Genomic DNA, 61,935 nt, shown 5'->3' on the forward strand with positions numbered 1-61,935 from the left:
CCTTGCCCCTTCATCTGGAAGAGCCGGGAACATTAAAACATCAAATGTTAACTTGGATAATAAATTATTCATTTCTTGTATTCATATACACGATGTATATTGTATTTTTTTGCATAGTTATACACATAAATACACTATGTATATTATACTGCAATATTTACAGGCAGCAGTGATCAGAGCCATCATTGCAAAAAGAAGTGCAGACACAGTCAGCAGCTTCATGGTAATGGTTACTATCTGTGAAAAACAGAAGACCCAAAGCGAATGGCAGTTCATTGAAGAAAGGACAGAAGTGTCACGACTAGACGGTCCTCACCGGTCGCCTTGCCAATTTTTGTTGTGTTTGTGTGTACTTTGTGGTGTTCTCCTCTCCATCCTGTGCATGTGTGTTTGTATGCTGGAACATGTGGCACGGAACTGCAGCTGACCCGGGGGGAGTATCCTGAGCTGGAATCGTCACACCTGTGCTTAATCACTTCGCCGGCTACTACTAATCCGAAGCAGACCTATTTAACGGTGTGGTCAAGTCACAACCAACGCTGGAACGTTGAGCTAAACCGGGTAGCGTAGTCGCGATTAGCATACCTAGTTTGTGAAGGAGAGAGAACACTTTCGTTACCGTGCGTGTGTTTTTCTCATCTGCCTCCAGGATCCAGGGATCGGAGGAGGAGCGGGCACAAGAAGGAGTTGTTTTGGATTGTTACTGCACTGTCACCACGGGGAGAAGCCACCGTATCACTGCACTGCCCTTTCTGGATTACAGACTCGAACTGTTGCCTTTTTTTCCCACTGTGAATAAATTCACTGTCACTCTGCAAGGAGTCTCGCACCTGAGTCCTTTAACCCAATTCTCCATGACAAGAAGAATCTGAGTTTGCAGTAAATTGTAGAATTGTAGAATATTTTGTCTTTTTTCTTCTCAACACCAGGGAGTACTTTCAGCCTTTGAGTGAGAAGGTGCTGAACAGCTCCACGTTCTGTATATAGTGTTTCTTTGTAGTCGCAAAACCAGGAACTGATAAAGAAAATAAAACATGGCAGCCAGGCTTTCCCTGTACTTCTTCTTAGATTGAGTACTCCAGAAAGAGGCTCCACAGAATGTAACCACAGGATGTTTAATATGTTTAATTAAGATTTATTGTGTGTTTTTCGAAAAAGCATCATTAAATCTTGCAAAGTCTTAATTTCACAATAGAACACAGAATTAATAACAAATTAACTACTTTTTAAAGTGAAGAATTTTACTATTACTAAATAATCTTAATTTTGAATCAGATACCAGCATCACATTTGAAAAAGTTGTGGGCATGTGACAACAAAGGTGTTATAAAGTAAGTGGTACTATTTATCATTATTGCAGAGTAATTTCAGAATTTGTTCCTTAATGTAAAATTATGACGACTTAATTTTACTTATCATCAGCACCTGACCTGTTAATCATCCAGCCATAAAAAAGCACCTAACTCGAGGGATGGGTTGTCTGACCCCTCAGTTGATCCATCTGCAGTTCACTGAGGCTGCAGCAGAAATGGTGTCAGTGGAAGGGTGACCATTACGAGGCCATTCTCTACTAATGGAGCCAGGGAGTATGCCAAATTACACATGAACTGGACGGAAATCAGGTGTGAAGGAGTAATTAATCAAAATTTGAGATGTTTGCCAGAAGAAAAAAGTCGACAGGGAGGCACAGTGAGTGTCTACAGTCATATGTAAAACATGGTGTAGCCTCTGTCGTAGTTAGAGGCTGCATTTCAACCAAAGATGTTGAGGATCTTGTCAAAATGAATGGAATTCTAATATTATAAGCACCATCAGATTTTGATCCACCATGCAATACCATCTGGAAGTCACTGCAAATATTTCTAATTTTCTAATTTTTCCCAGCAAAATCTAACATACTAAATGTATCTTTCTTGTAGAGCAGGAATTCTGCTATTGGAAGTTTCTTGGCATGGATGAGGCACAAAACAAAGTCACAGCTCACAAACATTTGTATCGATACAGTTTACATTTAAAAATATTTTGGTAGCTATGAATCCATCTCTTGTGACACAACTTCAGAGTTAAAGGATGTTTTGAAAGCGGCTACTTCTTCAGAATGTTATCAAGAGGGTTGGCTAACCGATCATGCCACAATTATGGTCGGTTCACTTTAACGATCATATTAAAGCACAACAATATCATCAAATTTCAACCTAATTCAGGTGTCAGGTTGGCTTGTGCTTGGCTGGTTTATAGGGCTCATAAAGCAGGCTGTGACTCAGTGAGGCCATGGAAAAAGACAGAAAAGTTAGAAGCTTTTTTTTTAATACTTCCTCTATGAGAATGACTTTCTAGTTCTGACATGCACACTTTATCATCCGTTTCACCACTGCGACTAGTTTTAGGACTCCTATGTCTTTATGTTGAAATAAAAACTATACAATCACAAATCAATTTGGCTTTATATGGCATGAAGCACCCAGTGATCCAGAAGTCCAAATGCCTTCATGGATGAATGTATTATTCAGCAGAGATAACAAATGAAGTATTTTGTCCACATGGTGGAAACAGCACAACATACTGAGTTAAGCATGAAATATAATTGTGTTACTCAGGCTGTTGGCTAATTGATGATTCCATGATAATGAGTTTAGCTGCCACGAAGATATGCTCTACTTTTACCAGGGTATATCCTTCCAAGTGTTATTACAGAAAACTATCAGTACCTACTGTATATACATTACATTTCATACATACACAGTACATGCATTAGCCGCACCTGACTAAAAGCCGCAGGTGTTTCAATGTTGACTCATCATATGTAAGAGAATATGCACAAAGGGAATTGTCAGGAAAGAGATGGCTGTTTGGAGACACACCCCTTTTATTAATATTTTGAAAAACAAGTTACGGGTACATATTTGCATAACTTTTTAGGTATATGTACAAGTACCGGTAAATACAAGTACGAAACATGTACTGTGCTTCATAAATGAGTAACAAATGTAGTACATAACAATAACCTACAGCACACCAGAAAAATAGATTCGGACTACCTTTTAGGCTCAGGTGCAGTGACACGGCTTTAACAAGAAGAAAAGTCAGTCATTCACCACCATCTTTCTCTTCTTCCTGCGCACTAAAACCACCAAAGTCCTCTTCTCCAGTGTCGGATACGAACAGGCTCAGGATGGCTTTGTCATCCACTCTCAGCTTCTCTCCTTCGTTGTCACTTTCAAAACCAAAGAAATCCTCGTTGTCAGTGTCAGAGTCGAACACCCTCTGAAGGGCCATGGCGGTGTCCTCCTCTCCATCATGCAGCAGTCCAGCCCTTCGAAATCCGTTGGTGATCATGGATGTTTTCACACTTTTCCACGCTGTCAGAATCCACCGGTGGAGTTGGGCATAACTTGTTTTTCGCAAGTTTATTGCCGCTCATCATCCACGCCTCCCGCTGAACGCGTAGCGCTACTTTGAAGTTTGTTTTTCGCGCTACTTCATACGGCACTACGTTGCCTGGCGGACGGACATGTGACCAACATACCACTCTTGAACCCCGATCCTTCCGCCAGGCAACGTAGTGCCGTACAACAGCGGAACAAACAAAACAAATCATCTACGATATGACAAAAATCATGGACAATCCTTAGAAAAGCCGCACCTGACTAAAAGCCGCAGGGTTCAAAGCTTGTCCAAAAAGTAGCGGCTTATAGCCCGACAATTACGGTAATACCCTCTACTCTTAGGAAAATTATGGTTCTTAAATGATTCTTCAGATGTCTTCATGGTTCTTTAAAGAACCATCATACGTCAAAGAACCTTTTTATTGATGGTTCTTCAGCTATTACAAATGGTTCTTTAAAAAAAAGGTTCTTCATCCTTAGCTATCTAAGTTTGATGGTGTAAAATGGCATAAATATTTATTCATTATAATGAGGGTGTAAATTATACTGTGTTTTGTTTGTGTGCATGTGTGTACAAAGGGGGAGGGCGGGTTACCTGGCAATTACCCTTTAAGAGCAGATGGTAGGAAACTGAATATTCAAATAAAAGTTAGAAATACTTGCTTAAAAATATACTGGTGGCAGGGGTGGGGGCCAAAGCCTAAAGATCCTAACCCCCCCCCCCCCCCCCCACCCCTAATCCTGCAAACCCATTGATCACAAATAGTGTGATATTAGAATATGGCATTTATTATTAAGACATTGGTAATATGGTAAGTTAACAAAAGGTAGACACAATACACACATTTAAATACTGTACTTTAGTTTTAAGTTTTAATAAATTATTACTATTTTCTGCTTCAAGGCATTACTTTTGAGATTATTATATATATTAGAAAATATAGCATAATGATAATACTAGTTATTGTAAACTTTACAAACCACCCAGCAGTATGTAAAGTCAAATTATAAAATACAAGTAAATAACAATTGCACAACAGAATGTACACTGCTTAGGTAAATGATCTCAGTACTTGTTCATCACTGAGCAATTTGTTAATATGTGTTTTGAGCCAAATGACAGAGAGAGAGTGACGTTAGAACACGTCGTACTATGGCAACCTCCCGGAGCGGACAGAGGGAGTCAATCGTTGGGCATGCACAGACAGATTGCGCGAGCGGCGGGCCTTGAACTTTCTAAGGGAAAAAACACTTTCTCACGGACGGTGACAGCGAAATGGATAACAGTCTTGAGTACCTGCTGATCTTTCAAGCTCTGGATTCTGGGACTGTTGTATAACATTTTCATTAAAAACCTTTTTACTGTTTTGTTTTTGTTACTCATCATTGTAGCTTGCTGTTAATGCTGTGCTAACAGTAGCGATTAGCTGTGTTAGATACGTTAGCCGTTGACGTTAATGCAATTTAGTATCGGTATACAGAACTGTTCTCTTAAAAAAAAACACTGTTATAATTAAGTGAAGATGCTCCCAACTAATTTGAACCTTTGGCTTCTAAAATATGTGGTTCTATTGCGTACATAACGTAATGTCAGCTAGACCAATATTAAAATTTATAATATTGTTAAAGTCACTAAAATGGCGCCTGAAGCCTGTTTGACGTGAGCTGTGTGTCTGCTCTAGAAACTCAGAAATTCAGTAGAGCTGAGCCGTACATTAATACTCACATGAACCTGTACTTTGAATTCTGTAAGAGCTGTATAAAATACAGCTATGCACAAGTGTTTTGAATGAATAGAAATGTGACTTGAGAAGGTGTGTCTTTGACTGTTCCTGTATAACTTATTTTCGGACTAGTTGACAAGTTATGCTCCAGTCATTTGATGTTTCCAAGATAGATGTTCTTTTGTAATATAGTTAAATTTTCTTTGTACATTTCATTTATCAACCATCATACATTAAGCCAAGAAGATGCTGTTAGATTTGTATTGTTGATTGTCATTTATGCTTAGAGATATTTAACCATGAATGAACTGAGCTAGCTAGCTGGCTGGTAGTTTTGGCTAACTACCCATTGGTAGTGAACTGATAATACTGCCTTGGTAAAACTTAATATTTGACCACGACTGATGTTACTACAGTAAGTCAAAGCTAAAAGAACCTTAAATGTTTGCAAGCAAAAGTTAATTACCTTAACAGAATCCAGTCCGAACCTGCTCCCTCATGTCCTTTGATTCAAACAGTGAGATAATGGACAGAGCCACTTGAGGGCAGCCAGGGGGGAGGTAGTGTTACACATTTTCGTCTGTGTAAAGCTTGTAAAACATGAACATAACATGCATAATGAACCGGCATTCGAAAAAATAATTTTAACAAATAACCCATCAATTACTATGACTATTGTAGTCGTCTTTACAATTACATTACTACACAAGTTAAATGCAGACTTGGTATAAACCACCCCTTCAAACTTGGTATTGACCTCTACTACTCTGCCCGCAAAGAACTTCTTTCAGGTCTTTTCCCCAAACAAGATGGCGTGTTGGAGGTGTTGGATTTTGTTTTTGTTGCCTTAACATTAAAGTCTCTTTTGAGCCATATTAATACAATTCATAGCCGTAGTCCAGACTTTCGTGTGATATGTGGGAGTGATGGTTGTACCGAGGAATACAGGAACCTAATCTAGTGCTAATCAGTGTTGGTCAAGTTACTTGAAAAAAGTAATCAGTAACTAATTACCGATTACTTCCCCAAAGAAGTAATCCCGTTACTTTACTGATTATTTATTTTCAAAAGTAATTAGTTACTTAGTTACTTAGTTACTTTTTAAAAACACAATTTACAACCTGAATAGGTGATAAAACGATAGATCTTTCAGCCCAATTCTACTTTTTCTACATAATCCATCATACAAAATGTAATCAAATGGAAAAGTCTCTTTTTTTTAACTTGTTTTATTAGTTTTAATCTTTTAACTTTATGCATAAAGCAAAAATTTAATTATATGCAACATTCTCTGACTGGAAGAAATTTGTTTAACATTTAAACTTATTTTCTGCACATTTCAGCACATAAAATATATTTTTTGTGTGTTTACACTCAGTCTTTCAAATAGATGCAAGTAAAACACAGCAGAAAATAAATAAAATCAAAGACTCAGCGGTCCTGTTGCTCTATTTTCACCTGTAAAGCAGGAGTAGGATAGGTGGAGGTTTACCCTGGTGCAGGTGTGCTGCAGCGGTCAGTTGAAGAATCCGCGAGTTTCTCTGTGAATTTCTCATTACGTCGTTGCACACTCGGTGCTTGTTTAGGGGTTTTTTCGCTGTAAAAAGAAGTTTTCTTCCCACGCAGCGAACAGCGGACGCTAATGTTTTTGTCACTTTTTATGGAATCAAACTCAAAGTAAGGTCAGTACTTCCACGCTTTAAATGCTGCACGCTCATACTCTCTCCGCACTCGATTTATTATCCATTGTTGATCTGCACACAGCTGTTGTCATGAACGTCGCACTCGCTTACGTCACTGTCATGAGACATTCTCGCAAAAAAATTACGGTAACGCAGTAACGCAGCGTTCCTACAGGAAATTAACGGTAATCTAATTACCGTTTTTGCAATAGTAATCCCTTATTTTACTCGTTACCTGAAAAAAGCAATCAGATTACAGTACCGCGTTACTGCCCATCTCTGGTGCTAATACATTATTTAACTTTTTAATATAAACTAGACTATGGAACACCAAAGTGTTAAAATGTGTCATTTAATTTTTATTTTACATTGTGTATTTTTATAATATTTAATTAAATATTTATTTCACTATGATTCTTTTTTGTAATAATAGAAACATTTTGAGACACTTTAATTTTAAGCACCTGTTTAAGCAGCAGCCAATGAGCGTTCAGGTCCCACCCACTGACCCTGATTGCCGGAATAAGAAATTCAGTTGTTAAATGACCTTCTGAAATAAACACACCATTACGAAAAACCCCATTATGAAACAAAAACAGACTTTGGGAAAAAGAGATTTTGGAATATTAACTCATTGAATTTAATAAAATGTCTCAAAAAATGTTCTATAATTCATTAAAAAAAAATAAATGCTACTTTAGCTTCAAGTGACAACAGATTAAAACAATCCTCTGGACAAATGCTTATATTGATCAAGATTTTGCCATTCTTATTGGACAGTGTTGTAGAGAAAAATCCCTTTATCCAGTTTATTTTGGATTTAATTGAAATTGTTAAAATACTTCTTGCCCCAGTTGTGTCTTTACAAACTGTGTCCAAACTAAAAAAAAATGATAGAAGATTACATGCTGCATCTTCCCTCTCAGATTATTGCCGTGGGACCTGTAATTTGTCATACGTGTATGAAATCCGAGTCTAAACACAGTTTTTTTTAAACAATGGTCAGCCAAATTAAACTTTAAGAATGTGTGCAAGTCTCTTGTAAAGCACAATCAGCTGCTGGAGTGTTGTCAAAGTGAAGCAGGAACTGAGCATCCGATATTTGTAAATGAGAAAGGACTAGGTCCTGTATCAGAGGTTGCTAATATGAAGTTTTTGGTGATTGAAGATGCTATACATCATGCCGTTAGAGTAAAGTGGCTTATTTTACATGGTAACAAATACATCTGTGACAGGTCTCAGGTATAAATATACCTTCCAATGATTGACTTTCTTATTTCAAGGAAAAAGGTGAATGTTTCTTATTTTAAGATAATTTTTTGTTTTACACTCTATCTAAAAGCTATTTTTGCTTGAAATAAATGTGAAATGGTTCATTTTTAGATTTACAGACTAAATAAGAAAAAAAAAGTAATATATACTTGAAACAAGTCTAATCATCTAACACATGAGACTGGAAACTAGCTTGTAATGTTCAAAACAAGATGGACAAGATAATCTGGCTAAATTTAAGACAATAAATCTTGTTAAGCTACAAGAAATTTGCAGTGTGGCACCAAAAAAGGTTCTTCTACGGCATCAGTCTAAAGAACCACTTTTGGTTCCAGTTGGCACCTTTATTTTTCTGAGTGTATATGAAGCTAAAATTTCACAGCAATCATTATGCATGTTCACATTTTCTACCATAAAGCTTTCATGCACATAAGACACAGATGAGCAGAGCAGAAGACGTGATTGCTCTTAAATGTAATGATGCAGGTGGATGTCTTAGACTTTAGTTATTAGACCCCAAAATATGTGAGATGTGGAACAGACACACAGACCAGTTGGATTCAATGCTTGAGATTTTAATCATGAAGATGAAAAAAGTTCATTCTGGAAAATAAAGATTTACTAAAAGCATTCTTTCCATTGCACATTCAGTTTGCTCCTATTGAAAGAGAAAACCAAACTCCACTTTATGTCACTTGTCGTGTCGTTCCTTATATAGCGTTACAGCAAAGAAAAAGAAGTAAAGATGTAAAATGGGATTTTTCAAGGGGGATATATGAGATCATTTGCTTCTTTGTCCAGTCAACCATGCCATCATGCCAGGAATTATCTTCTTTTCCAGACGCAGACATATGGGTATCGGTATTGACAGTAGATATCGTTCATGCAGTTGTATCCTTTAAGCACCAAAAACCAACATTAAGTGAAATCATGATAACATGAACACATACTTATTTGTACTGAGGATAAGATTTCGTTTTTTATGACAGCAAACCACCTTTTGACTATAGTTTCACAACATATATAAATACATAAATATATAGATATCATTTGATATATACATATATATTCATATTTAATGAAATACCACAATGATTTGTTATGTAATATTAACTGAAAGATACTGTTATTTTGAACTGAAACAACCAGTGTAAGTATTTGACACACCAAACAAGTCTGGATACCCAGAACATCAGCATTACACTTTATTCATATACTTACTTGAAAAGTTCATGTGCAGGCAGTGCTCTCTGCGGCGAACATTGTTAGGCTCTCCACGACACCAGTACGTAAAACTGAAAGGAGTTCCATCGGCCCAAAACCAATAACGCTCCTATAAAACAAAACAAAATGGACAATAATGCATTTAAAACTATGTACATAAATAGAATATTATCAAAGTAAAATGCTTGATATGCAAGCCTTTGTTTCATGATCAGTAATATACCCTCTGAGCGTCAGAGCCTCCAATCCATGTAGTTGGGTAACCGTGAGTGGCACGATATATGACTCTTTGAATCACCCGGTACTCTCTGAGGTTGCGTACAGATGCCAGGTTTGCACGCATAGACTGACAGTATCTCTGTAGTGCAGATCAACAGACACCAGAAATTTCAAAGAAAATAAAAAGCGATTTAACCAAGCTGGACTTTATAAAATATTAAAGGGAATTAACGGAGATGGGACAAATGAAAAAATCCAAATCACTGTTTCTACCTGAGCATGAGCCCAATCCAAACGATAGGGAAAATAGCGGTAGTATCTCTTGCCATACTTATACCAACCGTGATGGCTGTACCACAGCCACCCTCTCTTCTCAACAAGATGTTCTTCTGATGACAAGGAAATAATACTTGAGTAAAAGTAATTAAGGATTTTTAAAGTGTACATATTTGTTGGTGTATTTTAACATATTGGTTATATGTAACATTTCTGGAAATATTTTCTCTCCAGGGCCTCAAAACAACTTTGTGCTGAAGATTTAACTGCACATAAGCAGGATATTGATGTGATGCTCTTCTGTTCAGCGTCACAGAAATGTGATTAATTTCAGTGAAAATCCTGAAAATGTTGACCAACCTGATGACCTTTCCTCTTTCGCACCTTCTTCTGGAAGAGCAGGACAAAGTAAAACATTTAACCGTCAAAGTTGACAATTATATTCATACTGTTATTTGTATGATTAGTTCACACATATGCACATTATGTACGTTAGACTGCAACACTCACCAGCAGCAACGATCAGAGTGATCATTGCACAAAGAAGTGCAGACACAGTCACCAGCTTCATTGCAATGTAAAGTATGTCTGTGAAAAACAGAAGACATCAAGACATCATTCAATTAAAAAAAAAAGACAGAATAGATTTTGTAGCAGACCTTTTGGAGTATACGTTGAATATTTGTAAAACAGATTTCTTCTCAGCACCGACTCGTAGCTCCAGCCTTCCAATGAGAAGGTGCTGAACAGCTCTAAGATCAGTGCTTATGTACTGCTTCTTTGGTGCTTCAAAACTAGGAACTAACTTTGAAAAACCGACACGTGTCATGTGATTCATGCTGGTCAGACTTTCACAGCATCTCTTTCTTTCTTCACCAAAATAATTGCCTCATACTGACCTCTTCTCCTTTCGGCTGACCACTTAATTTTACTTATTGACTCGTTCATAAAGCGGTTCCCTAGAGTACAACGAAACATTTGATGTATTTAATTAGGATTGAATATGTCTCTTAAGAAACAAAAAATAGCAACCATGTTAAAGTCATGATGCTTTGGTCTTCCCTTGGAAAATCTAGATGAGGCAGCTAGTGAGGGGGAGGTAGGGGCTTCTCTGCTCATGCTTCCACAAACAGACTCCGAATGTTTAGGTTTTGTTCCTCGTCTCTTTGGTGCGTGGGGTTGTCAGCTTCTTTCTTATTTATTATTATCTTTCCTGTGGCCTGTTTGTATTTTTTTTTTCATTATGTTGTGTTCCTGCAGGTTATGCATTACTTGGTTAGCCAATATTTAAATATTTAGAATTGCTTCTGTTCTTGTTCGATTTAATTACTTTCATCACTGCTTCACCCCTGGAATCATCTATGTTGCAGTCTGCTTGCTCATCGCTGCCATCACTTCCAGCTTCCCAAATGAGGAAGTGTTAAACCTGATAGCAAAACAGGCAGCCCCATACGTCCTACACTGTATGTCCTACACAGCTCCAGGATTCTGATGCTGTGCACCTTGCTCCCTTTTTCGAGATTCAAAGACTATATTTTCTTTTACTAAGCTCACCTCCCTAGAGACTGAGCACCCTTCACTTCTCCCTGCTCCAAGGGTGAGGAGTGTTTTTGGGCCATTCCTTTAACCTCAGCCTTCAGAGTCATTTGTATGTCCCTATGTCCTGCCCAGGGCATCAGAAGAAACTGTGTGTCCTACTAAGAAGCCCGAATCCTAAATGTTGAGTTTCCTGACACTCAGTGTTGGGAAGGTTACTTTTAAAATGTATTCCATTACAGAATACAGAATACATGCCCCAAAATGTATTCTGTAACGTATTCTGTTACGTTACTCAATGAGAGTAATGTATTCTGAATACTTTGGATTACTTAATATATTATCATGCTGTTTACAACTACGTAAATGTACTATTGCTGTGATTTATTACTGTTACTGAAGGTTCGCGGCTCCGAACCGTAGTAAAGGGACCTCTGGCTAATAGGTCGAGTTCTGTGTCAGGCTCGCAGTGGTTATTATTATATTTACATGCTTCCAGCTCCCGTTTTTGCTCGATGACAGCTCGTACTTTTCCTTTTTCTCCCTCCCTCGCTCACAGACACATAACGTGTATGGCAGTCCATTCTCCCTGCAGCACGGACTACACTGCCCATGATGCTACGTTCTTTAGAGCTATACCTGTAGCATTCTGCCTATTAGCTTAGCACAACAACAATAAAAAGGCCTCTCTCACCCAGGAAACACGCAGAGAGAGAGCGTCACCCTGTAACCATGGCAACCATAACGCTGCCGCCTGGAACAACAGAACGTAGCTGTCAAACAAAACCCAAACAGGCCTGATTGGTGACAATATGAAACAGGGAAGTACCGCCGTGTAATCCATTTATTTCAACAAAGTAACTGTATTCTAAATACCACCTTTTTAAACGGTAACTGTAACGGAATACAGTTACTCATATTTTGTATTTTAAATACGTAATGGCGGTACATGTATTCTGTTATTCCCCAACACTGCTGACACTTATCCCAGACCTGCAGAGAACAAACCGGAGAATCTACAGAGCTTCCAGATGAGCAGAGTCTGTGAGTTCTGTCTGTTCTTAAAGGATGTTTTGAAAGCTGCTACTTCTTCAGAATGTTATCAAGTTGGTTGGCTAACCGATCATGCCACATATTTCTTGGCTCTTGACGGAGGCGGTCACATTTTCTCCTTCTCCCTCTCCCTCCCTTATCTTTCCTGCTTGGCTTCTCATGTCTTCCATTTAACATGGCTGTTTGGGTGGGAGGTGAGCACAGAGGGATGTGCACGAAGAGAAAAGAACAAAAGACAAACTGAGGACAGAGAGGACAAAAGTTAAGGATATGCATATAAAAGCATCAGGAGTGAAAACAGAAGAAATGCTCAGAGTATCATAGCAAATCTATGAATAGCCCAAGCCTATAAGGAGAATAATGGATGCACTATCTGCTTCTCATAAATATAAAATATAAATGAATCAGTCTTTAATTTCTGAGATCTGTTTGACTTCAGCACTCAACATCCCACCATAACCCATGGAGAAAATTAGGCTCCTGAACATGAAGCGGATGAAGGTGTAATATTGTGAGGGTTGATAAAGATGATGATGAAGATGTGAATCCAGGAGGAGTGGGTGGATGATACCATCACAGATCAGTGTGAGAATATATCATCATCCACAAAGCAGTACCCTCCATGGAGAAGGAGACTGGAGACTAAGCTCAAGGTGGCATGGAGGGAGGTTAGCCAGCTATCAAAGCTGCAGAAAGGTGCACCAAAGAACGTGCCTAAGAAGTACAGCAAGCTGTCCATACCTGAGGCTTTGGAAACTCTAACCCTCAGAGAGACTCCCAGACGTGTTCTCTATAAACCTAAAGAAGAATTATTGATTTGATTAATTGGTCGCTTAACGAATTGAAAACCTCTTCTCGATGAGAAGCCGGGACTTGGGAGAGCCCGATTGTCCTTTGGAGACGTTTGCTGCCGGATACTCGATGGTCGATTGCGTCATGTGTCTGGCAACACTCTCGATGGAGGACATTGAACAACATCTACCAATTCGGAACCACGATAACAGAGTTTTGGCTGATGGGAGCTGGCTCGGACCTGGCTCATCAAAGAACAAGAAGTGGCTACAGCTGTTCAAAATCCCATAAGGCTGGCCGACATGATAGACGATGGGCAGGGCTGTGAGCACTCAGACTGTGTTTATTGAAAGCAATATGGATAAGATCTTGAAGAAGCTCATGGCTTTGCAACGGGGATTGAGAGACCTGGTGACCAGTGACGGACATTAGACCAACTGTAAAATTGGATGCAGTTTGTTCGCACTAACCAATACAACTACAATCTTCATCTCATGCGGCCCCCCTGGCGCCAGCTGGATGCTCAAGGCAAAAGCTGATGGGAATAACAAAATTCTCCCTTAGATAACAGGACTTGTTGTTGCTCTCCCCCCTCATCCAAGGCCACCCGCGTTGACCGAAGATTGTTGACTTTTGCCTACACTCACTGTCAGGTGAGTGTGTTTTTAAAGTCCTGCTGGTGGAGGACTTTAAAAACTCTGTTCCTGAGTCTATTGCTTGTTATGTAAGTGAACAGAGGGCTTCAACTTTACAGCAAGCTACCACCCTGGCAGATGAGTTTAAGCTGACTCATAAAGCAAGTGCTGTAGGACATGATATCCATCTGCACCATAGCGCATCCTGGACAGGCAAGAGTGGGCCAGCTAACAAGGCAAATGCAGTTATGGTTTTAAGATCTAGGCCCAAACTGTGTTTCTTCTGTCACAAGCCTGGCCATGTGGTTGCCAATTGTGTCAAACTGGCACTCAAACAGAAAGCCCACTCAACGCAAAAAGGGCCTGCTTTGAGAAAAGTCAGTCGTGGTTCTCAAACTGACAAGGTTGCCAGGCCTAGTAAAAGGCTAAACTAATCCCGGACGAGCCCCCACGTTCCCCTGAGGGGTCTAGGCGGTGAGGGGGAGGTAACAAAAAGTGTCCGGGTCAGAAAAAGGAGACAAAAAGGCATGAGGGTAAATTAAAGAGTTTTATTAAAGTAGCTCAACTAAAAGAGACGGACAAGCCGCTATCACCATTTAGGGAGTTCTTTTTTTCTCCTCGTCTTTCCTCATGTTGTGCATCTTCCATTGTTATACCTCTCTGACCTGTCTTCCCCATGTGATGTTTGTGTAATGTCTGTATGGTCACAAGGGGAAGATGGCGCTGACAAGGCCGGCAGCCTTAACCCAATTTCCTTCGGGGCCAACCTTCGGGATCAATAAAGTTTTTATTGAATTGAATTTACAATTATGGTCAGTTCACTTTCACCATGATATCAAAGCACAACACCATCATCAAATTTCAACCTTATTCAGGTGTCAGGTTGGAGTATAGGACTCATAAAGCAGCTGACAGGTACCTAAGAGCCAAGCAGGCTGTGACTCAGCAAGGCCATTTTAACACTTCCTCTATGAGAATGACTTTCTAGGTCTGATATGCACACTTTATCATTTATTTCACCACTGCAACTCCTTTTAGGACCCCTTTGTCTTTATGTTGACATAAAAAGCATACAACTACAAATCAATTTGTCTGTCTTTATATGGCATGATCCCAACATAGGCATTGATCCAGAAGTCCAAATGAATTCACGGATGAATGTATTATTCAGCCAGATAACAAATTAAATATTTTATTCAAATGTGGTTATAAAAGTAGTTTCTCTAAGATTAAAACAGAAAAGTTTTATTTTAGCAGCTTTTCCATTTCACTCTTTTAAGGATCAAAGATGAAGTAATTTTAACAGTGATCAGGCATTCACAAACATTTGTTTACATGGCATGAAATATAATTCTTGTGAAATAATTTCTTAACTTCAGTTTTGAAAGCTCTTCCTTCTTCAGAGTGTTACTCAGGCTGTTGGCTAATTGATGATTCCTTGATAATGAGTTTAGCTGCCACGAAGATATGCTCTACTTTTATGCTTTGCATGGTAATACTCACGTACTGTAAAAGTGGTTTATATTTGAACCATTATGACATTTAAAAGCAGTAAAATGCACCTTAAGTCTATATATAATTTATACTGCCGTAATCATGCATATGCTTTGATTTCATTTTAACATGTCTACAAATACAAGTACAACTAAGTGCTTGTATAATTTGTGAAAAAGGCATCTCTGACTCTTGGTTCCCAGATACTTTTATTTGACTGTCTTTCTGGATTTACCTCCTGGATAAAATGTGGATCTACTAGCACACCCTCTCCTAAGTATACTCTGATCTCTGGACCAACTGTGCTCCACACATTGCATAACTTTTATAATAAACAGTTCAAATTTTGTACAGTTACTGCATTAGAGCCATTTTTTTCTGTAAACCTTAACAGTACCTATTAAATATATTCGTACTGAGATGTAATGCTTGCCTAAACTGTGAGATAGGCAGAGACCACTTTGCTGTATTAAAAGCATAACTTTTACCGAGCTTGTTCCTCCTTTGTTGTCTACGGACTGAAAACCTCCAAGGTGAAATTATGATTCTGATAGATTTTAACAACTAATTTTGTGCATTCTGGTGAATTTTTATGCTTCACTTTGCATTCTTCCTTAATCCATTTAGGGGAAAATGCCTCTACTAAAGTGGAGCAAAACAAGGCATCAAGTAGAATTTCAGTTATACTGGAAATAACTTCACTAAGGCTCTCAGGCATTTTGTACTGCTTTTAAATAATCATTAGCATTTTTTGTCATTTCATCCCTGTACTGAAATAATTTTTATTCTTTTATTTTTCCCTTTTCCTGTTTTCAGATGTGAAAGTTACCATGTAACTCGTCGACATTTCTACAAAGTCTATACATGATTAAGACAGCTTGGCTTAACTAATAATCATTATAGGGCTTCCACTACCAATTATTTTTGCAATTGAGTATTCTATTGATTATTCCACTGAATAATTGAGTACTCAGACAAAAAAATAAATACTTCAATACTTAAAATTTTATTTAAAAAATCTAATCTAAACTAAGACATACAATAAAATTGCCTGTACTCTCTTTTCCTGGAAGGCTTTCTGATATTAATAGGAGGCAAAAAAGGAGTTCTGACAGGTAGAAATGATTTGTGATAGTGTGTTTTTTTGCATGTGTGTGTTTAAGTGTGGTAATGAGTTACCGAGTTTGTCTAGTTAGAGCTCCAACTGTTTGTTTGATTTCTGTTTGATTTCTGCGTGAAATCGCAGTGTTAGTGTAGCTCCATGCTGAAGTATGACAACCATAAATCATCATCTGCTGTTAACAGCACTATGTTTATTTAAAAACTGGAGGCTCTGTTGTATTAATGTTGTCACACATTTTATTCACACACACGCACCTAAATGAATCATGTAATTTAAGGGGTAGTTTAATTGGTTCAGGTAGTTCAAAATTTTGTCAGTAATCACATTTTTCCTGGTTGAGAGCATAGACAGAGTGTGATTAAAAATCACTCAATGACGATGAGATCAAAGTCAGAGCAGACTGTTTTGATTGAGGTTTTTGTTTGATTGAGGTGAAGAAAGCTTAAAAAAGTCCGATCAGACTTGGTTTGCTTGTAGGACTCATGAAGAAGCTGACATCTACTTACAGGCCAAGGCTGTAGTTCACTGAGGCAATGAAACAAGACATAGAAAGGCAGCGAACCATTATTTCCACTTCCTCTATGACAATGACTTGATGAGGTCTGACATGTGGTTTTAGCCTCAGTTCTTTTGCACTTTATCATCCATATCATCCATTCTCACGTATTGCTCTCAAATGTCAAAAAGGGTAAAATTTGACATTTGAAAACAGGAAGAAAAAAAACTTGGGGGATTTTGATCTTATGGTCAAATGGAAGAAGAGCTCTCTGCTCTAGAAAATTCTGGTTCTGACATTAAATCGATAGAATAATTGGTGTATTTATTGATCAAGAAAATAATTGTACCCTCACTTTTCAAACTTGACAGTAATGATGTTGACAGGCCTAAACAGGTCTTTGAATGTTCAAATTTAGCAGTGTTACCAGGGTAACAGCTAATCATGTTTAATGTAACATACAAAACACCGTTTTTTTTTTTCCTAACAGATATTTTTATTGAATTGAAGCAATAAAGAAAAACAGATACATGCTGAATTATTAAACAACAAACACGTAATTTTCACAGTGATTGTTTAAACTGAAATACTAGAATACATATTAATGACACACTCACATATCTTATAATTGCTTTGATCAGTTTACCCCCTAGCCATACCACTTATTACCCCTATCCATCAGGCCAAGTAGGAAAAAACAAACCAACAAACAAAGTTTGGCCAAGTAGGAACAAACAAAGCAAGAAAAAAAAAGAAACAAAACAGAAACAAAACACAGACACAAAACATTGCAGATTCAACAGGACAAAGCAGAACGCTGTGACGAGGTCAACCATGCATCAGCCTCCCCAGTGGTGCCAAAAAGCGCAACTAATGGATTAGGATCCGAGAATTAGGGACAAGGTTTGAAATATATCTCTCCAGAATCCTTCAAGGCTAGGGCATACCCAGAACATATGGATAAGGGATGCCTCTGCACTCCCACACTTATCACAAGTAGGGTCAACATTCGGATACATACGAGATAGTTTAACTTTGGAGAGATGGAACCTATGCACAACCTTAAATTGTAAAAGACAGTGGTGGGCACATAGGGATGTGGAGTTAACTAACTTGAGTATTAAGTCCAATGTATCCATAGACAATGACCGATTTAAATCTTGTTCCCAGGCCGTTTTAATCCGATCTATCGAAGAACCGTTCATGCTCACCAGCCTGTCATAGATAAGAGAGATAAACCCTTTATGTGTTGGAACTAGAGTAAGGAGCATATCCCCTGGGCTTGCAGCTGGTGCTACTGGGAAGTTTGGAATCTGAGATTGGAGGAATTGTCTGATCTGCAGATATCTGAAAAGATGTGTATGTGGGAGATTAAACTTTTCAGAAAGCTGTCAAAAAACAGATCACTGAAACACAGTAATGCCCCTGTCATGACAATCTCGAAATGTAGGATCAGATAATGATGGCTGAAAAAAGGGTTGGAGAAAATTGGACTCCGAAGGGAGAAGCCTGTTAATCCAAAATGCCTCCTCATCTGAGCCCACTCTCTCACCGTGTGCCAGACAACTGGATTATCGATTGTCTTGTTCGGGGGAAGGGGGAGTGAAGATCCAATCAGGGCCAGGACAGAAGAGCCTGTGGTTGAGTTCAGCTCCATGAGCACCCAGGACGGGCAATTACCTTTGATTTGGAAGTAAAACCAAGATATAATGTAGCGCACTTTTGCTGCCCAATAGTAATATCGAAAGTTAGGCAGTGCCAGGCCTCCATGACTCTTGGGTTTTTGCAGTTGAGCCTTGTTCAATCGAGGGTGTTTACCTCTCCATATATAAGATCAGATAATTGAGTCCAAGGAATCAAAGAAGGATTTGGAGATAAATATTGGTAACAATTGGAAGAGATACAAAAATTTAAGAAGTATATTCATTTTGACTGAGTTGATTCATCCCACCAAAGAGGTGAATAGAGAGGCGACCACTGTGCTAGATGTTTTTTGTATTATTTAAAAGAGGAAGGAGGTTCGCATTGAAGAGACAATTATGCTTCCTTGTAATTGTTACACCTAGATATGGAAATTGATTTCCTGCTATTTTAAAGGGGAGGGTAGTATAGTCATACACTGGTGTCCCTCCATCCACAGGAAATAATTCACTTTTATATAGGTTGAGCTTGTATCCTGAAAACTGGCCAAATTGGCGAAGTATGGATAGCATTGCAGGTATAGATATTTTGGGGTTTCTAATTTTCTGCTTCTAAATTCAGATAAAACTGAGGTTATTGTACTCGGCCCTGAAAATCTTAAAAATATGGTATCTAACCAGATTTTTTTTCTAGATGGCATTACCTTGGCCTCCAGTAACACTGACCTTGGATTCATTTTTGACCAGGATATGTCCTTCAATGCACATATTAAACAAATATATAAGACTGTGTTCTTCCATTTGCACAACATCTCTAAAGTTAGAAATATTCTGTATCATGTACTTCTAAGCTTGACTACTGTAATTCATTATTATCAGGATGTCCTAAAACCTCCCTGAAAGCCTTCAGCTAATCCAACACTGATGTCTTTTGGTGGCCCAAATCAGGTTTGCCAGAGGTAATCCACACATGGGCCAGCACAGTACCACCAGTGTCTCTGTAACTGGCCTTGCGCTGGCCCATGTGTGCGCTACCTCTGGCAAACCTGATCTGGGCCACCAAAGGGACGTCATTCTTTGCGCTATGTGGGCCATGTATAAGCACGTTGTGTGGGCCAGATCTAAGCCATACCAGTTTTGCTATGTGGGTATGCAACAAATCATCAGTATGTTACACGTTCTGAGGCATGAGAGCGGGTTGGAATGAAGCTATAAATGTGTTTTCCATGTGACATGAAAATCAACCTAACAAGGTTAAAGTTAGGGTTATGGTTAAGGTTATGGTTAGGGCTGCAATAGAAAGCAGCAAAGATAATAGAAAGTGAAACGCATAGAAAGCCATCTATTCAATTCAATCAAGAATCCTTGCGTCTCATAAAGATAGGCCATGAGAAATCGTATGTATGTTACATGTTGGGAATGGGAATGCTCCGGTCTTTCAGATTTAGGTCCACAATAATCAGCTCCCACAGCAACACTTGACAGATACTTGTTCATCAGTGTTATTTTCTTTATTTAAGTTTTACTTTTATTTAAAAATAAACTCCATCAATACTTTGTACCTCAAGTTCTTATGAGAGAAATGTCATTAAATGTATTGCAGTATGAGACAGTTTTCTGACTAATGTAATTAAATTTAATTGGTTGTTTGTTTGTTTTTTAAAGCTGTACAATTATTTTTTTCATTTTTGCAGAGTTTTAAAGATGAAGGAGAAATTAAAGTTACATACCGATCAGAATTCAAAAATATTGCACATGGTAGACACAATTGGGCATACTGGGTTAGGCAGTAAACCATGCATCTTGTGAAATAATGTTTGAACTTCAGTTTTGAAAGACTTTCCTTCTTCAGAATATGAGTAAGGCTGTTGGCTAATTGATGATACGATGATAATGTCTTTATCTGCCAGTCACAGGCTTAGATGTGCACTTCTTTTTTTTTAACCTAGTTTGACTTTTGAGAACAGTAAATACTTTAAATATAACCTGTTTACACAAAAGTTGATTACATATCCTTACGTGACCAAAGTGTACACAAAACAACATGTTCTAAAAGAAAAAAAGACCTTTAAATATTTTTAAATTTGATGCTTTCATAAATGTGTATGTATGTGTTTCATTTTATTTTTCTTTATTTATTTTCCCTTAGATCTGGAAATGTAAGTATAGTTTGGTGCTTGTGTTTTCCTACATGAAGTAGTTTGGGGATTTTGACCTAAAGGTCAAATGGAAGAAGAGCTGTAGAACGGTTTGAACAGAACCAGGAAATATTTATGTTTTAGCAAGGTTGGTGAGGTTTTAACAAACACTGATGTGTTTTGAAATCCACAAGGCTTGTGAAATAATGCATGAACTTCAGTTTTGAACAATGTTTGAAAAGTTGTTGCTTCTCCAAAATGCCGATGCTAACCATGAAAATGAGTTTGGCCATTCTTTACTTGGTTATCTGCATGTGTCTGTATGTGTTGTATGGTCAAGAAAACATAAAATAAAGAAAGATCCACCAAGCATCAGGTCTACATGACAATTGTTTTCAATTTTTTTTTTAAATATACCAAATAAAACACTCAGGGTTCATAAGAAATCCAAATACCTTCATAAATAAATGTGTTATTCAGCAGAGATAACAAATCAAGCATTTTTCAAATGTGGTTATAAAATGTAGTTTACATACATGGATTAAAATGGACTTATATCCTCTAAGTTCAGTATGTTGCCCATGCTCAACATTAATTGTGTTAAACAATTATTTTTATATGAAATTAAAAAAGACATTTTTAGCAGCACTATGAAAAACATCTGAACTTTTGGTGTTGACTGTCATGTCTATTTTATTTATATTCTATGGAACATTTAAACAACAGAAGTTGGCCTAAAGTGCTTAATAAACAGGCACATTAACATTCCAGGTCCCAAAGAACCCTATATTTAAAATATATGAAATGCCAAAAGTATGGCGTGCATTTAAGGACATCCTAAGGTCTCAGAAAAACATCGTCAAACATCAGATTAAACAACCTCAGACTCCAGACCATAGACAAAATTGCATCATGTTTATCTGAAAACAAAAAAAACCCATCAGACCTCAGAATAAAGGGATTTGACTAAAAAGTCTCAGGAAAAACACCATTAGACTAAAAGGTATCAGGTCTCAGGACAAAAGCCATCAGATAGAAAGAAGCTTCCTGCAGGTGGCACTGTTGTCAGGCCACCAGATTTCCAAAACAGTTTGGAAGGTGAGTTAACTCAAAATGAGTTTGATACCAATGTAAAATGCAAAGTTTAAAATATTTTCCTGTATTTAAAATGACATGGTTAGCACGTTAAGTCAGACTAGCCAAATTAATTTATACATGCAATATATTTTGAAATCTAGTTGTAAACTGTAGTAAAATTCTATAAATGCTACGTTTAACATTATAGCCCTATTTATATTGCAGATGAGACTACCTCAAGATGTGCCAATGAAGTAAAGAAACCAAAATTATTTTGCTTCAAGACCAATTGTAATGTAGAAATCGCTGTGGATCACTTTGCATAACTTGCTATATGCAGAGGTCTTTGGTAAAGCCAAAAAGACTGGCTCCCATGACTTGGAAGCCAAGAACTCTTAAAAAGTGCTCGTGTAAACAACAGCATGTCTCTTACCCCCAGTACTGGGGGCAATGGGGCTCAAGCGTTATGTAATGTTATGAAACCCTCCATGGAGTCAAGCCTTTTATGCAAACATCAGCATGTGTAGTATGTACAGAAACCTTAGAATCTCCACTAAATGCTCATATAAACCTTTTCTACAACCACCAAACACTGCGAAAACATGCAATGATTAACAGAGCACTTACATAAATGCACAAAAGTCCACTAAACAAACAAAACCGAACCAGAAATTCTCCAGACTTCATATAACCAGCTAAACAAAGGCTAGTTAGCTTCCTATCACCAAAATTCACTGAACCAACTGCAAAAGAAGACCACAAAAACTCATAGCGGTGCAAATACACTAAGACAGAAATGGGCTTTCCTCCTGTTTCTTCTATTATTTTTACTGGTAGCTGATAGCGCTGTGATTATCAGCAGCTACTGCAGCTAACTAGCTGCATCAGAGCCACTTCCATCACCAACCACCGATTTAGAGCCAGCTACAGATATATACGGAAGCCCATTTCCGCCACAAAAAAAAAAATCCATAAATCAAAATTTCTAGTTATTTTCTCAAAATTTCGACTCATTAACTCAAAATTTTGACAAGGATAACTTGAAATTTTGACTTATTAATTCAAAATTTTGAGAAAAGTAACTCAAAATTTCGAGTTAGGATTCTACCCAGCAACTGCCCTCAGTAAATTGTACGACCACAATAAACTGTGGTAAGAGTAAAATGTCTGGTCCTTGAGAGTCTATGCGAACGTTACACTGGTGTCAGATTTAATGCATGTCCATTTGTGTGTCAAACACTGTCAGCTTTTAGATGGTATTTAATGCTTTAGTGTCACAATAAGTATTATTACATGTCCTTTCCTATATCAATTAAATTCAAACCAATTTAATTCAATTCAGCTGTACGTAACACAAATGACTGTACCAGTCACCCTAAGATGATTCAAAACAGCTGTGAACTGCTGAACTTCCATAACTTGTTTTAATTTCCTATTCAGAAACTATCTCAGGATCTACTAACAACGTCTTTGAAAATTTCTAAATTGTTTCTGCTTAAAAAAAGGAACTTAATGACATCATGTGGCTTAATGTGGCTTCTGTACATTGTTACCTGTATATACTTGTATATATGAACTTTGGTTGCTTATGTTTATAGGACCACCTTGTGTCTTCCTCTTATATATTATATTTTCCCTTGCTGTAAGAGCTCTGTAACACCGAAATTTCTCATCCATGGGATAATAAAGGATTATTCTATTCTATTCTAATGATAAAAACTCTTATGATGATTTGGGGAAAAAAACTGATATTGGCCTAAATTAATCTTAAACTGCTAAAACCCAAAGGTATCTTTTGGTGATCAGTCCTTCAGCAATCCAAAGGAAACATCCACTGACAAATGTGAACGGTTTAACTATTTCTTGAAAGTGGAAAAATGGAAGAAATACAAAAAAGAACGACAAATTCCTTCACCTGTACTGAACCCTGAGCTGTCTATGTTTTTTTTTTATTTCACAATTAAAGAATTACATAAGATAACATACCACCTGAATTCCTCCACCTGTCAAATCAACACCACTTCCACTAATTTGTGAAAGATGTACCTCTGATTGTTGGTCTGCAGTTCCCCTATACTGTAAAATTTTCATTGCCTACTGCCTCTGTCTCAGTGTTTTAAAAATGCAATACTTAAACCTTTTCTAAAGAAAACTGCACTGGTGTCAGATTTTATGATTGATATATTATTAACGACCCTAAAGTTCCCCTAAAATAGGGTGAAATATATTTTTCCCCCAAAATTAAAAAGTCATGCAACATCAACGGCCCCATCATGTGCCCAAATACTGATACTGCAAGTTATCATGCAGGTAAAGTAACAAACTATATATCTTCTACTTAATGGAACAGAAATCTAAGTGAAAATAATGTAGTAGAAATAGTGTTGCCAATGAGCCAATCAAACAGCCAGGTTCAAGACAGTATGAACTATGTAGTTGCAGACATGTCTATTCATTGTGATAGGTAAATATGCAGTTAAGCATTAAGCCAAAGACTACTGTTCTTGACTAATTTAATTCATAATTTGAATTAACACTAATTGGCCTTACTTCAGTCCTCTTTTGGGAGGACCCAGAAATAGTGATTATGTTGCCAGTCTAGATAGGAGCCAGGAACTGGAGCCATGATATTACATGTGCCTGGATAGTTAAAATATATATTTTAGAAACAGGAGCTCACAAGGAGCTGTATTGCAGTATACTGGTATTTGGGAGGAAAAAATGCCCCTGCAACATTTCCGGGGTTAATGACCACTGTCCTTGGTAATGTCCCAAACAGTAACACCAAACTGTACCTTAGGAAAGAGTCTTGTCGTGGCCAGGTTCGTCCAATTGATGCTAAGGTCTTTGAAAACATTGAGAACAGAAAGGTGCGTGTGGAAAACCTAAGAGAAAATTAAAGAAATGAAAGTTCATTATAGTTACATAAATTCCAAATTTATCTAAATGTGTTCAAATCTGAGGTTGAACTGTTTTATCGCTGTGGTGTATAAAAACCAACTGTTTATCTTAAACAAAGTTACTGTGACTCTCTGTATGGCCTGTAGGTAAACTTTAAATAAAAAACTAAATATCTAGTCAGGAGCCTTTTTGTCGGTTCCTGCTGCCAACATTTTGGCACTCAGCACCCTCCATACTCTGACTCCAACATGATTTCTTTTTAACTCTGTTACATAGCAGTACTTTTTTCCTGTGTTTGCAAAATATATTCAATTTTTTTTCTCAATTTCCCCTCACCCACAGTTATTTTTAGCACAAACAGACAACTACTTTCGTATTCATCATATCGGTTAGACTGATATACTAATTAAAGTATTGAGTGTGATTAGTATTATTATTACACATCATATTTAATTATACTTTTGATTAAAATCAGAGATAATTTAATTATGAGCAAAAACACATGTAGATAAACTCTCTTTTAACACTCAGCATCACTTTACCCATAAAAAGTATGGATGGCATACTTTAATTTCATTTTTAGATAAAGATGAGTTAGGGCATTGGTTCCCAAACTTTTTTTGCTAGGCCCCCCTTTGCTTTACAAAGAAAAATGTCCCCCCCCCTTCCCCCTTTTTTTTTTTACCCTTTTTATACCGCGCCCCCCCTGCAATAGCTCTGCTTCTCTAATTTAAAGTAAAGTAATTCAAAATAATACCACAGTTGTGGTACTAGGAGGATGAGGGGTAGCAGTATTTTTATTGACTAGGGAGTTTACAGAAATGGGGATTTTATATTGATTGTTCTCTGTGTGCAGAGTAATTACTCAATATCATCCCCCATGCTAACACTAACCTCAAAACTGTGGGATGATTCTTTATGTCCTCATAGGTAAAACCTTAGAATTGAAATAAGGAGTACATTCTGTTTCACATGATCGTATGGAAGGAATAGAGTCACCTTAGACAGGCTACAACAAGCTATTTTATGCGCAGAATTAGAGTAAAATCCTTTATTTCCTCGACTATTGTTTCTTAATCTGTGCTTTGACAGGCAGCAGTGTTTTTGATTGGTGTTTACAAATTGCAGGTTGTATGAGTTACCCCCTCTAACTGCATGTTTGTGAACTTTGGGAGGAAGCTGGAGTACCCAGACAGAACATGCAAACACCACACACGTTATCTGTGCCAGGTGGTGGATTTGAAAGTGGTGAGGCAACAGTGCTAAGCACTGCACCACCATAGTTAGTGAGATCAGGTTGATTGGTTAGTATCACATTTAATTCAAAATCCTGCTGCTCACCTTCCGAATTATTAACAATACATCTCCAAGCTACCTCATTGAGCTACTTAGATTATACACCCCTACTAGAGCACTAAGATCATCTTCCCAGTCACTTTTGTTCTGTGTTTGCACAGAACAAAAGTGTTCTGTGCAAACTATCGTGGACTAAACCAATCAGAGATAGTCAGGGGCGGGACCTCTCTGATTGGCCGTTGTCAATTTGAAATGCAGGTGTATAGAGAGAGGTGAGTAGCTTGAATAAAGCCATATCGATTCATTAAATCCTGAATTGACTTTTAAATATAACTGTGTTTTGCCAGAAACGCCAGATTCTCAGATTAAAGCTCACAAAACTATTTCAACAACCACCAAACAGCAAATGAGAGCAGGTACACGGACGCCACACAAAGACGTAAAGACAGAGTGGACCCGACACATCAGAATCAGCTTTGTCTTTCTCGGCTCTCTCACCCGATGGCAAATAGACGGACACGCTGTCGGAGCTCACCGATTCTGATGCGTCGGGTCCGCTCTGTGTTTACGTCGTTTTTGCGCTGATTCTGAGCTGCAGATTTTGTCTCTATCCAACCAAAATTTACCGAGCCAGCAGCAAAAGAAGCAGCAAACTACGCTTCACATTTGATAAATGTCGTCATGAATTCCCTTTTGCTGTTTTGCTTCCACCACGATAAAATCACACTTCATGCACATCTCTCTCTCTCTCTCTGTACTTCAAGAACAGTTTCCCGTCTCAAATCTGTTTCTTATTACCCACCAGTCTACCATTGTTTACAGCGCTGTCGGCCGCTGTCTTTTTCTTTTCTTTTCTTTTTTTTTTTCACTTAAATGACCTCGGACAACAGAGCCTAATTTCTGCTGTTCAATACTGAAGAAATTTAAACTTTTTAAAATTATGCAAAATTACAGAATATTGCAGAATATTTTTAAGGTTATCTGCTATAAAAAGCCAGGCCAAACAGGTTATCAGAGGAGGCCAAGATGATGATTAAGTTTAACATTTTCTACAATATTGCCAAAGATTGCCAAAGCACTTTAAGCACAAGATTGTTAGTTAATGATTTAGAAATAAATATTATTTGTATGGACTGCAATTTCCCACCTAAAAATGTCCACATGTAAAATTGTGGTGTTAAGCGATGCGGTTGAAATATTTGAGTGCGCCTAACTTTTGTGCCAGTGCAACCGTGGCAAAAAGTTAGTCTAGAGCCCTGATGATACATTTAGGATTCTTTTTTTTTTCACTCTTCCTCCTGGGTGTCCAACAACACAGGCTGCACCATCTGAAGGTACAGGTCCAAATCTCTTGAGGAGCCCTGGTGGAACCTGGCTCTCTGTTTCTAGCTCAAGTATGGCATAATCTAACTTACTGTTGCCAAAAAAACACCTTGGCATTAATCTTGTTCTTCTCGTCTTGTTTTTCAAAGTTAAAGACAGCAGTAACGTTTACGGGTTCATGATAATTAGGTAATTTTGATTTAATCTAGTATTTGAATAAGTGGGCATTCGTCAAGACATAGTTGTCAAAAAGGACAAAGCCTGTGCCCTGCTTTATAGAGGAACCAGTTATGAGACTGTTACGAAATAAATATATATTGTTAGTGCTTATTTTCTGTTTCTGTTGATTTATAGAGGCCAGTATAGGAGAACGCCATTGTCAGTGCCAAAAGTACTGACAGGAAACTGTATGCTTTTGCAGAGAAGAGGTGCAGACAGAAAGTGAAACTAGGCAGGGTGCACTGCAGAGTTGTTTTGATCAAAACTGTGTGTGACGTATAAGAGAACTATATATACAAATTTAGCTTCTAATGCTTTTAGACCTGTTGATGCTTGCTAGCGTCTGCAGCTCTCTGTTTCCGGAAATGTAGAATAAAGATTATTTTTTGAGCTTTGACCACACTGATTCGGGTTTTCTCTGTTCAGTACTGGGGATAAAAGAATCGGGTTTAATAAGACAAACTGACTTGATCAACTCTAGCAGCTTACTGACTTTGTGAATTTCACTAAAAGACTCCTGGATCTTTCCAAAGTTCTCCTTCCTCAGGTTAAATGCTTTCTGTGAAGAATTCCCAAGGAATCTACTTTCCATGTGTTGTTTCAGAGGTGGACACTGGGCACGCAGTAGTTCATAAAGGTTCTCAATGCTGCTGCTGCTTTTTTTGGTTGCTCTTTTAGACTGATTCCTGTCCACTGTGCTACATTTAAGATTAATCATATTTCTGTCTTTCCTTGTGCATTATTTGATGCTTGTTTTGGTTTTTGCTGTTTGAGTTGGACATGGTCAGCCTGTTGATTTAAATCTTTTGCTTCAGTATTTGCTCCTCGTGGAAGACATGTCTGGAATTTCTTATTTTCCAGATTATTAATTTTGTGTGTGTATGTGTGTACACTCAGTCTTACATTTGTCATTGATGTTGACCAGCTCAAAGTAGCCCAGGTCATCAGTGAAGCGGCCATCTCTCTTTAGAGCCTCCACCACAGTTATCCCCTTCTCTCCGTAAACACAGAGATACCTGAACCTGATACCTTTTAAAAAGCTTATTTTTTTGGCATTTAGTCCTTCCTTTGTATCAATGTAAAAGACAGAATAGGCATCTCTTGGATGTACTATTTTGGAATCTTGGACCTAGCCAATTTTACCTTTTCTGTTTTACATGAAATGGTCAGAACCTCATGATCCCCAACACAAGAAAACAGAAAATGTGTTGGAATAATTGATTCGTCATCTCCTGTACCCATCTGAATGCTAACGTTTACATCTGCACGCTTAACCATCTTCTGTGCAGGTTTGAACACAGTCAATGGTGTATATCTCATCAGAACTAAACTTCACTCTGAACCAATGTTCCCTCTAAGCTGTGCACGTGCGCACTGCTGGCACGGTCTCTGCGTTGTAAAAAATCTAACCTGATCTGAAATTGAAATTAAAACTTCAACAATTCTGTTTCGCAGTGTTAGTCAGTGAGTGACTGGCTGCTCCTGTATGGGATTAGAACGATGCCACCTTATCCCATAGTCCAGCCGATAATGCGATTCACATTCATATATACGCAGCTAATCAACGTTGTTGACAGGCTATGACAGCGTCCTAATGTGCCGACACCGGTGTTTTAGCTAGCAAAGCGGCGTGGCTGATGTGGAGTGAAGCCACGTTAATGACAACGTGTACAACCATTGGAGATGTGAGCAGGACAGACACATTAAAAATTAAAGAGAACATTGCTCTGAACTGATGTTCATGTGGGTCCTGCAGGAAATCAGTGGGGAAATGGAAGTTACATCCCCCTGCAGCCTCTAATCTGCTCAGTGTGTTCAGCTGGTGCTAATTGGCCACACCTTGTCAGGTGTTGATAAAAGCATACCTGAAGCAGGCTTTCAGAAGCCTCACTAGCCGTGCCTTGGTGGTACCAGCCATGTTAGCCCTGCAGCATTTTGAGGTGTATACTGGATCCAGCTCTATACCTGTTCTCTGATTGGTGCGTGGATATACTGCCCCGACGTGACTTGTTCCAGCTGAAGGACCCGCCAGATTCTGGCAAAACACATTTGGAAGCTCCGCACAGCTATGGATTCCAGCTGCGCTCGTAGTTCTAAAAAGACTTTGACCCCCACAGAGTCGAGCTTTTCAGTTCAATCAGCTGCATTCCGATGTCCTCTGTGTCTAGCCAGTTAATGCGAGACAAATCCAGCTGCTCATTAAACCTTTCGGGTTTGATTAGAAAAGAAAACATTGGTCCATACACCTGAAAGTCCAGAAAACGCATTGTGAATTCTGTCTCGAGTCTACGGATGTATCCGTGTATTTCCGTGGTGCTGATGCTGTGCTGAGCGGACAGCAACTGAAGCATTTGAAGTGTCTGAATGTGGAAATTTCAACATCGCTTTAAAAAACTGCCAGCTAGCAACGTCATTCTCACCGGTACTCTCAGAAAAATTATGGTTCTTAAATGGTTCTTCAGATGTCTTCATGGTTCTTTAAAGAACCATCATACGTCAAATAACCTTTTTATTCAACACGTTCTCACTCCCAACTCGTCAAATGTGTGACGCATGGTCAGGCTCCCTCTGCTTCACTTATCGACGCGCAGGGTCCTCTCATTGAATACTATAGAGCTCCCTATACGTTGCTTATTGACGACAAGAGATTGCCGCGGAAGAGCCTGTTGTCCGTATATTTATATATTTTCGAAATCACATTGTAGTGACGTATACAGAACACAATACATTATATAATGTCAACAACTACCTGAGAAACAGCAGATAAATTAATTATAGGCTATTACTTTTTTATCATTTATTGCATTGATGGAAGGAGTGGTGTATGCTGGGTAATGGCACAGCTAGCGACTGGGTGACTTTATTCGCCAGTCCATACAATGGGCGTTATTAGCACAAATCAGTCCCATAGATATGGGCCATCTCCTGCTAGAAGATTGTTATCATCCATCCAGATGGAGGATCACTAACCGGACCGTGGAATACTCCAGAATCCACTCTGGCTGGAATCCGGTGGATACAGCAGTGTTTACAGGTAAGACCGTTTAAACGGACAGCATTTATAGAATGACTATTAAAAGTCAGCGAGTGTCAATAATGTTAATGTGGTTATGTTAGTAATACACCGAGTGCTAATATAACAGCTTTAAGATGCATTTGTAGATATTATTACGTGTTTTACCGTCTTTATGGTGCTAGCTTAAAGTTACGATGTAAACGTTAGCATATATTGTAGTAAAGCTGTTACTGTTTAAACGATGTTAGCACAGAAATATTAGCTTCTGTCATGACTGATGAAGTTACTAGTTAATAAAGTTTCCAGTAAAGTGTTTAATCGCAGCCACAGATTGACAGCAAATATCTCGATTAGCTTCAGTGCATCTATAATAAATATGTGCAAGTTTCAGTGCTTCGTTTAAACTGTATGATACTTATACTGACCCAGGGTCAGTGTAAAATACAATCCTAGCTGTGTGAACAAAGCCTGGCTCCTTTAATCCTGCATGACAAACCTCAGGATGCAGGTTATTATTACTCTTTCCTGCTGGCACACCTGTCACACCTGAGAGTCAGCTAGAAACTTACAGTGACGTGGACATCATGCAAAGACTGCCAGACTCTGTAATACTGTAAATGATCAGTGACTCAGGTTAACACTAAACTTTAAACGGTACCTCTGTGTCTCTGTGTGTGTGCTGAACATTTAGGATTGAGTCAGGCTGCATCAGCTGAAGCTGTTATTTGTATATATCAGTATTTTTTAATTCAGGTGTGGGGAAAATACGTAAGACTGCAGTGAAGCGATGCACCAGATTAATCCCTGGCCAAAGGTATCGTACATAAATCAGACTACTGATCCAGCCACATCAGCCTTTTGTGAGGTCTGTTTAAAGTAGACTTAAAATGAACTGCAGGTTCCTGAGAGGTGGACTGTGAGCACAGAAACACATGTTCATACATACAGCTGCAGCAAACTTACATTAATTTTAAATAGATTTGTTACTCTGATGTGTGTCTCTGTGTTAGTCCTCTGAGAGACTGGTGACCTGTCCAGGTGTGCTCTACCTATGACTACTGGGACAGGCTCTAGCCTCTGGAATAGAAATTTTCTGTTATTCTCATTTAAAGTATTTAAGTACTTATGCATATGCTTAGTTGTGACACTGTTACTGTTCAGTGAAAGTTTCTAAAACTAGATGAACTTACTTCAGCAGTTTGAGAAAACAAATCCCTTTACAGGTGCTGATAAGGCCAAGGGCACAAAACAGCATAACCATTGATCCGTTTCATAGCGAGACACGTGAAGGGTGGTAGGATCAGTTTGTAACTTCCTCCTTCTTCCTTGGAATGCATAAAGGAGGAGGAGCACGACTTCTGTGGCAGAGCTGGCAAGACTGTGAACTGTGATGTTTGATGTGTGTTGGCTCTCCTGCACGCTCATTCATACCACCCCTAAATCCTGTGTTGGGTCTGTGCTTCCACAAGCCCCGCTGGTTTAGAGACTTATTCATCATGAAGAAAACAAGACAGTCAGCGATCGATCGATTTACTTGCAAGGGAGGCCTCGTTGGTATCTACCACAAAATGACCCCAATGACGGCCTCCTCTCACTTATTGGGAAAACAGTTCACACAATACACATCACAGCAAGGCAACGCCCACATGGTTCTAAGACAAGGCATTGTATGTATATGTGTGAACATCTGTATGCATGTGTGTGTGTGTGTGTGCGTGTGTGTGTGACCTCCTGCTGACCAAAAAGAGTCTGTAACAGCAGGAAGCAACATCACAAGAAACAGATCTTCACAAGGATATGTTGATATGTTGATATGATGTCTGTGATAAAAACACTACCGCCCCCCACCCAGAACCTCGAGAATCTGGAGAGGGGGACAAAAGGAAATTCCTTTCATCACAGAGTTAAAACAATGTAGAGATGATAAGCATAAAAATGACAACATTTAACAATTAACATCCTGACTCAGAAGTTACTAGCACAGTCTGCTCAACAAGAAGCAACTTAGGAGCCACTCATTTTGACTCCATGGTGTCAAAGGACAGTTTTTTGGCCACCCATTCTAAGCAGGGAGAAACACCAATTAAGACTGTGTTGGTTGCTCAAAAGCTGATCCATTCAGAGACAGTTACTCTTCCCAGGGTCTCCCCAGAGGCTGAGTTTCAGTTCTCTGCTGATTCTGGACCCTTGGAGGCTATCTCCGCTGGAGGGTCCATGACCTACTATATGTGCCCACTTGGGATTGCCCATCTGGGTTTAATGTGAAAAACCCAAGTGGGCACCACACAAAAAGCCTAGTTTGAGCCCATGCCCACATGGTACCCATCCAGCCTGAGAAAAAACCTGGTGGGGCCCATATATACATGTTGGCCAGGTAGGCTTTTATTTTCAGCAAACATTTTATTATCTCCTCACTATGGAGCAGGATCATGTTGTGAAAGTACAAGTAGATTGATAAATTAGTAGGATTGACAATTGGTAGGAAACAATTTAAGATTTAAAGTCTCACAAACACATTAAAGTCTTTAAATTAATGTAGACAAAAATACAGATTTTAACCATGTAAAGAACCGTTTTAATATAATGTAAGTTCCTCATTAAGGGTAGTAGTTTGTTATCAACTTCTTCTCAACCTTTTACCACACAGACTAGAAACTGCTTTGTACACTGTGTTGCTTCACTCATTTGTTATCAGCCAAATATTGTTCAGTGGTGACTTTACACAATAAACACAAATGAAATACAAAGATAAAACAACAACAACAACCATTAGTATTTTCCTACATCAAAATAAGAAAAAATAGTATGTGTCCAAATGTAGTAGCAAAAAGAGTAATAAAATAAATGAAACTCAAACTATAAATTAAAAAAAAAAAAAAAAAAACGAAAAAAAAAAAACCTGTTAAATTGACAACCACTGAGCACATCACTGCCATGTTAATTTCAGTTTAAGAAGCACAAACATTTTCTGTCATTTCTAACAACTGAAGTCCTGATTAAAGTATAACAATTTTATTACCTGGAAATTAAGAGCAAACAAAATATTTTTCCCTTATGCTGGAGGATTTTCTAATCTGAAGGACTGACCTCCGTTTGCTCCTCAGGAGCCTCCTGCTTTGTGTTGAGCACCTTTGTCAGTAACTCGTTTCTCTCTGCTTCCTTCTCAACTTTTTTCAAAAGCTCCTTATTTCCACTGTTGTTCAGATTACTCACAAAGTTTTTAAATATCATATCCAGAGGACGGGCATACTTAATTACACTCTCATCTTCTTCAGAATCATAAGTAAATTCTGCAATGTGCAAACCAAAAACTCTGCCAGAACCATCAAACACTGGAGAGCCAGAGGCACCGTGATACATGTCAGTTCTACTTGCCATTTCTGGTGTATTTGCATCATACAATATGTTTTCAATGTCTTTTTTTCTGTCATAATCACTGATCAGTTGGATGATGAACAAGTCTCTTAATTTTTTATGAGCAGCCTGCTCTGTGTTATGTGCCGTTGGCTTAATGATACCTGTAAGATTCATTTGTTTCACTCGCCCTGCTGGGTGTCCAATGACGCAGGCTTCACCATTGTCAGGCAGTGAACCGAACTTGCTGATCAGCCCTGGTGGTACCTTTATGTTCTGTGCTCTTTTTTGCAGGGTTGGATTTGAGCCTTCAGGGTTGAGCTCCAGAACTGCATAATCTAGATCAGCATCAAAGTCAATGAATGTATCCTTTGCTCTAAAGTAGTAGAAATTTGTTTCTGTTTCAGGATCTTCATAGTCAAAAATAGCAAATACGTCTACATTCTCCTTCAGCTTGTTTTCATGAACAGAACCTTTAAAGTAATGTGCGCTAGTCAGGATGAAAGTGTCAAACAGCACAAAGCCTGTTCCAACAGAAACATCCTTAACAGCGACTTTACAAACTGACTTTCCCAGTTCTAGCAGCTTGTGGACTCTGTGAACTTCACTGAAGGACTGCTGGAAGTTTTCCTTCCTCAGATTCAGTGCTTGCTTATACAAATCACCATCACTCTCCATCCATCGTTTCAGATCTGGAAATTGCTCACGCAGTAGTTCATCAATCTCGTTTGTATCAGCATCACCATTGGTTTCTTTCTTCTTTACATGTTTTCCCCTCTGCTGTGCTACTTTTATGATTGATGAATATGCATTTTTGTTTTTTTGCCTTTGAAGACATATCTTGAATTTTTTATTATCCATTTTGTTAACCTTTTGTGTGCACTCAGTTATGGTGTTTTCATTCTCAGACAGCTTAAAGTAACCAAGGTCATCAATGAAGCGACCGTCTCTATTTAGAGCGTCCTCCACAGTTATCCCCTTCTCTCCATAAACACAGAGATACTTGAACTGTTTTACAGCGTTGTTTCTAAAAAGATCCTTACTTTTGGTGTCTTTTCCTCCAACTTTATCAATGTAGAAGATAGAATATCTATCCTTTGTGCAGATATTTTCAGATCTTTTAAAATCAGGTTGAACTTCTTCAACTATTTCTGATGTACATGATATTGTCAGAACCTCATTATCCTCAATACAAGAACAAGGAAAGTGTGTTGCAATACTACATTCATTATCTCCCTTTCCCATCTGAATGATAATTTTCTCATCAGCACAGTTAATCTTTTCCTCATATATATCTAATGTTTTTATTGCTTCCAGCACTCTGCAAGGTTGATCACAGTAAATGGTGTATTCTTCAGCATGATGTTGACTGAACTTGACTTTAAATTGATGTTCATGTGGTTCCTGCAGAAAATTAGAGTGGTAAAATAGAAGTTAGATGGTTTTGTCATATTAAAAATGTTTTTAGTATATGAAGGAACACAAACTTTAGAGTTCTCATCATACTTCAGCATCACTCTCACTTCTTGAGGTGTGGCAGTATGTAAAGTGAGAATAATATTTACATTTACTGTTTAAAGTTGTGACAAGCAGGAACACTGAATGATGATGATTCTGATTCAAACTGATTTGAATGGGGGTCATATGACTCCAACAGTCATATGACCCCCAGTGGCCCTTTTGTGGCAATGGGAAGGAAAAACAGGGATGTCTATTAACACATGGTGAGTGAGAAAGGTGACTGAAGAAGAACCATTCTCTGCATCATGGGAATCAGAAGGCTCTGCGTCCCATTCTCCTTTTAAATACTCTTGGAACAACAAGTAAGCCTGCAGTGTGAGAGAGAAGATGTCACGGTTCTGGGTCAGTTTCGACCCAGTGTTTTGAGTTTTGGATTGTTAGTTTATTTTTGGATAATTGTCATGGTTTTGGGCACTATGAGGTTTATTATTATTATTATTAGAATTCTGTTTCTGTTTATTCATGTTAAGGATTTGTTCTCGGTTGTATCTCACGTTTAGTTTAGTTCAGGTTCCATGTGTCATTCTCCGTCTGTCTCTCAGTGTCAGGTCTGCGTCTTCCTGTAGTGTTCTCATTTCCTGTTTTATTGTGAAGGTTTGAGTCTCATGTGAGTGTGTTCAGTTTTCCCTCTGTCTCGTCTTGTTGATTATTCCCAGCTGTGTCCACCACCTGTGTGTAAGTCCCGTGTTTCTCTGTGTGTATTTAAGTTGTGTCCTCTGTCATTGTAGTTGCTGGTCCGTCTGCGTTCCCACCATGTTTCATCTGTGTGTTCCCTGCTGTCAATCCGTTTCTGCTCGCTCTCGTTCATGTTCAGGTTCGTGTTCTGTATTCAGTTTGTTCCCAGTATAGTTTAGTCTTTGTTCGGTTCGCCTTTTGTCCATTTTTATTTTCCACACGGCTCATCTCACTCGCCGTGACAGAAGAGCTGACAATAAGGTCATAAAGATAAGCTTGGGCCTGATCTGCGACAGGATTTTTCAAATTTTCCGGATATTGCTCAAATATAAGAAATGAATCCTACATATTTGTTTAATATGTACATTGAAGGACATATCCTGGTCCTTCAATGTACATAATGTACTGTGTTAGTAGAGGCCAAGGTAATGCCTTCCAGTATAAGCATCTGGTTTGATACCACATTTCTCAGATTCTTGGGGCAGATCTTTATCTCTTTATGACATTCCTGCAGTTTAACTAATTGGTGTGTGTTATCTGGTTTCATGGATAGATAAAGCTGTGTGTCATCTGCATAGCAGTGAAAATGTATTCTATGCCTTTTAATGATACTACTTAAAGGAAGTATGTTTATGTATGCATGTAATGCTGTGAGCTAAACTAGTATGTTTTGGATAAATGAAAGCCATAAAAGAAAGGGGAATACAGTACATCCAAACTTCAAAACTGAAAGGCTTGAGTCAAACCAGATTCATTTCCAAAATGATCTGATATAATGGTGTTGAAACGTACGTGAACTGGATTTTATACAGTGCATTTCTACTCTGAGCACTAAAAGCATTTTATACAACTTGCCTCATTCACCCACGCACTTTTTATATGCTTTTCTAGGTACTTTCTTCTACCCAACATTCGCATGTGCATCAGAGAGCAACTTGGGGTTAGCAGTGACAGTCTCTACGAAGTATCTTGCCCAAGGATTTGTCATGCAGACTGAAACAGAAAAGGATCGAACCACCAACTCTCCAATTAGTAGGTGACCGACTCTACAACCTGAGCTACAATGATAAACAGTGTTCTTAATCCATGATTATTGCGGTTGTGGGTTGCTAGGAGATTCTCCCTGATGGAGAACGTTGTTTTTTTTTTTCCTTCTTCTCTCTCTCTCTCCCTTCTCCCTCTTCCTGCCCCGTCTTTCAGGTTCCGGGTGCCACGGCTGAGTAGTGTTACAGCTCGGGATCAAAGCAGCCGTGTCTCACGCCCCCCCCCCACCAGTATGAACATTGTTCTGCGACAGCTCGAGCAACAGGCTGCTAGCGGCCGACGGGCTCAGAAAGGCTGAGCCAACTTCTGGAGCCTCTGAGCAGCATATGCGATAGCGTTTCTGTTATCCTTCTGCATTTGGAATATTGTGATCGCGAGAGAGTGCTGTGGAAGCAGGTAGGGGTTCACTTTGTACACTTTGTGATCTTTGTCTTGAAAAGTGCTAAATAGATAAAGTTTTACTTACTTCAAAACTTTCAGCAAAAACAAAAAGAAGCTACTAATATATGATTCAGCATATACAGCCACTTACCGCCATCTTGATGCTTCCCTCAGATGTATTCTGAAAGGATATAGAATAATCATGTTTGGACAGCTGTGGGTAGTCTCAAGTACAAAGAGAACACATTTTAAAGTAGAAAACATACATGAGGAGTTATGAGTCATGGTATAAATAAATCCTCCTCTTCATATTTATACTAAATCAGCTCTTTTTTAACCAAATTACAACCTCATTAGTAACAGATACACTGTTTATGAGACTGTGGAATCCAGCCCGCTCATTCTATTAGTCATTTCAATTTTAGTGCACCTCATTGCTAAACACAGCACTAGAGTACTAACTTGCAGAAGATGGGAAAAAAATCTAACTTGATAAATGCAGGCCAAGGGTTGTTAAGAGCATGGCACACAAAACTTTTTTAACTTCTTAAAAACAAGTAATGGTAAATGGACTGATTCTTACAGAGCGCTTTTCTACTCAAAGCGCTCTATACAACATGCCACATTCACCCAATCACTTTCTTCTAAACTTGGAGTGCTTCCTAACTGCATTCATACACCAATGGATGTATCAGAGAGCAACTTGGGGTTAGTATCTTGCCCAAGGATGCTTGACATGCAGACTGGTGGAAACAGGGATCGAACCACTAAGCTTAGGATCAGTACCTCCTAAGCTATAGCCACCCCCAATATAATACTCAAATAATTTTGAGTATTATAACAATGCTAGCTCAATTTGCCTTCCTGACATAGACAGCTATGGAATAGTAGAGAATAAGGTTAAACTTGGCCCACAGGAATACAAAAAAAACAAGTCACTGTTTTCAGTGCTGCTCAGCAACTCTTTTCAGATAACATTTTTGTAGATTCTCCTCCATCAAATTATTCCTCAATAAAGAAAGAACATGAGCATCTTACCTCAGCTTCACATGAGGAGATCAGACAGGCGACCTCAGTTGATGCTCCTTGACTGACTTTCAGGTGTTGGTGGTGGACTATTTAAATGGTTTTTTGTACCGCCTTTCTAAATGTTTCTACTGACTTTTCCTGTGGTGCAACAGTGGGGTGATGCGTGACAATGAAGTTATCCCAAACTCGTTTTGCAGGTTTTCTTGTACTTACCCAAGAATGCCTAATTGCAAACACCTTGTCCAAGTCTTTCATCACACCAACAATAGTTATAGTGAACAAATGTCATGTGGTTTCATGAATTCCTTTTATCTGTCAGCCTCACTCATCAAAGTCAGGGGGCGGGGTTAACGCTGCCAATGCAGCTTGTCTAACATCTGACTGGTTACCGTGTAAAGTAAGTCAAGACAGGTCGATCCTCAAGGCCATTTGTTTGGGGGTCATGTAGCACGTGTATTTCGGTTATAGGCTATTATTATATTTCAGTATAGTGGTGTACAGTTCTTGCCAATTTGTCATTGTTCCACACGAGTCCAGATTTTTCATATCTATATCACATAGATCAGGCAGGACAAGGCGACCTCGGCTGATACGGCTTGACTGACTTTCAGGTTGTGTTAGTGGACTTTTTAAATGGTTTTTTTTGTACCGCCTTTCTAAATGTTTCTACTGACTTTTCCTGTGGTGCAACAGTGGGGTGATGGCGTGACAATGATGTTATCCCAAACTCGTTTTGCAGGTTTTCCTGTACTTACAATGGCTTGGTTTCAACGTAACTTTATATTTTCATGAGTTTCAAGTTTCTCTTTGTTCACAGCCATTGACATGTCGAAGAGGTTAACACATGAGGAGTGGATCGAAATTGTGTTGATATCTGGTGAACGCAGTAACCGGGTCATTGCAGCAGATTTCAATGCAAGACATCCTACGAGACCAACCATCTCCCATGCTACAGTCAGCAAACTGCTTGCTAAGTTTCGTGAAACTGGTTCAGTGTTGGATTTGCCAAAATGTGGACGCAAGAAAACTGTCACTAATGAAGAAACATCAGTGGCTGTCCTAGCTTCATTCAGCAAGAGCCCACAGCGTAGCACTTGCCGCATGTCACTGGAGAGTGGCATTAGTCAAACATCCCTTCGGCGGATATTAGCTACTCACAAATGGCACCCTTACAAACTCCAGCTACTGCAGCATCTCAACGAGGATGACCCAGATCGGCGCACAGAATTTGCAGAATGGGCAAAACAAAAATTGGAACAGGACCCTCAGTTCACTCAGAAGATTTTGTTCAGTGATGAGGCTAACTTTTATGTGAATGGTGAAGTTAACAAACAAAACCACCGCTATTGGTCTGACACTAACCCACACTGGATGGATCCCTCTAAGACTGTTGAAACAACAAAAGTAATGGTTTGGTGTGGTATATGGGGTACAACGATAGTGGGTCCATTCTTCATCAATGGAAACCTCAAGGCCACTGGATATTTGAAATTGCTACATGATGATGTGTTTCCCTCTTTATGCACTGAAGCTGGCACGTTCCCTGAGTTTTTCCAGCGAGATGGTGCACCACCACATTATGGGTGCCAGGTCCGAGCATTCCTAGATGAACAGTTTCCTGGAAAGTAGATTAGTCGTCATGGGCCAGTTGAATGGCCCCCAAGGTCTCCCGATCTGACCCCCTTAGACTTTTATCTTTGGGGTCATCTGAAGGCAATTGTCTATGGTGTGAAGATATGAGATGTGCAGCACCTGAAACTACGGATACTGGATGCCTGTGCTGCTGGCATTTCTCCTGCGGTGTTGCTATCAGTGTGTGAAGAGTGGGAGAAAAGGGTTGCATTGACAATCCAACACAATGGGCAGCACATTGAACACATTTTATAAGTGGTCAGAAACTTGTAAATAACTCATGAAAGAATAAAGTTATGTTGAAACCAAGCACATCATTGTTTTTCTTGTGACATTACCAATACATTTGATGTGTGAAGTTGTATCCAAGATGGCCGACTTCTGATTGGTCACCATGGTCACCACCCATCTTGAGGAGTTTGTATGCTGTACAGTGTAGCGAGGAATGCCCAGACCTCTATATCGGAGAGACCAAACAGCCACTTTATGAATGCATGGCACAACATAGAAGAGCCACCTCCACAGGACAAGACTCAACGGTCCATCTGCATCTTTCGAAGATGCCAATGTTCACATTTTGGACAGAGAGGACAGATGGTTTGAAAGAGGAGTGAAAGAAGCCATATATGTCCACTGTGAGCGACCATCTTTGAACAGAGGTGGTGTTTTATGACACCAACTGTCTGCCATCTATAATCCATTTTGAAATCCTTTCCCAGACGCCTTAATACCTACTCACATCCTGGGCCATCTGACCTCAGGAAATCACAATGAGCTCACCCGAAACTTTGGCTGATTGTGACCTACACCTGTTTTTACACCTTGGCTCATGTGATTAGGTAGATTATCATTAGTGGGTCCTTTTGTCCCTCTTGGGGGGACACGCCCACAGAGCTTAAATCTGGGACTCTCCACCATTTGACCCTAGAAATGAAGAAGCTTCTCGGATAAGAGGTGAAACGTCTTCAAGCAACTTAAAGAAGTCCAGATGATTTTCTTTCCAAGCTCCTTAGACTACAATGGCCTGGATGCCTAAGAACCTTCACAGATATTAATGCCAAGGTGTTTTTTGGCAACAAGAAATTTGATTACGTCATACTCAAGCTAAAAACAGAGGAAATGCCACCAGGGCTCCTCGAGAGATTTGGACCTGTACCTTCAGATGGTGAGGCCTGTATAATTGGACACCCAGAAGGAGGAGTGAAAAAAATGGATCCCATATGTATCATTGAGAACCACTGGTTTAAACTCACTGTTGTATGTTATTGCTCCACAATGAATCCCTTGAAAGTTTCAGAAGACTTAAAAACAGTGTCAACATATAAGCACATCAAAAGTGTCCTTTTGACCTTCAGTATTTGTCAGATGTAAATGAAAGCAGAGCACTATAAACCAGATTATTTATAAACCCAAAAAGTTTCCATGTGGTTATGTTTCATTTGTCTGTCACATCTGCACATGGGATTAAAGGTGGGCAGTGACTACAGTTTGTAATATGGAAGGGTTGCTATTACAAAGGTCTAGTCTGTGTCATCATATAATTACTATTACCAGTGAACATGGACTAATATTGTTTTGTAGCACAGTGTGGATCTGTGTCTCGTATGTCATTTATCTTCTAATGCTATGCAATCTACTAACCCTAATTAGTAGGCAGCTTCATCTTGGGTGTTTGATGGTGTTGTGGAATTTTGTTAGATGAAGAACACCTAGTGAGTGTCTTTGAAATGATTTTAATTACATGTTGCAGCATGGAGGGAAAGCTGCTGAGTACGACACCTATGCCGCAGTAAAAACTGCAATAAAACTGTAATGATGGATGTAAATCCTCACACAACACAGCTGACTGTGAGGTCGTTAATAAACACGTTTCCATTTGTTTCGCAGCTTTCAGCTGATGAACAACCGTTGTTTAGTTTCAAAGACACATTGGGGGGGGGGTACTTCCTAAAGTCTGACATGCATCAATCCATCGGCTCAGTGTCAGTGGTTACCATGGTAATTGCAGAAGCTGCTGTGAATTAATCAGCTGGCACTGCAATAACTTATCAGCAATATAAGTATTTATGTTTTTATTACAAAAGACTTGTCTGACTTGGTTAACTTAAGTTAACTTATAGATAATGCTCACCTGAGCTGTTGCCTTGGAAATCTGGACTCGTGTGGAACAATGACAAATTGGCAAGAACTGTCCACCACTATACTGAAATATAATAATAGCCTATAACCGAAATACACGTGCTACATGACCCCCAAGCAAATGGCCTTGAGGATCGACCTGTCTTGACTTACTTTACACGGTAACCAGTCAGATGTTAGACAAGCTGCATTGGCAGCGTTAACCCCGCCCCCTGACTTTGATGAGTGAGGCTGACAGATAAAATGAATTCATGAAACCACATGACATTTGTTCACTATAACTATTGTTGGTGTGATGAAAGACTTGGACAAGGTGTTTGCAATTAGGCATTCTTGGGTAAGTACAGGAAAACCTGCAAAACTAGTTTGGGATAACATCATTGTCACGCATCACCCCACTGTTGCACCACAGGAAAAGTCAGTAGAAACATTTAGAAAGGCGGTACAAAAAACCATTTAAATAGTCCACCACCAACACCTGAAAGTCAGTCAAGGAGCATCAACTGAGGTCGCCTTGTCTTGTCTGATCTCCTTGTGTGAAGCTGAGGTAAGATGCTCATGTTCTTTCTTTATTGAGGAATAATTAGATGGTGTAGAATCTACATGTCTTCAAAAATCTCCTCTTAAAACAGAACAAAAATGTTTGCTACAACACAGAATAAACACCCCAGCCATATTTTTCTTTGAGTTACTTTGTCTTTTAAAATGTTGCCAACACTTTTCATATAAAACAAACTGATTTGTTTGGGTGGTGGGTGGGTTATATTACTGTGAGCCAAGTTGAACCTTATTCTCTGCTATTCCGTATATGTCTATGTCAGGAAGACAAAGTGAGCTAGCATTGTTATAATACTCAAAATTATTTGCTGTTAAGAAGTTAGGGTCATGTACCATGCTCCTAACAGCTCTTCACCTGCATGCATCAAGTTAGATTTTCTTCCATACTGTACTGCAGTGGTGTGTTTAGCAATGAGGAGCCACTAAAATCCAAATGACTAATACAATGACTGGGATGCGTTACACAGTAACAGGTAACAGTGTACCTGTTACTAAAAAGGCTAAAATTTGGTCAGAAAGGAGCTGATTCAGTGTAAGTATTTTTTTTTACCATGACTCATAACTCTTCATGTATGTTTTGTAGTTTAAAATGTGGTGTATTAGTACTTGAGACTATCCACAGCTGTCCTCCTAAAACGATCATTTCCTTTCAGAATAAATCTGAAAAGAGGGAAGCATCAAGATGGAGGTAAGTGACTGTATATGCAAAATCATGTATTAGTAGCTTCTTATTTGTTTGTGCTGAAATGTTTTGAAGTAAGTAAGTAAATTTTTATGTATGTAACACTTTTGAAAACAAAGGTCACAAAGTGGTAGCCCCCCTCCAAAAAAGAAAATGCTTATACTTTTCTGTAACAACAAACACATGTGCCCAAAAGGAACGATTTTCTAACATGTTTGTATATTTCCTGATATGCAAAGTAATAACATTAGTAATAGTAATAACGTAAAATAAGAGAAACACTGTCTCTTTTAACCCCAACTTGCTCTCTAATGTGTGTGTGTGTGTGTGTGTGACTGTTAGATACAATCACTTACCTAGAAAGAGCATAGAAAAAGTGCTTGTGTGAATGGGTAAATAAGGCAAGTTGTATAAAATGCTTTGAGTGGTCAGAGTAGAAAAACACTGCATGAGAACCAGTTCATTTACAATTTACCATTCAACACCAACACAATAATATCACATAATTTTGAACATGACTCTGGTTTGACCCCCCAAAATCTGTGTGAGTCTGGGTAAACTTTATTCTCCATTCTTATATGGCTTTCATTTATCCAAAGCATGCTAGTTTATTTCACGTCATATCACATGCATACACATACATGTTTCCCTTATGTAGTATAATTAGAAGGCATAGCATACATTTTCACTGATATGCAGATGACACCTTAAAGACCCAAAACTTTAATTTTTGCAGAATCATATAGTTAGGGCTGGGTCAGGTGACCATGAATATAGACCTATGCTGCAATAGTTGTAGGGTGCTGGGGGATTACCATGATCCAGAGACTGTTTCTTCTTCTGTCCCATTTTTACTCACTATGTGTTTATACACCTTATTTCCTTCCTGGTGACAGTGTCATTTTCATTCAAATCAGTTTGAATAAATTAATCATCATACAGGTGTCCTGTTTGTCACAACTTTAAAAAGTAAATGTGAATCTTTTTCTCACTTTGCAGACTGACACACATCCAGTGACAGTGAAGACGGAGAGTGATGAAAACTCGAAGGTGCATAAAAATCTATATAGTAATATTGCCTGTGAAGGTTCTCAGTCATCCAGGTCATCGTAGTCAAAGGAGCTTGCAAAGAAAAGCGTCTGGACTTCTTGCTTTTTAAAGAAGTCCAGACGCTTTTCTTTGCAAGCTCCTTTGACATAGTAATATTGCATTTTTAATATGACCAAACCATCTAACTTCTATTTTTTTCTTTGATTTCAAGATCAGTGGCCAACTGCAAAAGAACATAACAAATGCACATGCTTTAGTCATACATTTAGCACTGCTGAACTGTGCAACACCAAAGTCACAAAAACACGGAACTGTTATTCGTCCACTTTATTATGCGATAAAGTTACAGTGTCCATGGCTAGAACACTGGAGGATGAGTAAATATCCCAAAGAACTGAATCTCTGCATGGAAACCTCTGGACAGATCCAACAACTCTTCAGTGAAGTTCACAGAGTCCGCAAGCTGCTAGAACTGGGAAAGTCAGTTTGTAAAGTCGTTGGCAGTTTTGACATGAAAGTTGATCATTTTTTTGTTGGAACAGGCTTCGTGCTGTTTGACACTTTCATCCTGACTAGCGCACATTACTTTAAAGGTTCTGTTCATGAAAACAAGCTGAAGGAGAATGTAGACGTATTTGCTATTTTTGACTATGAAGATCCTGAGACAGAAACAAATTTCTACTACTTTAGAGCAAAGGATACATTCATTGACTTTGATGCTGATCTAGATTATGCAGTTCTGGAGCTCAACCCTGAAGGCTCAAATCCAACCCTGCAAAAAAGAGCACAGAACATAAAGGTCCCACCAGGGCTGATCAGCAAGTTCGGTTCACTGCCTGACAATGGTGAAGCCTGCGTCATTGGACACCCAGCAGGGCGAGTGAAACAAATGAATCCTACAGGTATCATTAAGCCAACGGCACATAACACAGAGCAGGCTGCTCATAAAAAATTAAGAGACTTGTTCATCATCCAACCGATCAGTGATTATGACAGAAAAAAAGACATTGAAAACATATTGTATGATGCAAAGACACTAAGTAGAACTTACATCTATCACGGTGCCTCTGGCTCTCCAGTGTTTGATGGTTCTGGCAGAGTTTTTGGTTTGCACATTGCAGAATTTACTTATGATTCTGAAGAAGATGAGAGTGTAATTAAGTATGCCCGTCCTCTGGATATGATATTTGAAAACTTTGTGAGTAATCTGAACAACAGTGGAAATAAGGAGCTTTTGAAAAAAGTTGAGAAGGAAGCAGAGAGAAATGAGTTACTGACAAAGGTGTTCAACACAAAGCAGGAGGCTCCTGAGGAGCAAACGGAGGTCAGTCCTTCAGATTAGAAAATCCTCCAGCATAAGGGAAAAATATTTGGTTTGCTCTTAATTTCCAGGTAATAAAATTGTTATACTTTAATCAGGACTTCAGTTGTTAGAAATGACAGAAAATGTTTGTGCTTCTTAAACTGAAATTAACATGGCTGTGATGTACTCAGTGGTTGTCAATTTAACAGTTTTTTGGGGTTTTTTTAGTTTTTTTTTTTTTTTTGATTTATAGTTTGAGTTTCATTATTTTATTACTCTTTTTGATACTACATTTGGACATATACTATTTTTTTCTTATTTTGATGTAGGAAAATACTAATGGTTGTTGTTGTTGTTTTATCTTTGTATTTCATTTGTGTTTATTGTGAAAAGTCACCACTGAACAATATTTGGCTGATAATAAATGAGTGAAGCAACACAGTGTACAAAGCAGCTTCTAGTCTGTGTGGTAAAAGGTTGAGAAGAAGTTGATAACAAACTACTACCCTTAATGAGGAACTTACATTATATTAAAACAGTTCTTTACATGGTTAAACACATGCAGGCAGTAAATACAGTTGGGGACTAGGGCAGAGAGCATCACACAAAAAACAAGATATTACACAAGAGCATTACCCAAATGCCTGTTTAAATAGCTGAGTTTTCAGCTGATTTTAAGAGAAGCTACAGAGTCAATGGTGCGGAGAGTTGGGGGTAAATTGTTCTACAGTTTTGGCACTAAGGTTTGAAAAATGTGATCCCCTTTGTTTTTCTGGAATAGCTAGAAGAGCACTATCGGTAGATCTACAGATTCGGTTTGGAGAATAAGGGTGAAGAAGCTAGATGATATTAGTGGGGGGTCTCTCCTCATAAGGCCCTGAAAGTAAAAAACTGTAAGCTAATTGTAACAAAATTTTGAAATTTTTCATTACTGTTGTGCATTTTTAATGTAAACTCATCATGTTTGGCAAAAAAAAAAAAAAAAAAGGTATGTGATGGAGGGAAATTGAGATAATTTTTTGATTCAGCACCCTAAAAAACACACAATTTACTAAAAATAAGAAAAGAATAGAATCTATTCAAAAATGCTTTGTAAAGATATTAAATATAATATAAAGCTCATTGAGGTGACGACTGTTGTTAGTTAGCACTTTATAAATAAAATAAATTTGAATTGGTTTTAAGGAGTTTTCTTTAAGATATACAGTATTTTAGTTTTAGCAGTGTTACTGCTGTTTTGTTGGTTTCAGGCTTTTAAGGATGAAGGACAAAGTAAAGTTCAGTGCTGATCAGGCACTCACATATGTTCACGTGGTGGACACAATTGATCATAGTGAGTTAAAGATTAAATTATACGTCTTGTGAAATAATGTTTGAACTTTATCTTTGAAAGACTTCTTCAGAATTTAAACTAAGGCTGCCGGCTAATTGATAATAGCATGTGTCAATAGAAAATTGTATTTTGTTTAGTCAGCATAAGCTTTTAATGATATAAGTTTATTTGTGATAGAATGCTGCATGATGGTCTTTCCATTGCTCAGAACTGATTGTTCTTTATGAAACATAAAAAATAAAGAGTTTATGTGCAGGTCACAGACTTAAATATGCTCTTCTAGTAAAAATACCTTAAATATAATTCTTTTCAATGAAATTATGTATCCTGAAGTGACCCCAAATATACAAAATAATCAATATGGTCTAAAAAACAAAGCAAGGTTATTGGGATTTTAGTAAACATTGATATGTCTTGAAATTCACATAATGTGAAATAATGTCTGAACTTCAGATTCAGACACTGTTTCAAAAGCTGTCACTTCTGTAACAGCTAGGGCTGATGGTTAATACGGATAATAACCATGATAATGAGTTTATCTACAATTTAGACTTAGACATCCTCTTCTTGGTTATCTGTTTTCGTTGTATGGTTAAGAAAACATAAGACAAATGAAAGATCCACCAAGCATCAGACATTCACGGTCATTGGTTTCTGAACTGAAACAGGTGGCCCAGTCTTAAAAGATTACTTAAATGCCTATATGACCCATGTAGGATTTACTGATAGGGGACCACTCATAAGTAGCTGATTTTTACTTTGAATCATCTCTGAATCTTGTTTTATTATTGTTTTATTTCCAATACAACACTAAAAAAGAGACAGGACTGGCATATTAGGAATATTGTTGGTGGATACCCACATAGTGAGAGAGTTGAAGAGTGAGTTATTTGGGACTATTGTCTATGGCATTAACTGCCCTATTACAATACATTCTCAATAAACCGTGGTAAGAGCAAAACGTCTGGCACTTAAGAGTCTATGTGAATGTTACACTGGTGTCAGATTTTTAAAAGAGAGAGAGAGCTATTGCTAGTGACATTACTTGCTGGTTGGAGACACAAGACCCAATGATGTTGCCAGACAAGATTAAGAGAGAGGGTTCAGGAGATGGACGGTCAGCCACGTTCACCTACCCATAGAATGAAGGAAATGGCGCTGCAGCTGTCTCTCTGAATTCTCTCCAGCTTTGACTAGACACGTCACGTGATGTAAACAAACATGGCAGTGCACTGGGCAGCTTGCTGTCCCGGTGACTGTCCTGGTAACTAGACCGGGACGTAACGCACACCGCCTGGTGGAGAGGTTTAATAGGACACTGGCCAAGCAGCTAGCCATCCTTACCTCAGAACACCAGTGGGGCTTCCATCTTTCCCTCACCCTCATGGCCTACAGGTCAGCAGTCTAAGACTCCACCCAATGCACACCTGCCCTGTTTAGGGAGAGAGCTGAGTATCCCTGCCAGGCTGGCTTTCATCAAGCCCCCTGACACACTGGAGGCACCACCAGGCCTGGACTACTCGAGGAAGCTGCAGCTGGCAAAGGCAGGACTGCGCCAAAATAGAAATTCCAACAACACTACTAAGGGGAGGCACTTCCATGATGGAGAGCTGGTGTGCGTCCAAAGAGAGGAAAAGGATGTTATTTTAAACTGGATAGCCACTCAATGGGGCCCTGCAGTGTCCTGGAATGAGTTGGGGAAGTGGTTTACAGGGTGCAGTTGCCTCCTAGAGGTGGAAAGTGGTGTTGCACAGAGACCGAATGGCCCCTTATAGAGGACATTCTCTTCCTCCTTTCCTTGAAGCATTTGTGCAAAGCCCCCATACCCCTCTACAGATGGACTTCCAGCAGGTGCTGCCTTCCCCTCCTTCAGGTTTTCCCCTCTAATCCATATAGCTATTTCTACCTCTCAGAGACTCAGGAGACCTAAGAGCCAACGCAGACTACACCCCCAGCTCAGAGAGTGTGTTTTCACTCGAGGACAAGAACTTATTGTTGGCGAGGCAGTGTGATGATCCTTAAGGTGATTTTCTTGTGATGTGTCCACTATTTCTGTTGCACTGTTTCCACTGCATTAAAAAAACATTGAGTGTGTGCTGGATGGGGGGAGAGTTAGTTACTGGAGCTGGAGAGTTAGTTGTTTGGGAGGATTCTCCCCAGCATTAACTGCCCTCAGTAAATTGTACGACCACAATAAGCTGTGGTAAGAGTAAAATGTCTGGTCCTTGAGAGTCTATGCGAACGTTACACTGGTATCAGATTTAATGCATGTCCATTTGTGTGTCAAACACTGTCAGCTTTTAGATGGTATTTAATGCTTTAGTATCACAATAAGTATCATTGCATGTCCTTTCCTATATCAATTAAATTCAAACCAATTTAATTCAATTCAGCTGTACGTAACACAAATGACTGTACCAGTCACCCTAAGATTCAAAACAGCTGTGAACTGCTGAACTTCCATAACTTGTTTTAATTTCCTATTCAGAAACTATCTCAGAATCTACTAACAACGTCTTTGAAAATTTCTAAACTGTTTCTGCCTAAAAAAAAGGAACTTAATGACATCATGTGGCTTAATGTGACTTCTGTACATTGTTACCTGTATATACTTGTATATATGAACTTTGGTTGCTTATGTTTATAGGACCACCTTGTGTCTTCCTCTTATATATTATATTTTCCCTTGCTGTAAGAGCTCTGTAACACCGAAATTTCTCATCAATGGGATAATAAAGGATTATTCTATTCTATTCTAATGATGAAAACTCTTATGATGATTTGGAAAAAAAAAACTGATATTGGCCTAAATTAATCTTAAACTGCTAAAACCCAAAGGTATCTTTTGGTGATCAGTCCTTCAGCAATCCAAAGGAAACATCCACTGACAAATGTGAACGGTTTAACTATTTCTTGAAAGTTGAAAGTGGAAAAATGGAAGAAATACAAAAAAAAAGAACGACAAATTCCTTCACCTGTACTGAACCCTGAGCTGTCTATGTTTTTTTATTTTTATTTTTTTTATTTTAAGAGATCACAATGAAAGAATTACATAAGATAACATACCACCTGAATTCCTCCACCTGTCAAATCAACACCACTTCCACTAATTTGTGAAAGATGTACCTCTGATTGTTGGTCTGCAGTTCCCCTATACTGTAAAATTTTCATTGCCTACTACCTCTGTCTCAGTGTTTTAAAAATGCAATACTTAAACTTTTTCTAAAGAAAACTGCACTGGTGTCAGATTTTATGATTGATATATTATCATGGCTCAAGAGTTGGGAGTTCGCCTTGTAATCGGAAGGTTGCCCGTTTCGAGCCCCGGCTTGGACAGTCTCGGTCGTTGTGTCTTTGGGCAAGACACTTCACCCGTTGCCTACTGGTGGTGGTCAGAGGGCCCGGTGGCGCCAGTGTCCGGCAGCCTCGCCTCTGTCAGTGCGCCCCAGGGTGGCTGTGGCTACAATGTAGCTTGCCATCACCAGTGTGTGAATGGGTGGATGACTGGATATGTAAAGCGCTTTGGGGTTCTTTGGGACTAGTAAAGTGCTATATAAATACAGGCCATTTACCATTTATTAGGGACCCTAAAGCTCCCCTAAAATAGGGTGAAATATATTTTTCCCCCAAAATTAAAAAGTCATGCAACATCAACGGCCCCATCATGTGCCCAAATACTGATACTGCAAGTTATCATGCAGGTAAAGTAACAAACTATATATCTTCTACTTAATGGAACAGAAATCTAAGTGAAAATAATGTAGTAGAAATAGTGTTGCCAATGAGCCAATCAAACAGGCAGATTCAAGACAGTATGAACTATGTAGTTGCAGACATGTCTATTCATTGTGATAGGTAAATATGCAGTTAAGCATTAAGCCAAAGACTAGAGTTCTTGACTAATTTAATTCATAATTTGAATTAACACTAATTGGCTTTACTTCAGTCCTCTTTTGGGAGGACCCAGAAATAGTGATTATGTTGCCAGTCTAGATAGGAGCCAGGAACTGGAGCCATGATATTACATGTGCCTGGATAGTTAAAATATATATTTTAGAAACAGGAGCTCACAAGGAGCTGTATTGCAGTATACTGGTATTTGGGATAAAAAAAATGCCCCTGCAACATTTCCGGGGTTAATGACCACTGTCCTTGGTAATGTCCCAAACAGTAGCACCAAACTGTACCTTAGGAAAGAGTCTTGTCGTGGCCAGGTTCGTCCAATTGATGCTAAGGTCTTTGAAAACATTGAGGACAGAAAGGTGCGTGTGGAAAACCTAAGAGAAAATTAAAGAAATCAAAGTTCATTATAGTTACATAAATTCCAAGATCGCAAATTTATTTAAATGTGTTCAAATCTGAGGTTGAACTGTTTTATCGCTGTGGTGTATAAAAACCAACTGTTTATCTTAAACAAAGTTACTGTGACTCTCTGTATGGCCTGTAGGTAAACTTTAAATAAAAAACTAAATATCTGGTCAGGAGCCTTTTTGTCGGTTCCTGCTGCCAACATTTTGGCACTCAGCACCCTCCATACTCTGACTCCAACATGATTTCTTTTTAACTCTGTTACATAGCAGTACTTTTTTTCTGTGTTTGCAAAATATATTCAATATAAGTTTTTTTCTCAATTTCCCCTCACCCACAGTTATTTTTAGCACAAGCAGACAACTACATACAGATCATTTTATTATTCAGAATATCGGTTAGACTGATATACTAATTAAAGTATTGAGTGTGATTAGTATTATTATTATTACACATCATATTTAATTATACTTTTGATTAAAATCAGAGATAATTTAATTATGAGCAAAAACACATGTAGATAAACTCTCTTTTAACACTCAGCATCACTTTACCCATAAAAAGTATGGATGGCATACTTTAATTTCATTTTTAGATAAAGATGAGTTAGGGCAGTGGTTCCCAAACTTTTTTTGCTAGGCCCCCCTTTGCTTTACAAAGAAAAATGTCCCCCCCCCCCTTTTTTTTTACCCTTTTCATACCGCTCCCCCCTGCAATAGCTCTGCTTCTCTAATTTAAAGTAAAGTAATTCAAAATAATACCATAGTTGTGGTACTAGGAGGATGAGGGGTAGCAGTATTTTTATTGACTAGGGAGTTTACAGAAATGGGGATTTTATATTGGTTGTTCTCTGTGTGCAGAGTAATTACTCAATATTATCCCCCATGCTAACGCTAACCTCAAAACTGTGGGATGATTCTCTATGTCCTCATCGGTAAAACCTTAGAATTGAAATAAGGAGTACATTCTGTTTCACATGATCGTATGGAAGGAATGGAGTCACCTTAGACAAGCTTACTTGCTTCTAGTCGCCACTATTTTATGCGCAGAATTAGAGTAAAATCCTTTATTCCCTCGACTATTGTTTCTTGATCTGTGCTTTGACAGGCAGCAGTGTTTTTGATTGGTGTTTAAAAATTGCAGGTTGTATGAGTTACCCCCTCTAACTGCATGTTTGTGAACTTTGGGAGGAAGCTGGAGTACCCAGACAGAACATGCAAACACCACACACGTTATCTGTGCCAGGTGGTGGATTTGAAAGTGGTGAGGCAACAGTGCTAAGCACTGCACCACCATAGTTAGTGAGATCAGGTTGATTGGTTAGTATCACATTCAATTCAAAATCCTGCTGCTCACCTTCCGAATTATTAACAATACATCTCCAAGCTACCTCATTGAGCTACTTAGATTATACACCCCTACTAGAGCACTAAGATCATCTTCCCAGTCACTTTTGTACTGTGTTTTTAATGCCATCTAACATGCTAGCATGTTGGTACTTTGCCATAGCCTTCATCCTTCCCTCTTACTTCATCTCACCCTCTTGTATGTTAAGCACTTTTGTACATCACTGGTTTTAAATGTGTTATATAAATAAAGTTTGTTGTTGTTGGTGGTGGTGGTGATTCTAAATTGCCAATAGGTGTGAATGTGAGTGTGAATGGTAGTCTGTCTCTAGCCTTGCGACAGACTAGCAATCTATCCAGGGTGTACCCTGCCTCTGGTAGTTGGGATAGGCTTCAGGCCACCCATGCCCCTGATAAGGATAGCTAATAAGAGAACAGACGGAAATAGGTTTCGTGTTGTTTGATTGTGTAAATAGGTTGTGTGGGTAAGCTGCAAAGAAAGTTACCTAAATCTGAAAAAGGGGTGAATGTTGTTCCATTTAATGAAATATGCACATAAAAATATGCATTTATTTGAAAATCGGGATGTTTACACATGGATTTCTTTCATGTTTGGCAGTAGACCAATGAAAATATAACATACAACAATGACTCACAGTCCAATTTAATTCAATGCTTAAGAGTTTAATAATGGAGGCGAGAAAGAAGAGTTCATGCAGTCGAATGAAGTTTTGCTAAAAGCATTCTTTCCATTACACATTCATTTTGATGCTATTAAAAGAGACAATCCAGCTCCAGGTTACGTCGTTTGCCGATTCATTCCTTATGTAGCATTACAGCAAAATAAAAGGAGTAAAGATATAAAAAGGATTCTTCATTATTATTCAAAAAATGATTTCATATGAAGGCAATAGGCAGAGTGTTACAGGTATAGCTCTAAAGAATGTAGCATCATGGGCAGTGTAGTCCGTGCTGCAGGGAGAATGGACTGCCATACACGTTATGTGTCTGTGAGCGAGGAGGGAGTAAAAGGAGAGTCGAAAAGTACGAGCTGTCACCAACCAGAAACGGGAGCTAGAAGCATGTAAATATAATAATAACCACTGCAGCCAAGAAGAGTGCCTGACGAGCCCAGTTGTAAGTAAGCTATTAAGACTCGACTGTACACCGTGTTCGTGTTTTCCTCCGAAACAACAAGTTCTGTTGGAGCAGCCTTTCAACGCCTCTCTCTGACCCAGACAGTAAAGCTAGTTTTCGGCTATGAGCCCGACATGGAACCCAACATATTAGCCAGAGGTCCTTTTACTACGGTTCGGAGCCGCGGACCTGGCCGAGGTAACAAGAGAGTATAAACAAAAAGAAAACAATTTTCACTAGCAGTCAAAAACTAATGTGTACACTTATGTCTGCATTTTAATTTAATTAAATACAAACAAAATCATAGCAGAAGTGCTGCCAGGTGTCTGGCCAGAAAGAGAGGACCAATTTGTTTATTTGGCAGTTCAATAAAAGGCTTCAGTTGGTTAAGAGTGAGAAAGAAAATTGCGTTAACATTTGCAGTTTTGTCTTGTTATTGTCATATGAAGGCTGTGTGCAGGCAGGAGTGGTGGACCCAAAGTGCAGACTCACGGAAACAAAAGGAGAACTTCAATACAGCTTTAATGCTGGATGGCAAAACAGAAAACTGGTTGCATAACTCTGTTATGGGGCGATCGTGGCTCAAGAGTTGGGAGTTCGCCTTGTAATCGGAAGGTTGCCGGTTCGAGCCCCGGCTCGGACAGTCTCGGTCATTGTGTCCTTGGGCAAGACACTTCACCTACCGCCTACTGGTGTTGGCCAGAAGGGCCGATGGCGCGATATGGCAGCCTCGCTTCTGTCAGTCTGCCCCAGGGCAGCTGTGGCTACAACTGTAGCTTGCCTCCACCAGTGTGTGAATGTGTGTGTGAATGGGTGGATGACTGGGTGTGTAAAGCGCTTTGGGGTCCCCAGGCGGGACTAGTAAAAGCGCTATACAAATACAGGCCATTTACCATTTATAACAATAAAAAAATAAACTAATCTGGCAGGCTGGCTGACAGACAGAACACACAGTAAAAGATGATAGTAGATCGTGACACTGACACAGAGAAACACAGGGCTAAAATACACAGAGGGAGCAATCAGGGAATGGGTAACAGGAGGGAAACACAGCTGGCCTAATAAAACTCAGGCCTAACCAGATGGGGGAAGCAAAACCAAATACATTAACATAAAACATGGACTTTCAAAGTAAAACAGGAAACATAACACAGAGACACAGACTTGACACGGGGATACAGCAGACAGGGGAGACAGCAACTATGGATCACAGTCAGAAAACCAGAACACTAAAACTCAAACAAAACCCACACAGAGAACCTAAACTAATAATAATCCTATAACACATAAGACAAAGCTAGAATATAATGAAATAAACAAAATCAAAGAACCAAAAACCCAAAACACAGGGTGAACGACCCAGGCACCCTAACAATATTTGAAATTTGAAAAAGCAAACAAAACTGATTTTAGGAAATATTAGTGGGTGTTTTCTGTTTTGTTTTGTTTTTTTCTGTACGACTTACTTCTGTACTAAAGTGGCCCTCCAATGAGATGAAGGTGCCAGCAGTGGCTCATTTTGAGTTTGAGACCCCTGGTCTAGAGCATCCAGGAGTAGGGATGGGTATCGTTTAGGTTTTATCCGATACCGGTGCCAAACCGGTACTTTTGAAACGGTGCCGGTGCTTAAACGGTGCTTAAAGAATGGAGAACACAAAATTGGTCCAAAAACCTCTCATGTTCAGCTGTTTTTTTTTTGTGAAAAGATAACAATGTTAGCCTTTTCTGCAGCTATAGGGCATATATGGTATCACTCTTGGCTGGAAGCAGTGCTTAAACAATGGAAAAAACACAAACTTTGTCCAAAAACCTCTCATGTTTAACTGTTTCCCACTTTTTCTTTGGTCATTTTAGCCTTTTTGGCCAGGGTGAAGGGAGTATCTGCCATCAAACAAGAAGATAGCCGCATGTAGCTATGACAATGTTTGCTAGTTCACCTTACTGCATTAATGTAATAACGTGGTTAGCCTACTCAATGTAAATTACACACGAACAACATTAAGCTACTCATGCAGAGAAGAACGGCTGCTGCTGCCATCATCATCCGTCATCATTTCTGCTACACTGGCAGGGCTAGGGGCCAGGACTCTCCTCTTCGGGTTCTTGTTGCTAACTCCGGGTCCGATAACAGGCAACCCACCTGCAGTAGATGTGCTCGGTGTGAGGTCTCGCAGCAAGCTATCAAATACGGTGCATTTTTCGGCTTTAAAAAAATAAACGCTATGCGTCGCCAGGTGTTTCATCGGATTTGAGGTGTTACCTCCTTTGACAGTATCACCTTAAAGCACTTGTTGCAGGCTGCTGAGTTTGCATATTTTGCTGTGGAGTACAGCCAGCCTTTTGACCGCTTCGCCTTGGGCATTTTTAATCTGTAGCTCTGCTCTAAAAGAACGTACGTACCTGGACCCGCCTACTATCCTCGGAAACGTAACATGATTGGCTAGAATTTAAAGTGTATGACATCTCAGGAAAATAAAGCACCGAAATAAAGCACCGAAATGTGCGCAGCTTTTCGGTCTGGTTACTACCGTTTATGTCAGAACCGGTGCCATCATGGCACCGGATACCGGTACCCATCCCTATCCAGGAGTGAAAGACATGAGCAATGATTTTAGAGAAGCAGCTTTGCTGCTCATCAATCGGGGGACAGTTATAAGGCTATTTCCAAACAGCCTAAAGTACCAAATTCTAAACTGAGAAATAAAAAATTGAAGATAGCATGGACAAATTCATCCAATATGAGACTGTGCAAAGATTAGAGACACTGCAAAAACGAACAAAACAAATAACTTGAAAGCTTCACTGCAGGCCTCAGTTGGCAAATACACTGAATGGATTGTTTGGCAGAGTTGGCAGGAGAACAATCCCTCTCTACAAAGGATATAGCATCATGCCTTAGATTTGCAAAGTTGTATCTAAACGAACAATAAGATTTCTGGAACACTGTCCATTGGACAGAAAAGAAAAACAATTGCGGGTGTCTGGCCATACTGCACAGCACTATGGTTGGTGAAACCAGCTCCAGGTCCAGGCAACAGCTTTCAGTCTGTAGATCAGATGGAAGAAACTGTAAAAAAAATGGAATAATTATGTTTTCTGTTATTAATTTTACAGGAAAAGAGTACGAACAGTAACAACTTCTGTTTAATCACCTGACAAAATATTTATTCCATTTACAGATCAAACGGGACCCACGACAATTGAGAAGAGCAATTACCTAAAGTAGGCAGGCGATGTAAATGTTCTTTTATGCCTTTAAGCTTAACCTAGAATTTACTTACAGGTGCTTCCTCATTGAGAATACTGTATTAAAAACATGGTTAGCGACAAGACTGATATATATTCAAATAATGTTTGTGGAAATGCACAAAACAGTAATAAAGTAAGACCAAAATCTTGTCACATACACTCTTAATCTGGCATATCACATCCAGTGCTTCGTGAACTGTGTGCTGGTTGAAGGCAGAAGCCTTGGCAGAACACAGGGACACAGGGAAGTGGCGAGCCTTCACTTCCACTTCCTCCTTAAGAATGACTTGGTGACTTTCTATATCTGACATGTGGCTTTAGTCTCAGCTGTGATGCATTTAAGCATCGCAGCTAATTTAATGTTGAAAAAGAATCAACAACAAGAAATCAATTTTTCTAGTTTTATATGACATAAAGCAGCCATATCATACTTTCAAATATTGCCCAACTAAGTACTTTGGGTCAACCTAAAGTAAGGTTCTTTAATGTCCTTCGGAGAGGTTTTAGTTCTTTTCAAAGATTTGGTTCTTTTTGGTCTGCTGGCACAGCTCTCAAATGGCTCTTCATTTAGTATCTCTCAGCACCTTCAAATACAAAGGATGCATGTGTGACATGTTTATTCAGTGTTTTCATAAATGTCTTACTTTTTGCATTTGCTACTGCTGGTAAGAATAGATATGGTGTTTAAAGATTGGACAAATGTTGTCAGCCATTTTCCATTTTGGAGGAGTAATTGGCTCCTTACCCAGTTTCTCATTAACACTTGGGTCATTTGTTTTGGAATAAATGCACTCATTTTCCTAAATGTACAATTCTTATTGAATTGCTGAAGGCCAGTGTATACCTGCAGTTTTCGGCAAGACAATGGATACTATAGAAGTATTCAAAATGGGAAACTGCTCTAGGGTCAGTGGCTGGAGGAAAAGAGCAGATCTCCTCCAGCTGTATGGACGAGTAAGTGTATATGTTTATTGTTGACCCTGCTCTGATTGATATTTTCAGTTTATACATTTTGCACTCAGCTTTGCAGTCTTTGTCCTTTCTGCAGCAACAGAAGGACAATGTTTTTGAATTGCAGCCAGTTGTTGAGGTCCAGAAGACCAGAAGTGGGGAGAAAAAATAAGAAGAAAAAGTGGGAGCAACTGACACAGGCTGCATTCTGGTTGATGCACAAGCACTTACCAAAAGAGAAGAGCAGAAGACAGAGAAATGACACAATACTGGAAAGCACCAGAGTTTAATAATAACTAATCATGGTAAGCACATCAGCAGCCTATAGTAGCATAACTAAGGGTTGAACTATGATCCCACAATCAAACCTCAACTGTAAGTTTTACCAAAAATTTGCATTTCAGACTGAATTTAAAATACCTTTCCTCGCATACATTGTTGGATTTTGGATGGCAGCTAGTATGGGAAAAATATTATGTCATTCTTTAGTTCCTGTTAACACTCATTACGATGTTGTGGCTTTTTAGGGAGCTTTTAGTGACCTAATAATAATAATGACTTATAACAATCTAGAAGTAATGAGTGCATGAAGTAGCTCTTTAGCATCACTGTAAGACGGGAGTGGGCAACTCCAGGCCTCAAGGGCCGATGTCCTGCAGGCTTCAATTATCACTCTGGGTCAAGACACCTGAATCAAATGAGTAGTTCATTACCAGGCCTCTGGAGAACATCAACACATGGGCTGTATCCCAAGTCTGCAGCCTTAAAGGCCGCATTTTAAGGCCGATTACGTCACCGCGATGCGATGAAGGCTGTCCCAATTCAAAGGCTGCTCGAAATGCGGCCTTCATTTCCCTGAATTTTAAGGACGTGGCGGTGTAGACTTCGTGGCCCAACATATCCCAGAATGCATAGCGCGGCGGTGGGTGTGGATAATTTTGCCGCAAAAAACGGCGGATGAGGGACACCCGAAGAGTAAACTTTAAGTAAGTACTGAATATTATGTCACTTATCTATGTGCAAATGTTTAATAACGAAGAACATGAAAACATTACTGTTGCTCAATAGCTGAGCTTAATCATGTCGGCAAAGTTATGTGACATTAGTGACGTTTGTACTAACTTGGTTTTAAAGCCTTTACTTCAAAATATACGCCGTTCAATAGCTGACCTTAATCAGAGAATGATCAAAGCTCATGTACAAACAAACAAACAAATGAACAAAAGATTTTCTCCTTCATTTCTGTCAAACAAAGCTGTATGAAACGTTTCCAGCTGTTAGTATCATGGTTGCTAGGCAACCTGGGCAGCGCAACGGAGGCTAGACCGTCCCATTTCACAAGCCTCGCACTTCCGGCCTTAGCGGTCTTTAAGTACGCGGCCCTTGAGGATCGTTGAGACTGCGTACTTTAAGGCTGCAGACCCTGAATTGGGATACAGCCATGATGAGGAGGTAATTTAGTAATTTAAATCAGCTGTGTTGGATGAAAGACACATCTAAAACCTGCAGGACACCTGCCCTCGAGGCCTGGAGTTCCCCCACCCCTGCTCTAAGATATTTCAGGATGTGTCTACTATTACTGATATTTGTCAAATGAAGCAGTCCTACATATTTAATGTGTGTGTTGAAGGACACATCTTGGCCAGAAATGACTTCAGGACTTTTCACCCTGTTACTGAAAACCATGGTACTCTTATCTGTATCCAGCTAGATACCATTGCCTCTTTTTCACTCGTACCTACCCAGCTCGACTCGACTCTAATCAGTCATTATAGCAATGCGGCTGAAAGTCCTGTAACATCATTTGTGCGTGACACAAACACAACACAACCACAATGGACATTGACAATTGAGCAGCAGGTACTATTGCCTCAGAGTTGTAACCACGATGTTTAAGAGGCACAAAAAGAGAATCATATGAGTCATCATCTTATCATGGTGGAGGGGTTGAGTGTCCCAGTGATTCCAGGGTTATGTTGTCAGGGACGCTCGCCCTGGTCTCCCGAGGTGGATTTGTCCTGGGTGAGGAATCAGAGTGATTCAACTGACCTCTAAGTTAAGGTCTAAGTTCTGACATAAACGGTAGTAACCAGACCGAAAAGCAGCGCACATTTCGGTGCTTTTTTTTCCTGAGCTGTGATACACTTTAGATTCTAGCCAATCATTTTACGTTTCCGAGGATAGTAGGCGGGTCCAGGTACGTACGTTCTTTTAGAGCAGAGCTACAGATTAAAAATGCCCAAGGCGAAACTGTCAAAAGTCTGGCTGTACTTCACAGCAAAATATGCAAACTCAGCAGCCTGCAACAAGTGCTTTAAGCTGATACTGTGATACTGTCAAAGGAGGTAACACCTCAAATCCGATGAAACACCTGGCGACGGATAGCGTTTTTTTTAAAAGCCGAGAAATGCGCCGTATTTGATCGCTTGCTGCGAGACCTCACACCGTGCACATCTACTGCGGGTGTGGTGCCTGTTATCAGACCCGGAGTTAGCAACATCCCCCAAAAACCCGAAGAGGAGAGTCCTGGCCCCTAGCCCTGCCAGTGTAGCAGAAATGATGACGGATGATCATGGCAGCAGCAGCCGTTCTTCTCTGCGTGAGTAGCTTAATGTTGTTTGTGTGTAATTTACGTTGAGTAGGCTAACCACGTTATTACATTAATGCAGTAAGGTGAACTAGCAAACACTGTCGTAGCTACATGCGGCTGTCTTCTTGTTTGATGGCAGATACTCCCTTCACCCTGGCCAAAAAGGCTAAAATGACCAAAGAAAAAGTGGAAAACAGTTAAACATGAGAGGTTTTTGGACAAAGTTTGTGTTTTTTCCATTGTTTAAGCACTGCTTCCAGCCAAGAGTGATACCATATGTGCCCCATAGCTGCAGAAAAGACTAACATTGTTATCTTTTTACAAAAAAACAGCTGAACATGAGAGGTTTTTGGACCAATTTTGTGTTCTCCATTCTTTAAGCACCGGTTTGAGCACCGTTTAAGCACCGGCACCGTTTCAAAAGTACCGGTTTGGCACCGGTATCGGATAAAACCTAAACGATACCCATCCCTACGTACACAGACAGACCTCTAGATGCATTTTAGTGAACTATAGTTACAGTGTTTGGAGCTGAAGGCTGTTTCTCCGACTCAGACCAGCTCACGTTCAGCTCTCATCTGACACTGCCACTCCAGGCCTCTGCTGCTGCTGGAAAGAGAGAAGACGTGGTTAGCATGATGCAAATCAACTGTACCAGCCAGCCTTCCCCAGCACTGATGCCTCAACCCACCGCTCCACCCCTCCCCTTCGGCTGAGCCACAAACCACAACCCGTCACATTCAACTTTTACATACGTGTTGAATGATATTTGACCTGTTTCATATTTTGATAGCATAAAAATTACCATAATTATGATTACAGTATTTTACCATGAAATGTGATGCCTTTTCCTGAATTGACCCAAACTCCACCATGATAAGCATTTTTTGTAGCTGGTCACCAGATCTGCACACATGTCGTGAGGCATTTTGGCTCAGTCCTCTTTACAGAAACTCTCTAAATCTTTTAGGTTTCTTGGCTGCTGCTTGGAAACTCCAAGCTTCAGCTCCCTCAACAGAAGTTCTACCAAGTCGAAAGATTAGCTATTCCACTCTATGAGCTTAATGTGGTTCATTTTTAGCTACTGCTTACCTTGCCAGTATGTTTTGAGTCATGTTTCCATCTCTGTGT

At 39.2% G+C, this 61,935-nt stretch overlaps 3 protein-coding genes, 1 long non-coding RNA gene and 1 pseudogene across 6 annotated transcripts; 2 read left to right on the forward strand and 3 right to left on the reverse strand.

Annotated features, from left to right (window-relative positions):
• Positions 1-8,672: 8,672 nt before the first annotated feature.
• On the reverse strand, positions 8,673-10,520 carry LOC102793616 (ladderlectin-like). 3 transcript variants are annotated; one of them, XM_035914739.2, is made up of 7 exons: positions 10,443-10,520; positions 10,294-10,371; positions 10,144-10,170; positions 9,781-9,896; positions 9,512-9,646; positions 9,286-9,397; positions 8,673-8,960 (listed from the first exon to the last, which is right to left on the reverse strand). In XM_035914739.2, the coding sequence occupies exons 2-7, from the start codon at positions 10,352-10,354 to the stop codon at positions 8,890-8,892; spliced, it is 522 nt and encodes a 173-aa protein (XP_035770632.2). In that variant the 5' UTR covers positions 10,355-10,371; positions 10,443-10,520; the 3' UTR covers positions 8,673-8,889. The 3 variants fall into 3 exon arrangements, with proteins under 3 accessions (XP_035770632.2, XP_035770633.2, XP_006806677.2); XM_035914740.2 differs by having other exon boundaries at positions 9,781-9,893; positions 10,144-10,173; XM_006806614.3 differs by having other exon boundaries at positions 10,144-10,173.
• Positions 10,521-27,212: 16,692 nt separating this feature from the next.
• Positions 27,213-28,784, reverse strand: LOC148103628 (serine protease FAM111A-like; annotated as a pseudogene).
• A 4,324-nt stretch (positions 28,785-33,108) lies between these two features.
• LOC102796716 (serine protease FAM111A-like) lies at positions 33,109-37,674 on the reverse strand. The gene is made up of 2 exons (XM_087839162.1): positions 37,649-37,674; positions 33,109-35,280 (listed from the first exon to the last, which is right to left on the reverse strand). Exons 1-2 carry the CDS (start codon positions 37,652-37,654, stop codon positions 33,592-33,594), a joined length of 1,695 nt encoding a protein of 564 aa, XP_087695288.1. The 5' UTR covers positions 37,655-37,674; the 3' UTR covers positions 33,109-33,591.
• A 5,115-nt stretch (positions 37,675-42,789) lies between these two features.
• On the forward strand, positions 42,790-44,587 carry LOC118455498 (uncharacterized). Its single transcript, XR_004844162.1, has 4 exons — positions 42,790-42,844; positions 43,323-43,387; positions 43,509-43,543; positions 44,537-44,587. It is a non-coding gene; the product is annotated as an uncharacterized LOC118455498 (long non-coding RNA).
• Positions 44,588-44,916: 329 nt separating this feature from the next.
• LOC148103629 (serine protease FAM111A-like) lies at positions 44,917-46,313 on the forward strand. The gene has a single exon (XM_087839163.1). The coding sequence runs from the start codon at positions 44,961-44,963 to the stop codon at positions 45,927-45,929; it is 969 nt and encodes a 322-aa protein (XP_087695289.1). The 5' UTR covers positions 44,917-44,960; the 3' UTR covers positions 45,930-46,313.
• Positions 46,314-61,935: the final 15,622 nt, after the last annotated feature.

Source organism: Neolamprologus brichardi, chromosome 3 (assembly GCF_056152115.1).
Source record: "Neolamprologus brichardi isolate AB-2024 chromosome 3, ASM5615211v1, whole genome shotgun sequence".
NCBI classification, from domain to species: Eukaryota; Metazoa; Chordata; class Actinopteri; order Cichliformes; family Cichlidae; genus Neolamprologus; species Neolamprologus brichardi.

Bases quoted from the DNA above. Each gene is read 5' to 3' on its own strand.
- LOC148103629 (XM_087839163.1), top strand. From the start codon at position 44,961: ATGAGTAAATATCCCAAAGAACTGAATCTCTGCATGGAAACCTCTGGA.
- LOC102793616 (XM_006806614.3), bottom strand. From the start codon at position 10,354: ATGAAGCTGGTGACTGTGTCTGCACTTCTTTGTGCAATGATCACTCTG. The intron at 9,647-9,780 runs GTAGAAACAGTG...TCTGCACTACAG, and splicing joins TGGATTGGGCTCATGCTCAG to AGATACTGTCAGTCTATGCG. The intron at 9,398-9,511 runs GTATATTACTGA...TTTGTTTTATAG, and splicing joins GAGGCTCTGACGCTCAGAGG to GAGCGTTATTGGTTTTGGGC.